The sequence below is a fragment of the Notechis scutatus genome, chromosome 6 (assembly GCF_049901735.1).
Source record: "Notechis scutatus isolate UNSWTSFEM ecotype Mainland chromosome 6, rNotScu1.2, whole genome shotgun sequence".
NCBI classification, from domain to species: Eukaryota; Metazoa; Chordata; class Lepidosauria; order Squamata; family Elapidae; genus Notechis; species Notechis scutatus.
Genome location: NC_142014.1, coordinates 37,568,265 through 37,640,353, shown reverse-complemented (window position 1 = coordinate 37,640,353; position 72,089 = coordinate 37,568,265). Strand labels below are relative to the sequence as shown.

The following is a 72,089-nucleotide window of genomic DNA, read 5'->3' as shown; positions in this document are numbered from 1 at the left end:
TGTAATCGGACAGTAATCGTTAAGAATTGTAATTGGAGATTTTTTTTGCACTGGCAAAATAATATCACTCTTAAAACACAATGCAACCATTGCCTACTGCAGTGAAAAATTGAAAATATCTGTAAGAACACAAGCCAACTTGTCTGCACATTCCCAAAGAACACATCCAGAGATATTATCTGGGCCTGCTGCTTTCCGAATGTTAACTTTCTGCAATGTCCTCTGGAGGTAACATCAAAGATAAGTGCTTGCTTGTCAGGATGGGGCATTGCTTTCCTCGTGGGAGTGATATTTGATGCCTCGAATCTTCCAAACAAATGTGTTCAGCTCATTTAAAAAGTCCATGTCGTCCTTACAATACGATAGAGCCACCTTATAGTCTGTAATGGCCTGGATGCTTTGCCTGGATCCCTTTCACTAGTGTTTGTTGGGTCCTTCAAAAAGTTCTGAATTAAAAAATGGGCTTGCTTTGCTCTTTTTATGGCACTTTTCAAATTGGCTCTGGCTGTCCTAAGTGGCAGCATATTATCAGATTTATAAGCCACATTCCATGCTTTCAACATCTTGCAAACTTCATATATCATCCATGTTTTTTCACTAGTCTTCACAACAATGTTTTTAAGGACACAGACATTCTCAATGCACTTTTGAATATATGCAGACACGGTGATGGCATACTCCTCTACATTTATAGTTTTGTTATCTGTTTCCGCTTCTTTAAACATGCCCCAATCTGTGCACTCAAAGCAAAGCAATGCCTCTATAGCTCCCTCTGCCCAAACCCTCATCTGCTTCACCTTTATAATACAGTGGGGCATAGGGAAGTGTTGAAAACATTGCACAGAATGTTAAGATATTTTTGATGGACTAAAGTGACAGCTGGCATCAAGGACTATATAGCATCTTGCTACACCTGCGGAAGGGCTAAATCTCACCATAAAAGCCAGCAAGACTGTTGCAACCACTCCATGGTTTCCCTGCATTTTATTCCTGATCTACTCCCAGTCTGGGACTATACATTCATGCTAGTTGTAGTGGATCTTTTTATCAAGTTGGCTTACTTCATCCCTTGCAAGGGATTGCCCTCTGTCAAAGAAGCAGCTCAACCTTTTTGGACAACATCTTTTAATATAGAGGCATGGTGTCCAGACAAAACTCCAACAGGGGCAGTCAATTTGCTTCAGGTTTTGGGGGGCTCTGTTCTAACTTTTGAATGTCCAGGTTAGCTTATCTTTAGATCACCACCCCACCATGAATGGTAAGGCTGAAAATATTAACAAGACGCTCCAGAAATACTTAAGATATTGCTACACTTACAGCCAAGACAACTGAACTTCGTTTGTTACCCTTGGCAGAATTTTCCTATAACACATTAATTGCTATGACCCCCCCCCTCTTTCAAGCTTTGTGTGGAACACATCTGAGAGTCTTAGCAGAGAATCCGAGGGAGGAAGGTTCCATCTCAGGAGCTGTGGAGTTTTTGCAAGAGCAGTTTGTCGCCCAAACCCTGTTGAAACAGCAGCTGGAACAGGCAAAGCACTTGTGCAAGAAGGCTGTGGATGCCCACCAACAGGCAGGACCACCAATAACTGAAGGAGACAAAGTCTGACTATCTTATCAAGTTTTTGGTCTCTACAAGGTCACCTAAGAGCAAAATTTGCTCTTAAAAGCAAAATTTGTAGGACTCTTCAAGTTCCTCCAGGAGATTAGAACCATAACATTTCATTTGCAATTATTTCCTTCCATGAAAGTGCACCCAGTTTTTTACTGTTCAAAGAAAAACCCTAGCACTTTATGCTCCCAACACTTCTCACTGCTGCCAGTGATTGTGGAAGGGAAAAAGGAATATGAAGTGGAAGAAAGTTTGGACTCTAGGCAAAGGGGCAAAGGCACACAGTATTTGATGTATTGGAAAGGGTACCTGAAATTTGAATACTCATGGCTATGCCAGTTATGCCTATGCCCCTAATTTGGGGTAGCAAATCCATCATTTTCATGAAAAACCACATTCTTCCAAACTTGAAGTTCCCCATCAAGCACCATCAAACGAGGAATCCTTAGGTGAAGGGGTTAACCAACCTCAGTGGGCAACTTCAGGGGAGGCAGAACAATGAATGATGCACAACCATCCAGTTCTGACATTTATACCTCGAGAGAGAGGAATCTATTAATATTCTAGAAGTTTTTCATTCAGCAGCATCTGCCTTAACAGTCAATTCAGATACAGTGAAGGAGGACTCCTTTGAGATGGCATCATTGCTACCCTTACCAAGTTCTGTGAGAATTCAGATATTGAAATGGCCACGGAAGAAGGGAAGACATGTTTTAAAGATCTTAATGGAAGGAGAGGAGATTCTTTTGAAGGGAAGATGGTGTAGGAGAGAGACTGGCAGTGTCCAAGGCATTAGTTTAGAGTCCTTACATAATTCAATACATAATGAAATTCAACACCCACCCACCCCTTCCGGATGCCATTGAGTCTTATCCAACCAGAGTTCATTGTTAGTTGAGAAGTTAGTTGTGCAGAGAATTTCAGCAATAAATCAGTTAATTTGAACTTTCACGTGTGAACCTGGTTTCTCACAGTTGAGAAAGTCCAGAAATATTTCATAAGAAGAGTTCTCCACTCCTCTACTCATTGCAGAATACCTTATGCTACCAGACTTGAAATTCTAGACCTAGAAAACCTTGAATTACGCTGTCTTCAGTCTGATCTAAGTATGGTATATAAAATCATACATTGCAATGACTTACCTGTCAATAAATACTTCAGCTTCAACCATAACAACACAAGAGCACACAATAGATACAAACTCAAGATTAACCGCACCAAACTTGATTGCAGGAAATACTTCAGCAGCAGAGTGGTCAATGTTTGGAATACTCTACCTAACTCTGATTTCTTCCCAAACCCCAAAACTTTAACCTTAGACTGGACCTCCTTTCAAGGGTCTGTTTGGGTGCAATACACTCTACCTGACTCTGTGGTTTCTTCCCCAAACCCCAAAACTTTAACCTTAGACTGTCTACTATTGACCTTACCGCTTCCTAAGAAGTCTGTAAGGGGCATGCATAAGCGCATCAACGTGCCTACCGTCCCTGTCCTATTGTTTCTTTTATTTTTCTTATATGTACCCATTTCATGTATTCATAATTATGTATATACTTATACCTATTATCTTGTAAGCAATTGACAAATCAAAAATAAACAAACAAACAAACAAACAAACAAACAAATAAATAAATAAATAAATAAATAAAATGTTCCACTATTTCAATATCTCCATTAAGAATTCTGGTTGTTCTTGTCAATTTTGCCTTTTTTACATTTAATTTTAGTTCCATTTTTTCACTGTGTTCTTTGACGTTTATTACTAGAACTTACTGGGTCTTTTGCATTTTTTACTATCAGAGTAGGTCACCAGCATAATGCCAGTTTGATGTTTGTTTTTCTGGTTTTAGCGTTACACTACTGTATAACATCCCAATTTTTGGTTAAATTTATATTAAATGTTATATAATTACTATGAAATATATTGAGAATTTTATAATTCTGGAAGCAACAGCCTGATAGATAATTTCCAGATGTTCTGTATAAAACTATGATGAGTCAAATCCATGTGAACTGTTCTGTTTTATCTTGCAAACATTCATTTCAAATCAAAATATGGCTATAGCTCATACATTTTCTTGTATTATGAGCAAATACATTATTTTTCTTTAAAACCCATATTCTTTTTTAAAAAACTGTTCTAGCTTTAGGGAATTAAATGTTAACCAATTGTCACAATAAAATATTTTAGCCAAAGTGTTTTAAATGTACAACTTTACAACATCTATAAAAATAAAATCATAAAAGTGAAACATTTGTTTTGAATTCATCTGCCAATGATAAGGGTATTCAATTAAATGTATCATACAGCAAGGAAGCAAAAATTATTACTGGGATGTAGCCAGGAAAATCCTTTGACATTTTGATAACTTCATATGGTCTTGATCAAGCAGAACTTTAGAAAATCCCAAACCAGAAAGGGTAAAAGTAGTATACTCAATACATCAAAGAGCCATTAGTTGGATTTTGTATGTGAAAAATCAGTCCTAAATTATGGGTAGTCCTTGTTGAACAACCACTCAATTCATTCAGCAACTGTTCAAAGTTACAATGGCACCTGACTAAAGGGTCTTCAAAATTACAGCTGTCGCAGTGTTCCTGTAGCCATACAATTGTAATTGGGAACATTGAAACCAGGTTGCAATTACAACATACCAGCAGTCAGCATAATCATATGATATCCCACTTTGCAATCACATTGCTCATCAATAGGATTGTCAGTCCCAATAAGCAAAGACTATATGTATGGCGTTAAAAGCAGCTTAAAATAGCTTCCAAACTGGGCTCTCATATTCTCTTGAGAACCTTCAGCGCCATTGATTATGGTATTCTTCTGAACTGTTGAGCCCAAGGAATCAAAAATGACACAAGAAGTTACTTCAGAGTACCATGTTTTCCCCAAAATAAGACCTAACCAGAAAATAAGCCCTAGCCTGGTTTTTTGCAGGCATTCCTAATATAAGCCCTCACCCCAAAGTAAGCCCCAGTTAAGGTTGTCATCAGCCAGGGGTGTGTGTGGGTGTGAAGCTGGTGAGTTGATTACCTGTCCAAGCAGCAGGTGGAAGCAGAGGCAGGGGGAGGCATGAGATCTGGACCTGTTGTGCAGGCCGCAGGCAAACTGAGAGACAGTGGGATGGAGTGGGCAGGCACTGCGCGAGGCTCATCTTTGCACCTCTTGGCTTGCCTGAAGGCTGCGCAACATGTTAGTATTGCCTGCTTTCCCCCCTTGCGTCTGTTGCGTCTGTGCCTCTGTCTGCTGCCAGTGCTGCTGTGCGAAGACAAGCCTCCCACAGCCGGTCACCCACTCCAGTCTACTGACTCTGGTGCCGCCATGTGAAGATAATCCTCCTGTGGCTGGCCATCCACTCTGTCCCATTGACTCTCGGCTTTCCCACAGCCACAAGGCACATTTGGATCACGTGCCTCCCCCTCGCACCTCTGCCTCCATCTGCTTCTTGGACAGGTAATCAACTCACTTGCATTGTGTGGGCAGCACAACCCCAAAGTGCACCAACCAAAGTGGCGGCGGGCTGCAGCTGTTCCCAGACATTGTTGGTTCCCGCATACTTGCTACCTCTACCGGGGTGGAGCGCCCAGCCGGACTGATATCGTGGTTTCCAAAAAATAAGCCTTAATGTTTATTTTGGAGCCTCCCAAAATATGACTGGGTCTTATTTTTGGGGAAACACAGTAGTTTCATTATTGTTGCTCATCTATAGACTGAAATCTTGCCAAACTACAATTGTCATTTGCATAAATATTAGATATACCCTGCAAACTGCTACCTTCTCCCTTTTCTAAGCATACCAAAGATTCTAAGCCTCATTTGTCTCTTTCCTTCCTTGAAAAAAAAACCTCCATCCTGCAACTCTGGTCTACATTCCACCAATAAACAAAGTTAGAAGCTGGAAGTTGGGGGTTGATTTTATGTTGGTTTTCCCTCTTGGAATGATTCCAGTTAATTCCAGTTGGTAGGAAAAATATCTAGCCCTAGGTCTGTGTTCTACAAGGTGCCTTAAGGTCCTCTTCACTATGATTTATCATCTTGACTTCATTTGCCAGCACAGGGTTGATAATTATCATTATACCAATGATTTTCCATTATATACCTCTGCTCTGGGCTACCCATGTGATGCTATCAAGATTGCTTCCTAGTACCTGGAAATTCTAAATATCTGGATAGGAAAAACACATTTCATTTCAACCCTAGCAAAGCTGAGTAGCTGTGAGAATTTTAGGTTTGCTCAGCTCTGTAGACCTCCATTGGTAACAAACAGAGTTGGTGCACAATTTGGAGGGGTGGTTCATCTGTTTAAATTGCTGTTGCACAGCTTGGCCAATGGAACTTTTGCAAAATTCCATTTAGTGCATAAATTATTCCTGTTTCTGGATTAGGAGACTTTGCTCATGGTCACTATGTCTTAGTCACTGCCTGAAGGACTATTAAAATGAATGTTAACGTTCTTGAAAAGCACTGCATTGTGTTCCAGTAACCTTCTGAGTGCAATCAAAGGGGCTGGTTTCTAGCTTTAAAATCTCACAGAGAGTCAAGTTACCTTCAGAACCTCCTCTCTCCTATGGTTTTATTATGTCTTGGCAAAGCAGACACAATCTAGGTCCCTTCTGTAAAACAATGTCATCTCTTAGGACCAAGAAGTGTACCTTTGTCACAACACCCAACCCTATGGAACAGCTCTCACCCAAGATTTAAATAATGTCAAGTCTTCCAGTCTTCTAGGCCTGACTTTTTTTCTCAGACTGCGCCAGGATATTATTGGAACCCACTAAATAAAATATGCTCTGTTCTGTGTTGTGTGACAGTTTTGTGAGGAGATTTTTTTTATGGGAAGTTTTATTTTTTTAAAGAGTTGCTTTACAGCTTTTATGTTGTTTTATGTTGTCTATGTGTTTTCTTAACCACCCAAAGTTATGTTGCTAAGATAGGCAGCCAAATAGATTAAGTAAATTAATAATAATTTTCATCAGCAAAAATGGAGCAATATGGAACAGAAATGCCTAATTCTTGCAACTGGATTTAGATAATTTTCTACTCCTCCAATGATAATCTACTGACATATTCTTTATCGTTGTAATCTACAATAATAATAAGTATGTACATTTAATACAATTTAATACAATTTATAAATAAAATATTTCAAAATATTTTCTTAAAGTCACTATGCAAAGGCTAGATTATGTATTAATATTTATTAAATTATTATAACATTTGAAAATAGATAAGACTGACAGAGAAAGGGAAAACCATTCCTGGTTAACTAATATTATTGGCTGATTGAGCAATCCAATTTTTGAATTTTTCTCCTAATGCTCCCATCATTAACTAGTTTATAAATAAGAAACAGAAAAGTCCATTTATTACCCAGGAACAATTAAAAAATTTCCACACAGCCAAATAATCAGGTAGTCCTTGATTTACAACAGTTCCGTTCAAAGTTCCACACAGCCAAATAATCAGGTAGTCCTTGATTTACAACAGTTCCGTTCGAAGTTACAACAACACTGATGTGATTTATGATTGTTTTTCACACTTATGACCAGTGCAGCAGTCCCAAGATCATGTGATCAAAATTCAGATACTTGGCAATTGATTCATATTTATGATGATTGCAGCATCCTGGGGTCATGTAATCCCATTTTGTGAACTTCTGACAAGTAAAGTTAATGGGGAAGCCAGATTCATTTAATAACTGTTTTCCTAACTTAACAACTGTGGCAAGAAAAGTCATAAAATGGGGCAAAATTCACAACAAATGTTTCACCTAGCAACATAAATTTTGGGCTCAATTGGGCTCAATTCACTACTTGTGAAGCTGAATATCCTTGCTTTTAATGTATTGGTCATAGCGGTTATGTAAACATGAAGAAAAATGTTAAGTGAATATTTAGTGATTACTGCAGTTTCAATATAAAAGTAAATTGTTGTGGTAGGTAAGTATAAGTTGTGGATACTGGCTTTACTTTATCCAGTTAGAAGCAGAGATATTTCAAAGCCAAACTCCTTTCACACACATCTAAAATTGAGGAAAATAATGTCTGGGTGATGAAAAGTTGCTGCAAAAACCAAAGAGTATGAGATTTCAGAGACATAAGAATTTTCTTGGTAATCACCATTTCACATAAATCATACTAGGCTCTTGAGTTCAGTACTTTTACCTCACTCCAACTAGGCTGAATGATGGAACCCTTTGCAAACAGTCTCATGAGAACTCTGGAGAGAAGCAAAAACACAGTTAATGAACTCATAGTTCTTTGAAACCATTAGAAAACAACTCCGTGGGGTCAGGATTTCTTCCAAAACATTCACTGGCAGTAATGCAATTGCAACAATCCCGTTCTGCGAGGGAGATGTCAAACATCCTTTTGCCAAAGAATGCTGGACTGGCTTTCAAAGCCTGCAATATATCGTACAATAGATACATTACATATTCTGAAGAAATAGTCATAATAATCAAAGCCCCCACTTTTTTTCAAGTGGTGACAACCTCTAAAAATTAGGCCCAGAGATACAAATTGCTAGACCTTTGATTTACACACTTTGCACTATGACAGTATTTGTCCTTTAGCCTCTGAACCACATTTTCTATAAATTAGGATTATACATACCAAATTGTAAATCTAATGATTCATAATAATATGCTGGTTAGGAAAAATGCCCACATTTACACTGGGTATATAAAGTTGATTATCTGACTGCAATATTTTTATTTGAATAAAATGCAAATTAAAGAGGATAACAAAATTTCCAAAATATTGTATAATGTTAATTTTTGAATATGCATGTCTTAATCCAATCTTTACAATATGTAAACAAAGGTTTAAACAAATGTGTCTATGGTTATATGAACACTCCATTTATATGGAGTCTGTTATTTTGTGAATGTTTATTCTCCTTTACTCTTACCCAAACATCTCTGTTCCTATATATGTCTATTTAGTAATATGTCTTACTGAATTTTTAGGGATTTATTCTAAATAAGCATGGGTAACTGCAATCCAGCTCAGTCTGTAAGGGGCATGCATAAGCGCACCAACGTGCCTACTGTCCCTGTCCCTGTCCTATTGTTTCTTTTATTTTTCTTATATGTACCCATTTCATGTATTCATAACTATGTATATACCTATTATCTTGTAAGCGATTGACAAATCAAATAAATAAAAAATAAAAATAAAAAATAAGATAAAAAATAAACATTTGGGTGTGTTAGTGCCTCCATCTTATGGGACTAGTATTTTCAGGTAGTGTTTTTCCTTGATTTTTGCCCATACTTTGGATGTGCAAAATATTCTATGTTGTGAACTATTTCCTGCATAGAAGATTTAGTTTCAGATGGTGTTTGCAAAACACATAGTGTAGTATTTTGTTCTGGCCGTAATCTAGAAAGCAAATATTTCATTTTCGTTGCTTCAACTGAATGATGTCTTTCCCTTGGAGTTGAAGAGTTTATTTTTATTCTTGCATTGGAGACAAAGCAGCAAAAGAGGACATCCATATCCCTTTTGCTATTGGCTTGGATTCTGAGGTGGGATGGTTTCAGTTGAATTTGAAACAAAACAGCAGACATTTAGAAAGCAGACATTTTAGAAGTGGAATAGAAGCACATTGATTTCTGGGAATTCATTTTGACAATTGTGATAGCAAAGAAACTCTGTTACTTTACATTATCATTGTTTTTCAATAAGCAACATTGTATTGACACAATGTGTAAACCATATGGATTATGTTTTTCTAACCTGGTCCTTCAACTAACAGTGCATCCAGCTTTCCTGCTTGAGCAGGAGGTTGGATTAGAAAACCTCCAAGGTCCCTTCTAATTCTGTTATTGTGTTGTGTTAAATCCATCACCACTGAATTCATTCACTTATCTTTTCACGTTCCTTCTATCTTTCCCAACATTAGAACCTTCTCCGGAAATCTAAGTATGGGTATGTTAACTATTTAATAAACATAAGACTTGGATCAATCTAGTAATCTGATCTAATACTTATAAATTATTCAAGTATTATTTTAAAAACCTCAAAAGTAAAGAAATAACATCTTTGTTTTACACTTTTACTTCATATTCAGCATTGTCCAGTGATATTTCAGAATATTAGCTGTGAATGATTTGATCCTGATTTCACTGTAAGGTCAACATTTTTTAAAGATGTGATATCAGAAATTAACTTTGGGCTTTGTAACATATGAATGTGATCTATTTGAAAAGAATTTAGTGCCATTTCCAAAGTCCAAAGTCCCTACTCAGTAGAAAATATTTGGAGATATAAAATATAATTAATTTACAATTATATATATATTTGTAACACCATTCCATCTAGTTATGAGTGGTAATTTTCTTAGGTAGAAAAATAACAATTTGAAAAATAATGCACTCAAAATTTTAATTAATTTTAATTAATATCATATTGCAAATTGATTTGAAGGATTTTATACTTATACTGGCTTTCTAAAGCCTATTATGAGTAAAAACGTGATACATGGATGCTGCTCCTGGAAAAAAGAAAAAAAAGTCCTTTGAAATTGAATACACTACTTGTGATTCATCCAGATGCAGTGCAGATTTTCTCTTAAACTTTTAAGTGGAAAGTACTTTTCAAATGATCTTTTGTACTTACATGTAGGGAGGAAAAAAAGGAACCACAATTTGGAATGTTAATCCCATGAAGCAGATGTTAACCTGCAATGATCCAAATCAACATAGACTTTATTTTCTAATCTGAGCTTTAAATTTGCCAATCATCTATACTTTGAATAAATACTGTGTAAAAATCTCATTAAATTACATAACCAATAGTATATATTAGTGACCTATTAAATGTATTGTTGAAGTTATCTTTCAAACTAAACAGCTTATAAGATCTTAAGTAAGCAATTATGCTATATGCTGTTCTGTTAACATTTTAGGCCACTTTGCTCTGTATCTATAAACATTTTATAAGCAATTATGCTATATGCTGTTCTGTTAACATTTTAGGCCACTTTGCTCTGTATCTATAAAGATACGGATACAAGTTTATGATTTTCAGGTGAGTGAAAAAGTAGATATTTAGCAGTAACATGAATATGCATACTAATGTACCATAGTGGGTAAAAATCATGTACAAGGTGCTACATGGGCAATTCCTTTCTACAAAGATTAGTAGGAAAGCTTTGTAAGAAAGTGTCAGTAGGTAAGCAAAGTAAGTAAGTATGTGTAAGTAAGCAAAGAAACACTCAATAGAATTGTAAAGTATTTCAAAGATTAAGCAAAGTATTTTGGAAGACTAAGTAAAGTATTTGGAAGTAAATAAAGAAATTTACAATAGAATTGCATGGTCTATCATCCAGTGATGACTGCTAAGAAAAATGGAATCAACCATCTGGAGACTAGATGTGAAATCAAGGGAAGTGTTGTTGTGTTTCTGGTGTGAAAATTCAGGCTATGACAGAAAAGCTGATTTTACTAATCAAACAAACTGATCACTATCACTTTCTTCTGTTTCAAATTAGAATAAATGACACCACTAGAGCAGGTCTGGAAAGAACAGAAAGAGATTTTGAAGATCTAGGCAGAGTTTGAAGCAATAGTGAATACTGAAGTTCATGGACCGGAGAAGGAACAGAGTGTTCTAGAGGTCAACTACTGACTCAAGGGGTGGTGATATCAAGAAAAGTTTGAAATCCTAAAATGACTAAAAATGGAGGGTTGGATATGAACAGAACAATATCAAGGAGATCCTCAGTCTATGGGTTGGGCATATGTCAAGATAGCAACAGACAACAGGAACTTGACCTTCTTTATTCCTATCAAGCCTCTATCTTGTTGTAAAACTAATAAAGGGGTCCAGCTATTAGATGTGCACCGTGGAGGTCAGGAAAAAAATACAGATGAAAATAGGGTTAGAATTAGATACACATAAAGGGAGAATTTTATAAATGATGGTAATAGATGGGATGCTCAACATATTTTCAGATGATCCCAAGTTATGGGGGATTGCTGATACTTCAAAAGAAAGGCTAAAAGTTCAAGGCTCTTGATGGAATACAATATTGGGCTCAATGTCATGCTTCTACATGTCCGTAGGAAACTCTGGATACATAGTTACAAATTAAGCAGTACTTATGAGAAGGATCTAAGTGTCCTGCTATACCACAGAATTACGTACGAGTCATCAGTGTGCTGCAACTTCCAAAAGAACCAGTATAATCTTGGGATGCATCACTGAGTTATAATGACACATTTCTAGGAAGTTCTGCTCTAAAATTGGACTGGTCAGTCTGCACCCAGAATATTCTACCTTGTTTTGATTACCACAATCCAAAGAGAATAGTTTAGTTTAGTTTACTTTATTGTCATTGCACCTCATACAATGAAATCAAACACCATCTTCAGTGCACATTGAAAATAAAACACAAACACACATCCTTCACCCTCCACACATTGAACCGAAAACCCCCAACACCGCACCAATGCTGCACTATACAACAGAATTCAAAAGAGCTACTGTCCTGGGATAGAAACTGTTTTTCAGCCTATTTGTCCTTGTTTTTATTATTCTGTACCATCTGCCAGATGGTAATAGTTCAAAAAAAAAAAGGGTGCCCAGGATGAGATGGATCTTAGTCAAGATCTAGAAAAAGTTCAGAGAAGAGCAACACGGATGGTGAGGGCCTTGTAGCTAAATTATATAAAGAATGATTAAAGAAACTGGATGTGTTTAGTCTAAAGAAGAGAAGTCTAAGAAGAGACATGGTAGCAGTCCTGCAAATCTTGAAAGAGCAATAACAAGGAAGTGGGCATGGATTTGTTTTCATTAAGTAATTTGCTCTTCAATTGTGCTTTTATATGCTAGTTTTGGTCATCCAGAGCCATATGGAAATCATTCAGTCTATAAATTTAATAATAATGCCAGAAGGATGGATGAAAGCTTCATAGAGAGATCCACAAGCTGTATAAGAAGTGATCAATCTGCCTGCGCTGAATAAGATTACACTGTTTCAGAAATAGCAATCACAAAATTCAGGAATGCTTCTATATTCAAATCTGACTTTTCAAGCCACGACCAAGGACACCTTTTATTAGCTTTAATACACCAGATGAATTCCTTTTTGAATGAAAATCACTATAAAACTATGGAAAACAGAACAGTAGCCTCTAGACTTTGACTGTGATAATGGACTTGAATGGTAGTATTGCCTTTGCCTTTAATCTAGAAACTTCATTTGGTACAAAACACAGAAGCCAAATTGATCCTGGGAAGAACACAAAAAGCCACATTACACATATGCTTTAAAAAGTGTTTATCAACCCCAGCAACTATTAATATTGTGGATTTCAATGCTAGCTGGGGAATTATGAGAATTGAAGTCCACATCTTAAAGCTGCTAAGATTCAGAAATAAAGCTCTGCACTGACTATGAATATTTTCCAGGCAAAATTAAAAGCTCAAATTATTACCTCAAAATCCTTACATGATTTAGGTACAGGTTATTTAAAAGACTATTTCTTTCTGAGTGAATCTCCACCCTCATGGAGAGCCTGTGAGGATTGCCTACAGCTGCTGTGGGTTCATCTGGTGATAAGGTCTCCCAGCTCCTTGGAATTACTGGAGGAATGTAAGTACTTCATAGTATTTTAGAAAGTTCTAAAAAGACATGTTTTTGAACAAATTATTTAACTAATATTTTTTGTTTTCTAGGTTGTACTTATTCTAACAGTGTTTAATATCTTATTTTTAACTTTTTATTGTAAATTGTTGAGACACTTTAGATGATTAACAATTTCCTGAGCTACATAAATATTTCAAGACAAAACACAAATATATAATCACAAAAACTAGCAAGAAGTAACATGGCCAGTAGTAACCTATCTTGAAATGCCAATTTTAAAACCAAGAAGTGTATTCTATATGAATATTTTAAAAGATTTCATTGAACAAAAGTATGCATGTGTGTATACAATAAATATATTGAATTCAGTCTGAATGGATACATATGCACACCAGAGGTGGTATTCAGCAGATTCTGACCAGTTCTGGAGAACCAGTAGTGGAAATTTTAAGTTGTTTGGCAAACCGACAAATACCACCTCTGACTGGAGATTTTACAATATCCTTCCCCTGTCATGCCCACCAAGCCACGCCCACAGAACTGATAGTAAAAATTTTTGAATCCTGCCACTGATACACACACATAGAGAAACTGTGTTGCACAATTAGGCTCATTTTATGAAGAAATAATGCACTTGAAGAAGATTGTGTTACATATTTTAAGAAAAATATTGCAAGCCACTTCAAGAACTGTAAATCAATGTGAGATAAGTCAGTTTTTCATATTTATATATTACTGTATGCAGGCACATAAGGGGGAAGTAGAGCAACTGTCTCTGTATAATCCACCAAGCCATAAAGTGATTTCCTTGAATCTGACTAGCTTGCTATGTAGCCATTATGGTTGAAAATTATTTTGGGACCTTAGAGTAATATGTATAACGCTGTTGAATAACTAATGTGTTCAACAAACCATAAACAAAACTCGGCCTACTTTAGTATAATGTATAAATCAGAATAATCAGTCTTTGGAAGGGTGATGATAATGCTTTTCATCCCATTGCAAATCAATATAACCACCTTGTGTAAATTGTGTAAATTCTCTCTGTTGCTTTCAGTTGCAAAGTATAAAACTTATGATGTGCTTATGTAATAGTTTTCTAGCAGTTGTGGGATTAGATGGTTTGTGCTAGTACAGTGATCCACAGAAAGGAAGGGCTAACCTACTTTTTAAAAATTAAATGGATTGTTTTAAAATGCCTGTCAAAACAATAGTGTGGCATGCTACAACTCAAAACACCATCCTTTATATTTTTTTGCAAAAATATACTGGGATACAAAAAGGTCTCTATTGGACGATAAAAGACATACTGGGACTGATTTTCATTATGATAAATGGATGGTTTATATTTTATGGCTGTTTTATGATAGCCTGGCAAGGGCAACCATTTTGCTAATAGGTACTGCCTATCCAGCAATTTTATGCATTCACTACATTTTATCTGTACCCTCCATCCAGTTAGATTGATTATTCCTTGGTTAGACCTTAATATTCTGTTGCTATATCTCTGATCCAAAACATCTCCCCAGCTCCCTACCATGCCCAATATTTGTTTTCATAAGAAAAAGATATTAAGAGATTGAAAGACAGATATTCTAACTTGTGAAAGTGTTAGTAAAATGATAGGACAACATTCTCTTTTTGTTTGGCCAAGTGAAACTGATCTCTCTGTGCTGTATTGCTGAAGCTTTATTGAAACTTAACCAAATTCTAGAACTCAAAGCATAAATGGAAAAATAACTCTGATTGTAACTTTAGCATATTCTGAAGCTGAGTTGGGCACCCAATGGGCAATGAGAAAAGGAGAACTGCAAACTTAAGTGAGGAAACCATTCAAAGGAAAGATTACTATAACATTTATATGCTGTGCTCAGTTTAGAGAGGGAAAAAGAGGAGGAATCTCTTTTTCATATTGGCCATGGGGTGAAAACACAGTATGAGAATGAAAAGAGGATTGTCCAGTTTGAAAAGGTCAGGATGATCTTGGTAAGGATTTTTCTCTGTAAAAGTTAACAAGCTCTTTGCAAAGTACAGAATGGTAGAAGTGGGAGGCACATGTGACCTGCCTGGAATATGTACCTCTGATACCTTTCACAAGCCTAGCCAGTAAATGTAATGTTTTTATGAACTTTCTGAGTTGTAATTAAAGCAGGGCTTATTTAGATACTATAATAAATGTCAGAAACAATGAATCTTATTTAAACCAGAGAAAGATATATTAAAAACATTTCCTCATCTCTTGGAAATTTTAAAGGCAAATGAACCCTTTTGGCATAACTAATGTCCACACCAATTCCATGTTGTTTTTCCTTTACAAGCAGATAGCATCTTTCTAGGACACTAAGCCACCACTGGGTTGTCTTCTTTTGCTTTTGCATGATATGAGCCCACGCTTGTGCTTTGCAAATGTTCTAGGCAAGATGGGCAGCAAACAAATGTAATAAATGTTTTTAACCTTAATGAGAATGTGAACCCTGTCAATTGCAGATTAACAAACTAGGATAAGAAAAAACATAATTAAACCTAAAATATCAATATACCCCAAAACGGAATTGAACAGGGTTCAAGGCATCAATTACCTGAAGGTATTTTGCTGCCCAAGATGGAGCAACAAATGATACTACTCTTCCTCATTTACTCAAAATGCATAATGCTTCAAACTAGCCAAATTATTTTGGCACATGAGACAGAAAATATGACAAGTACAGTTCTCTTACTCCAACAATATAATACAATGCCAGGAAAAAAAGTTAAACCAACCTTCTGAAAAAAAAATGCTGTTTTTTTCCAGCTACTTCAGAACTGATATTTGAGACCACATTCTACTTAATTGTAGAACTGGCTCTATTTGTAAGGCCAGTCAAATTAGCTGTTGGCAGTGCTACTTCAATCCAGGTCAGATAACAGCAGAACAAGAGAAATAATTTGCTTGAAATGAATGTAATAAGAAGGATATATGATAGAAATTAAGCACGTTAAGGAAATGTTTAACACTGAACACAGAATAAGAATATTGGCCTTGGTTGTTTAACCTCTGTATGGAAAAATGTACAAGGAATGTTTGTGCTGGCATTAGAGTTGGTTGAACAGTGCTATGCATATATGTGTGGATGCAAATGCTATGCAGATATATGATGCAGTGAGGATTATGGATATATCAAAGACTATAAAAGCTCCTCATCCTTTGAAATGCTTATCCTATTGCTAGGATAATTACCAAGAAAATAATATTTCTCATATTCATGTTGGAGAGGAAGGGATAACAAGACAGTAAGCAGATACATAATGGGTAATACATATAGAAAGGAAGAAGCTAATACTGTCTGTTTGCCTAGCCAGCCACTTGGGAGGCAAACTAAAGTCTTTAATGCTAAACTAATTACTGTCTTGTCAATTTCAGGCAGCAGCTGTGAGAAGAATGTAATAAACTAATGAAGGTTACAGAGCTGAGCTTGTTAACTTGCATTTAGCACTTTTCAGGAACACCTGCACTGTGGAGAAAATCAGTTCAGGAAGAGATTAGGCACTCTACCTAATCTGCAAAGTGGGATGAGATGGGAGAAGAAAAATGCACTGGATATGTAGTAACTAGTAATGGGCATCAGGCACTGGATGTGTAGTAATTGTAGTAATTGTAAACATGTGACACAGATACTGGGAGATACTACAAATGTCATAAATATGGGCATTGGTCTCAAAATTACTTTTTCATCACAATCACAGGTCCTAGTGACACATATGTTTGCCTTCATTTGTTAATGGTTGCTATCCAAGGCAGTTGCTGAGGACTACTGTAACTGAAAAGGAAAAGAGATTGCTATTTATATATGACTTGAAATCATTCAAACTGAAAGTAGATAAATGTATATATATTAATAGTAAATTTACTAAAGGGAACATAATTTTTTTTAAGATGTGTAAATGTTAAAAACATAGGTTATATGTGATTGAATGAACCCTGAAAACTACAGTACAGATCTAGACATGTTTAATATATGGAAGCTCTATGGCAATTTTTTAAATAACAAATTGATGCAAGTTCTGGAAAAAATGACAATCATATTAAGCAGCCTTCAGGAAAACCCACTTCGCTCTGAACCACTATTTCGTCCTATTGCATATTGCAGAAAAATATTCCAGTTCCCTAAGGAAAGAAACCATTTGCTGTGTTTATGGTGCTGAGAACTATACTGACTCTGTTCCAGATACAAACTCTGGCAAAACCCCAACAAAATGGTACCTGACCAATGATTAATCTTTCATATAAGAGTTCATATAAGATGTGGCAATGGTCATTTTTTTAAAACAAACATCATCTCTATGAATAATGATGTATTTCAGAGCTGTATTTTTTGCCCCAGTACTTTATATATTAGGCAAATACTCTGGTACATAAGCTCACAACATTGCTATGCTGTTCTCCAGTTCATTTAAGCATCTCTTATCAAACACCTGGCACATGGCCTCACATTTAACCAAATTAAGTCACAGTACTTACAAGATGACTTTTGTAATGGCATTATGAAACACTTTTCCATCACTGGTCCGGCTATGGAGATTTCACGGAAAATCTCTTCTAGGTCATGGTTTCTATAAAATTATAGTTCTCTCTCAGTAAAGTGATGCATTTGGGGACCGTTCTAGGTTCCAGAGTTTCCAAATGCTCCCTCCTTCCTCTTAGTAACCCTCAGTTAATTCTTGCTTTCCTCAGTCCTGCAACTAGCTCCACAGCTTTCTACGTTCTTGACTTCAGTTTTGGCCTCCAGAAGTTGTACTTCACCATGTAAAGTAGTAAAATGCTTATTCACTCATCACTTTCCTACCTTCACTGATTGGAAAAAACAAAGTGAAACACAGTCAAGTGTATTTTTGTTCCTTTGGAGAGATTATCCTCAAACTATTGCTCTTTATGCTGTTAGTGAAAGATGCTAGTGGACTCCTTTAGGGAGAGTCTATTTAACACAGCTGTGAGGAAGATAACTAGACAAATAAGTTACCTTAGGTAGGAGAAATGGAATGTTTAGTGCTACCATATCTAATTTGCAAAACCAAACGAACAACCAGATGACAGTAAACACTTAGGGTTTTCTATAACTATTTCCTGCTATCTAACAATGGCCTTTTTTGTTTTTGGGTTTGGGGTTTTTCCCCCCAGTCAAATATGATAGCTTTGGTGCAGCTGAAAACTGAGCTGATCACAGCACCAGGTTCAATGAATTAAGTGAGAGTATCCACATTTCATAAAGGTGGCGGAAGCATGACTTTTAGATTGAAGTTTTCTTGGTAATGACAAGAAAGCCTGCATTCATGCATGACACTAGATAATAACTTACTTTACCATGGCTAGCCCACACAAGAAAAGAAATTATATTTTAATATGATTTGTGGACCTAAACCTTGTATTTTCTAAATTGTGGTTTGCAGCTTAACACATTGTATGAATTAACCCAAAGTTATTCTGACATTCAGAGTGATAAGTAAACTACATAACAAGTTTCCAGGACATCAAGTTAATTCAGAGTCCTGTGGTCCAAGAGTCCAAGAATTCAATTTATATAACTGAATAACAATCTGCATCACACCTCATGAACATACCTGAGTTATGGATAAACAATGTTTAAGCAAAATTGGCCAATATACTTACATGCAAAACTCCTCATCTCTTGTCATGTGCAAATGAGGTAAAATCTTATTTACAGTTAATTGATTGAAGATGACCCAGGGCATATTACATTGTGCTCTGTCAGGTCACTGCAAATGAGGTGTGTTGCAATTACTTACCAATAGGTGACAGCACAAAGGGTCCTACACAGTAGAACCCCTTATGCTTCTGGCCACCTTCAGCCAATAGAAATGGTAAAGACATAAATACTCAATTTCATGCATTTAGTAAAGAATAGCAGTAACCTATTGCACAGGAGGAAAAAAGAATAGTTTTTTTCACAATAACAGTAGTGGCTTCTAGTACACAGTATCTTATTTTCTTCTCCTTACTGTTTCAGGTTCAGATATATTATTATTTTTCTGAAATATGAGTGGTGCTTCTGAAAGGTCAGTGGGCTTCCAAGATGCCAGTCTCATCTTGGGTAGATCATAGGCTGGAATTGCACATCATAAAATCATGACTTGTAGGACTTTAGTTTTTAGTCTATATTTTACAAAATAGATAAATGAAACTGCTCTCAGAATAGACTTGTGCAAGTTAACTCTGATGACTTGGAGATTTGAGATATGAAAACAGTATGATTTCATTCAGATTTCTGATTTCCTGTGTGATATCATTATATTACATAGTTGGGTAATGAAATGTCTGTAAGAAAATAACCAAACTCAGAAAGCACCAAGGACACCATAGATTTGTGATTTTAGATTCAAAAACATGGATTTAATGTGAACTGCACTGATGAAGTTACATAAAAATCCATAGGTAGTAATATGGAAACATTCAAAACCTTGCAATAGCTTAATTTTGGGCAGACCTGGACAAAAATAACATGTACATTACCAGACATTAATCCTGACAATTTTTATGTTCATGGAATTTTTATGTTTATGTTTATGTCTAAGGAATAAGCAGCAGGGATGAAAAAAGGAGTACATACTCTTCCAATTGATTCACCAAAATGTCTTTTCTGAATAAATACAGAGATTATCTCTATCATCTTAAATGATTGTTTGGTTTTTAAAAAACTCTATTTTTGAAAATTAGTTCTTCTGTCTCATCTTGTTTTTCTGGGTTGCATAAGATTGAAAAGGGATCGTTGATTTGTTCTTGTAGAGAAAATAGTTTGAGGGTGAGGACAGCTGAAAGGAAAGCTTGATCTTTCCTGCCCCCATCATTAGCTTCAGTGAGATGCCAGGACGGACAGAGCAAATTGATAAAGCTTGCCCTGGACAGGGCTCAGTTTTATCCAGGTTGTCTCTGGCTGGCATTGTTGTATGTGTTTTACTTAGCATCAGTAATGTGGTGTAGTGAGATAAGCAGGCAACAGAGAAAGTCTGGCACAAACAAGAGGACATTTATAGCCACATCAGCCCCTGAACACAATTGATGTTTGGTCCAGCAGCTGTTGTGTTAGCCTAATGTCTATTTATTAATGAGTGACTGTAATGCCTTAGCTATGCAGAATATAAAAGTAAGGTTTGATTTAGAGCAAGCCCTGGATTTGTCAATCCTGAGTTCACACTCACATCACTGATAGTTGAGTTGAACAGAAATATAACATTTTATTAGCATAATAGCAATAGCACTTAGACTTATATACCACTTTATAGCGCTTTCCAGCCCTCTCAAAGTGATTTACAGAGTTAGCATATTGCCCCCAACAATCTTGATCCTCATTTTACCCACCTCAGAAGGATGGAAGGCTGAGTCAACTTTGAGCCTGGTGGATTTTGATCTGTCAAATTGCAGTAGGAGTAGCTTGCAGTATGGCACTCTAACCACTGCGCCACCGAGGCTCCCTATGATAATACTGTATGATAATAGAGGGTAAAGTTTAAGGGTGGCTACACCCAATGAGCTAAGAAAGTGAAGGAAGCTTAAAATAGAACACTGATAGGTAGTAACTTTAGTCTTTAAGTGAAAAATCCATTGCTCAATAATTCATCATGTCAGAGTCCATTTGATATTCAACCTCACCTCCCCCGAATTCTCCATATATGGGGAAATGAAATTACAACATTATAGAGTGTCTATGTCTATGAAATCTGTAATAAAGTCAGAAGCAGCTGGAACAAACAAAAAAATCAATTATGTGGCGTGTGTGCATGGCCTGGAGCACTTTGTTGCCAGTTAATTTGATTTGTTGCACTGAAGTGGGTCTCTGATTCATCATTCTGCATTGATAAATAACTTAGCTGAATTGATGTGCCCCTTCAAAGTTTTGCATAGCACATATAATATGAATACAGAATACTTTTTTTTCTTCTCACAATGACAAAACTCTGGATGCTCCACTGAAAATAACTGCAAGATGATTCTGGAATAATAAGAACATTTTGTTTTTGTTATTTGATTTTTCCTAATGCTTAATTAGACTATAAAATACACTGGCAACAGTTATAGAGGTAACCTTTGATTCAGAAACAATTTAGATGGTTCAGAAAGCGGACTGGAGATGAAGACTTCAGGCTATCAATGGCTGCTAATCTTGGTGACAGTTTACTACCTCCAAAATCTTAGGTCACAGATTCAATGCTTAAATACATTTAAATGCCAGTTGCTTGGGCGCATCAGAATGTTATTATCTATGATTGTGCATTTTCCTAAATCCATCTGGTTGCTCACTGGATATACAGTAAAATTTTGGATTTAGTGGGCCATTAGGATTCAGCACTATGGACTCCAGCTCCCATGACAGAACCACACCATCCCTTCTGATCTCCATCTGTAGAATGACTGAGCTTGGAAAGTTTGCTGCTATTTTAAATTTCCCCAAAAGCTTAGAGAGTACTTAATTATTACACGAAAGTGGCAGCTCTAGGGCAGCAATTAGTGATTCAGAAAGAAGCTATTGCTGGTAAAATCCACAATAACAGGAAAGAGTGTTCACAATCACAGGAAGTTGTGATCAGTATTTGTTGTAGTGATTTCTTGTTGCTGAATTGATTTTCTCCATAATACTTTGTCTTTAAAATATGCTTCTTTCTTGTAGTCTGAGATGGCTGAGAAGGAGAGATTTAATGTAAGAAATAGGCATATTCTGCACTAGTAAGCAATTTTTTTCTTCTCTTGATCAGCATTTTGATTTGGTTTGGATTTCTTTTGAAAGCTTTGAAAATGAATATACAAGAGAATGTACTCTTGTAGAAATAGTGTCACTATGAAAGATTTGTTATAGTGGTACAAGTTTTCCATTAATGCTTCAGCTTTCTACACTTACCACAATGGTTTAGTTAAATGGAAAACACACATTTTTTCCAGCTGACTCAGATTTATTTTTATTTGTTGTAGCTTGTACCTAATCAACAGTTTCATTTGGCAAAAAGTGGCTTGTCATAAATATGGAGACTATACAATCTAAACAATCAGAAACTGACTAAACAAAGTATGTGATGAGAAAATGTCACTGAACACAAGTTTATTTTCAGTGGCAATTATTTCTCCCATTACTTGAATATTTTGTGCATGCTTGTTTCTTTGGACACACAGACTCTTGCTATGAATTGTTTATTACTTTTTGTGTTGGGCATGCAATCTTTGGGCACATGTTTTGGTGCTTAATTTGTTTGCATGTGGAAAAGACTCTAGTTTAGCAATGAATTAGACTAGAATAATTTTGCTAAGCCATGCCTGATGGGTGGTCAGTTCAATCATTTATGTAATAGGATGCCCTATATGCAAAGTCAGGCTTTGTTTACTGCTACATGATTTGTTGAGACACAGAGATGTACAATCCTACATCCAACTGTTATTTCCATCATGCACATACATGCAGATTGTGTATTTGTAGATGTATTTTGTAAATTTTAATAAGTTGTTTTGAGTGCTTAATTAAGCAGAAAGATAGGGGATACATTTAAAAAAATAAACACATCAAGTGCTTTCTATTTTTTTTTCCAGTAACATGGTTCTCCATGCAATAAAGCAGGAGGATCTGGCCAGTGCTTAGATTTTTTCTTATATGAAACTTGTATCTGAGAAGCAATGTTACCATAGTCCAGTAGTGTCAAACTCGTGTTGTCACAGCGGCATCATGTGACATATCATGACTTCCCTCCCCTTTGCTAAATCGGACATGGATGTGGCCAGCACATGACTCATCCAGCCCATGGGCCGCACGTTTGACAGCCCTGATGTAGTCTTTCATGAAGACAAAATGCCACAGGATCATAACTGGTTGGCTCATTTAAGCAGAATGTTCTAGCCTGTTCAGATCAAGAACTGAATGTAATATTTCACAGACCACACAGTTGTATAACACGATGAGGGTCAGGACCAATGGTGGGATTCAAATTTTTGTACTACCGGTTCTGTGGGAGTGGCTTGGTGGTGTGATGGGGAAGGATATTGTAAAATCTCCAGTCAGAGGTGATATTTGCCGGTTCTTTGAATTACTCAAAATTTCTGCTACGGGTTCTCCAGAACTGGTCAGAACCTGCTGAATACCACCTCTGCTCAGGACAAAAGTTTAAATGCAATTTAAAAAATATTTTTTTAAAGTAAACATTAGTTATGCTTCCTCCCCATGCACCAAGTAAGCTTTCATTTCAAACACTTTGGAGTTTAGAATTTACAAAAACGTTTGAAAGAGCTTAAGGGAACTGCAGATTGTGTGCCCAATTTTTTGGTGTTGAAAACTGCACGTGACTCTCATGAAATCTACTAGAAGTTGGCTATGCATATGGCAGTTGTATAAACTGTATCCACTTCCTTTCATAACCAGAGTCCTGTCAGTCCAATTCTCTTAACTTACGTAGAATATCCACTTCATTTTATGCTTCTGAAAATGGCTGTATGGGGGTTGCAGAGGTAGCTGTAAAAATAAATCCTTCAGCATTGGTTAAAGATGCTTAGCTTGTCAGCTGTTGCTGAGAGCCAGGATTCAAGACCCAAGTGCTATGGAATGGGATGAGTTACTTCCCTAGCTCCTGCCCACCTAGCAGCTCAAAAGCATGAAAATGCAAGTAGATTAATAGGTACCATTTCTGTGGGAAGGTAACAGCATATGTGCATTTGGCATATAGCCATGCTGGCCACATGATCATGGACATTGTCTTCAGACAATACTGATTCCCTCAGCCAAGAAATGGAGATGAGCACTGCACCCCAGTGTTAGATATGACTGCACAGGGAAATCTTTACCTTTAACAGAGAGGAAAGCAATCTGAGGTTATAATTCATGGTCTAATCTGCACACATTCAAAGATGCTGTGTATCCTGGATATTTATAGATATTCCTCCTATGTAGTGGTTTTTAAAATGGTTAGATTCAAAGAAAAAATATAGTAAATATGAAAAAGAAAAAGATAGAAAAAAGAAAGAAAATAAAAGATCAGAAAATATGAAAAAAGAAAAACAAATGACTTCCATTTTTTTCTTCTTGGCAGTTACACATACAATTCTAATCTGAATATCTGCTGTTTAAAACTAAAAATCACCCAACATAATTCCATCAGCATATTCTGAAGCTGAGTTGATTCAATCATATTTTGGATATAATTGCAAATAGCAAACTTTCTGTTTAATTAACCAACAATCTAGTTTTCTATATAGTTAGGTTGCACTTAAAATTAACTGAATATTTAATGAAAGCATCATTGGAAATCATACAGGCAATAGCTTATCAGGCCAAATGAAATTTTACAAAATTCCTACAAGCTTTCAAGTTTCAGGATGTCTTCCTTAGGTGTTGTAATGACGAGGCAGTCGAGTTGTTTGATCATGAACAACTGAATCATGATGATCTTTATTGGAGTATATTCTTACATTTATATACATTTTTAGTTATCCTCCATCATTGGTTAACTTTGGTTACTGCTTAACTTTCGTTACTGTTCAGCACAGTAATCCATACAATTAATTATCTCTAGTTAAAGTCTAACATATGTTTACTTCCCCTCTCTAATCCTCCTTTATCCATAGATTAGTGACTTTGTTTGCCTGAGTTGTATTTGCTTGGAAACATTCTTTATCTGAGGTTTGCCATCCGAGATTGGAATATTCCTGCAATTACAACTCTACACTTAGGCTTCCTTGGTTAGAAAATAATTTATGCAAGATTTATAAACTTTTATTGACAGTGTTTCTTCCCATTAATTTTTTCAGGTACTTTGTTACAACCCAGTATTGTAACCAGTTTGATATCTGAAGCTCTGTAACTAATGTATTGATAAAGACAGGACTCTCAGATCAGCCATATTTTTCCTCCCCTTTTTTTCTACTCAAATTCTCAAAACTTGAAAACTCCCAGTGATCTTCTGTTCCTATTTCTACCTTTGGGAGGAAGCAACTCTCTAAAATTGAATGATGACAGTGTAAATCAAGGCTGCAATAGAATACTAGGGTTAGGCATGGCATTTCTGAACTATAACATTCTGGTTGGCCACTAAGTGACAGGAGAAAATGCAGAAAATTCTGAATTCTTTGCAGTCATCTTCTGTAGGTGGCTGGTGTTGGAATTTCCATTGTTGCATTAATACTACTAATCACCATCAATCTCTATTATCTTCCAATTTGTTTGTTAGTTAAATTGAACTTTTAAAAAAATTCTGTACACTCTGTTTCCTTAAGATCAAATACTAGTTGGTTGTTTTTTTTTCTATGTTCCAGAATCTGCAGGAAAAATGGTACCTGGAGAGGTTTTGCTACTGAAAATTGCATGTAAACATTTCATCTTAAAATTAAAAAGTGATTGCATAGGAGAATTTACATTTTAAAAAGCTTCATTGGGAAGTGATTCTCCAATAAGGAAATGGGTGATTCTTGGGAAATTGACTGTATATAAACTATTATAAAAGAAAAACTGCCTAAAGGGTTCTGTATATTATGAAACATTTTAATGATGATTTTAAATCCATAGCATAAACAACTAAAGGAGACTATTGCCCACCATTTTGAACAGTAAAGGAAACAGGATTTCACAAAGCTGCACATTCCTCATAGCAAAGAGACAATATGGAAAAGCAGTGTTGCTTTCCTTTCCTTCCCATAGAACTAACTAGTCAGAGGGCAGCGAGTTGAGTGTTTCCATCACAAAGACTTCACTTCAAGGCACACCTGGCAATGTGTTATCTTTCATTCCTTTATTAGGCATTTATCATGAGCTAAGGTGTGGCTGTAGGCAACAGGTTATGCCTATCTATTGTATGATTATGCCAAAAATCCAGTTGCTTAGAAAATTATTAAATAAAGTGGCTGAGATTCCAAATTCCAAAAGGCAGTTTCAGAAGGACTACTATACCATATCTGGGCTGCAAACATCCCGAGGAACATGACATGCCAACAAAGAGTATAGAAAGCACACATTCTTTGCTTCAAACAGTACTTATACACATGCTTGTAGATTAAATGGCAGCTGTAATTTAAATTCAATCATTTTATAGCCTTCCTAAGCATTGTCTTTCATATAATCCAGAAGATCTCAAAATGTCATTCCATATGCTTAAAAGGAATATACAAATATCCAGTTGTGTACTCTTTCATTTTATTAACTTAACATCTGACCTAATTAAAAGATTGAGAATATTTGTTCCAAGCACTTGCTATTAACACCTCCTTTCCTTGAATTAACATTAGCTTTTCTGAAATCAGGATTTGGTTTATTTTTTTGATCAACAGTTTTATAGCAGAAAAGCAGAATAGCAAGGAATCATTTTTAGCAAGGATGTCAATAGAGGAAAGCATAATTGTTCTTTGCTTGCTTTGTCCTTATGACCCAGAAACATCTGACTCCATCAAGCATGACATAACCACTAAGAGAAACTTCTTCCTGTTTGACAGTTGACCTTGACCTTGACCAACATGAAAGGAAGTGAGACATTTGTTTGCTGGAAATATCATCCAATTCAAACATTCTGAGCTCTAATGTCAATATGGATATGAATAGTTTCTAGTACAGAAAGATTACCCTGAAATACAAGAGAACAAAGGTGGGGCTTGAATGTATGAAGGCATGTACTTCATTTATATGGCATCATGTTTGAGATATTTTTTTTAAAGGAATAGTATTTTTAACTACAGCCCTTGAACAGCATAAAATGAAAACATTACAAGATGAAAATGTAACAAAAGAACAATCAGCTTATGCCAAATAAAATTCTGGGCCCAACAGCTCATCATATGCCAAATCCAGAAAGATCATTTGTTTGCTATATAAGCATAGAACAGAAATTGCCCACAAATACAGCTGAACCTGTATCTGCCAAAAGAAGAGATATGTAATGCAGTTCTTTATCTGATCTATTAATAAAAACACAGCTCTCCAGATGAATATTACAGTATTTACTTTCTAAGATTGCTCAGAAACATTAAAAAGAGCTAATGTAAATGTCCTGTACTGTGGGAGAATGGTTAACTAAGTAAACCTGTGTCTTATGATTAAGTATGATCTATGATATAGGCAGGGGTGGGCTGCTGGGGGTTTGTAGGGGTTCAGGAGAGACCCTAACTAAGATTCTGTGCAGTTCAGAGAATCCCACCAATTCCAGGAGTCCCCACATGGATGCAGGTAAGTGCAGGGCACACATAGATGCTCAGGGAGGATGAAAAATGGGCCTCCCGGAAGTTTGGGAAGCCCAGATATGGGCCCGTTTCAGGCTTCCAGACAGCCTGGGGAGGCCGTTTTTGCCATCCCAGAGGCTCAAGAAAAGCCTCTGGAGCCTAGGTAAGGCAAAACACTCCCCCCCTCCACCATGGTGCAGGAGGTCGACTAGGTCATGTCCACCATGGCCACGCCCACCCAGCAACTGGGCAGAGAACCCCTTGCTAAAATTTTTGAAGCCCACTCCTGTTCTGACCCAAGCCTTGTTCAAATTAAACACAAACTGTATATAAAAGCAAATCTTTTTTAATGCGGCACTGGGAATTCAGTGCATTCCAGTGGTGGGATTCAATTTTTTTTACTACCAGTTCTGTGGGCGTGACAGGGGAAGGATACTGTAAAATCTGCAGTCAGAGGTGGTATTTGCCGGTTCTCCGAACTACTCATAATTTCCGCTACCAGTTCTCCAGAACCTGATGAATACCATCTCTGGTGCATTCCCAGCCAGGAAACATTTAAACCTAATTGTCCGATATCAAAAGCAAGCCCTTTCAAGGTTGCAAAAGGCTGCCAAGAACAGAAGACTAATTACTGATTAAATATCTACCAACAGAAGTTTCAAAAACAAACCAGAGTAAGCAGGGCTTCAACGAGGACTATGAGTCTAAGGAACTTCTTTGCTTCCTGCAAAGAACTCATCCTGAGGGTTGTTTTTTATCCCTTGTGGGAGGGACCATCACCTTCCAGCCTTACTCCCAAGTCACCCTTGCTGCTTCAGCTACTCTTTCCTTTGAGCAGCCCTGCGCGCATGCACACTGGGCACAGGCTCCCCGGGGTCCTCTGTGTCACTGCTGCCAGACTCCACAAGTTCCATGCCCCATCCTTGAATCACATGCAGGCCCCTTGTCCAAGTCCTTGCTATCAGAGACCTCTGCTGTCCACACCTGCTGCTGGTGAACCACAACAACTCCTGGATATAGGATCTATCACTTTGTATGTACACTGAGAGCTTATGCACCAGAGACAAATTCTTTGGGTGTTCAATCACACTTGGCCAATAAAGCTACTCTACTCTACTCTACTTTCTATTCTATTCTTGTGCAATTGAAAAAGACTAAAAAATCCATCAAGATAAATGTTAACTGATAGCTTATCCAAGTCCAGTTGGTGGGCACAGTTAAAAAAAAAAGTCCCATATTTTGTTTAACTTTTTAAAATTTGGGGGAAGATGTATTAGGTGAAAATTCACACGAAACTTATTGGACATGTAATTATATACTAAGGTAAAAGGCACCAGGTCCCTGGAAAGAAATTTAAAAATTTAAGTCAATAGTTGATCAATAAGAATAAAACATAAGTTTCAACTTTGATCAAACCTACTTCTAGCCTCACTGCTCTCTACTGAATTTATACACTCTGTTATGCATGTTTATTTAGTGACTGTGCTACAATAAAGGAATATAATTTATACGAGCGGGAAAGTATAGAACAAAAAGCTGTTCATAGACTTTGAACATGCCAATTACCTTTGTATAGATATATTTTCCTGCAATTCAAGCTGAAGCCTTTGTTTATGGTAACCCATGATGAATACTCAGGTTTATCATATTTCATGTCTAGTTTTATTTAAATTGGACCAAAATTGACATTTAAGAATCAATCTTGTATTTTTCTATGAGGATATTTTTTTAAATGCTGGTAGGTGATTTTTTTATCTGGTTCTGCCTTCCATGAGGACTTATATCATTATATCTGCATGCTTAGAGCATGGTTTGACTTCCTAGAACAGAGGTCTCCAAACTTGGCAACTAAAACTTGTGGACTTCAACTCCCAGGACTGCCCGTCTTCCCACATCCCTATGTCAATGCCATCTTCAAACCAAATTAAAATGGCTATTCTTTTTCCTGATAATTAAAAACAAAAATTAATAGTCAGAAGTGTTCTATAATCTAGATACTGCATGTATTGCACCTGCTAATCTCTTAACATCAAGGAGCAATCTACAGCAGTGTTTCTCAGCCTTGACAACTTTAAGACTTGTGGACTTCAACTCCCATTCTGGAAGTTGAAGTCCACAAGTCTTAAAGTTGCCAAGTTTGGGGACCCCTGTCCTAGAACATACATTGCAACATAACATTACTTATCACATAGAAATGCCATGGTGCTACAGCATCCTCTTATTTCTGAAACGTCAGTCAAAAGTTAATGACTGTACTGCAGAGTGGTGGTCATTATCCAACCATTAAATAGTCCACATTCAGCTTCAGTCTAATTTTATGCCATCTTCTGTCTCATTTCAAAAGGTATTTTGTAAGTAATCATCTCTGGAAAAAAACATCTCTTCACCCTGGTTGGCTTGCATGGAGAGACAGAGAGAGAGAGAGAAAAGGAATGTCAGAAAAGGCTGTCTTACTTTTTAAAGTTATATATACCAATCTGTTTTATGTTGGTGGTTTTATAGACACATGTTTTTTTTTTTTTTTTTTTTTAAAACAAGTTTTATTAATTTTTAAAACACACAAATTATCATTATTCATTACATGTTTAAACCTTTTTCCCTTGTAAATTTAACAAGTCAGATAAATTATGATTCTGTTTTAAACCATTTCCATATAATATACCAAAACCTCTTATTCAATTTCTCTTTACTTCTCTTTACTCTTATTCAATATCATTATTATTATTTCATCTGTTTCTTTCTGACTTAGTTACCATTATTCTCATTCTATATTTCTACAAGTTTTTACCAATTCTCCCCCAAAAAAGACATATACACACAACACACAAAACATAAAAAAATATCTTTTGGAAAGTAACTTGGACCCAGGTGTCTCTCTTCATGGACTTCAATTATATTCATGCTCATCTTACATATCATTACTTATTTTATTTACCATTCTAAGCCTTCTATATTAACTTCTCCACATATTTCACACTTCTTAATTCTATCTTAATTAATCATCTTAGTTTAAATCATTATATTTGTATCTTTTGTCCATTTTTATCATCCCTTTGTCTCATCCCTTATGAAAAAAAAAAAAAATCAGTTTCTCCTGAAATCATTAATCAGAGTATGATGCCTTTCTATCTCCCCCTAAGTTAATCAAATTAATCTTTAAAATAATATCTAATACCCAATCAGATTTTGCTTGGTACATTCTATCTAACTAATACATCCAACACAATTAAGTGCATAATTAAAGCATAAATCCAAATATTAAAAAGAAATACTATAATAAAAATTTCATAATAACATCAATACCATAATTTTATTAAACTCTTTAATTAAAACAATATTCTAAACCCTCCTATTATTAAGTTTTAAAACCAATCATTTTTAAACATTTTAACATTTTAATCTCTTATCAACTCTTAAACCATTGCAATACTACCATCTCATCTTATGTACCTTGCAAAATCTTTTTACTTTATCCATTATCCATAAAAAATTCCTTTTCCATTTAATTTCAAAACGTTGTAGCTTTTCTCCACCTTTTCCCTTTCTTTCTTTTCCCAACAAACCTTTCTACCCCCCTTCTTCTAGCCTCTGCCTTACCGGCTTCCCTTCTCTGTCGTATTTCTTTTCCCCTTTGTTTACAATCATCATATTGGTTTTGCACTTTATTTTTCCCTTTCTTAAATGTTTTTTAGATCTTAAGTCCTTAAATCCTTTAGTTTTCTTCTTTTCTCTTCTTTTCTTTTCTTTCTCTCTTCTTTTTTCTGGATCAAATTCTGAGATTCATTAAAGATGGCTCCTTCCTTTCTTTCTTGTTCCTCTGCTGTCTTCATCTGTTGTAATTTTTGTTGATAATTAGTAAGCGCCATTTCTAAGAAAAGGAAAGCTTCTTCCACACCATTTCTTAATTCCTCAACAGAAAGAGCCATTATAAATCTTTTCTTTTCTTTTCTCCTTCTTTCTTCTTACAACAACCAGAATATTCAAAAGAAAATAAAAAAGATAAAACAGTCCCAAAGTTATCAATCAGTCCAAACCAAGGCAGAGTTCTCACTTTCTCCTTCTGGGGTGATATCAATCAAAGAGAAAGAAAGTCCAAATCTGTTTAAAGTCTTGTTACAATATATTCTAGTCTTCAAATCCTTAAGGCATCTGCTCCAACAAATCTTAGCATACAAATATTTTCTTTTTAATCCTCTCTCTTCCCACTCATCGCTTAAAACCAATTTCCACCTAAAAAAATAGGTTTCTTAATATCCAGTTATTTATTCCGTAGGAAAAGAGGAAAGCTATCCTTTCAGCACCTTCAAGCAGCCGCTTTTTTTCCTCTTCTGGCAGGTATTATTCAGAAAGTCATACTTTTCAGGAATTTTATTAAATATGTCTTAGAGTCCTAGGAGCCAAGAAAAACTTTCTCCTCTCAATCACTTTCTCCACTTCCTCCTGCGCATTCTTACCCGGCTGCCAGCTTCTTTGTGGCGGCCATTACGGACCGCCGCTGCAGTCCTGGGAAAAGGGGTTCTGCCGGCCAGGGGGGGTCTGCAGCACCCCAAACCCTTCTCCGGATCCCCCTACCTTCAGCTGCCCCTGCAGTGTCAGCCTAGCTCCGTACCCGGCTGGGTCGGGAGCCCCAAAAACGGCTAGCGGCAGGGATCGCGCAGCTTCGCCAAATCCCTGCCGCTCGCGAAGCCGACAAACCGGAAGAGCCTATAGACACATGTTTATGTGTGTCATAAGTTTACAGATGACAAAAATGCTCTCAAGAAAGCTTCTAGTGTAAATGCAAATTAAAACAGCTTTTAAAACAACATAGCATCTCTCATGAGAAAGTAACATAGAACAATTTTGAAAAGCTTGTAACCCCAATTTTCAATAGATTCCATATTTATGGCTATTAAGCCATTCCCTTCTTCTCTGTGTCTTAATTCATCCACAGACATGCAGTGTAGTTATATGCAATTACAATGTAGTACTTTCAAACTTGCAAGTTAATGTAGCCTTACAAAAAAAGTAGATTTAGCTCTCATCTATTTGTGTTTCATGTGTGGTTTATCCAGGGAGAATGACATGAATCCTGCAGTAGGGATTCCATTTTTAACTGCTTGCTTCATTAGGGTGGGTCCTTCCTTTGTTTCTTTCTCTGACCACTGAGAAACTACAAGCTCCTGCCATTTGTCTCTGCTTATTTTCTAGGCAGTATTTCATCTCCTCTTTCCCCAAAGTCACACATGCATTCCATTATAGGAGTTGATTGAAGTTGTGTGGAGATTGGTGGAGAAAGGATGGGATGGGTTACCCAAAGACTAGTTTACAAAAAAAATTGAAACCCCTGGTATCCAGCTATTGTTGAATGCTAAGTCTCATTAAATGCTAAGTCTCATTAAAGTAAAGGTTGCCTTATCTTATCACAATTCGATTCTTACTATGTTACAGAGCACTTGATTATGACATCGAACATGTAAACAAGCTAAATACATTACTAACATGGGCTGCATCCTGCCCATACCCTTTTATCTTTCTTGGTGATTTCAATCTACCTCATATTGACTGGACCCTAAATGATTGTACAACTGAAATCATACACACAACCTTCTACAACACTATTACAAATCTGGGACTGGAACAACTAGTAACCAACAACACTAGACTAAACAACTGCCTCGATCTCATCTTCTGCAATATTTTGAATTTAATTTACGGAATACAAACTAAAGAACCCTTTTCCAGTAGTGACCACAATATGATTGACTTTTGTCTCAACATACGCCCACACAAAAATCACCACAATGATGTAATCCCCAATTGTAACTTCAAAAAAGGCAACTATGATCTTATAGACAACGATCTCTCATCCCTGGATTGGCAATCTCTATTCACTGGATGCAATACTGTTGAAGACCATTACAACATATTTTTACTTGAAGTCAAAAGAGTCATCAAACTATATGTACCAACAACAACTCCCAAAACAAAACAAAAAAGCAGATTACCCATATCAATAAGGAAACTTCAATCCAAAAAGAGATCACTCTGGAGGAAAAACAAATCTGGTCACGTTACCAATTTCAAAAACCGATACAAAAATTTATGCCACCAGATAAAGACCGAATGCACCAATTATCACATTAAACAAGAGGAAAACCTTCTAAGCACCAATTCCACCGTGCTTTTTACAATTTTGTAAACAACAAACTAAAAGACTCAAGGTCCATCCCTCCCTTGATAGGACCTGATGGTAAAGACTGCAACTGTGACGACACCATTAAAGCCAACATATTTAACACATTCTTCGGCTCAGTATTTGTAAACAGCAATGGATCATGCCCAGTATTTCCTAGCCGTACCACAGATAACAATAATGATCTAATACATATCGATTTCTGAAGACAATGTTGAAAAATCACTACGCAATCTAAAACCATCTCTATCTATTGGACCGGATGGAATATGTGCCTACTTCTTAAGAAAGCTATCCACTGCCATAGCCAAACCTCTAAGCATAATCTTTGAAAAATCTTTCAGAACCAGCTCCTTGCCTAACCTATGGTCACAAGCCACAGTCATCCCCATCTTCAAAAAGGGAGACCCAAGCCTAGTTGAAAATTACAGGCCAATCTCCTTATGCTGCATCACCTGTAAAGTCATGGAATCTATTATTAACCAATCCATCATCCTCCACTTAGAGACAAATAACCTACTCTCCAATAAACAATTTGGTTTCAGAAAAAAACTATCCTGTAATCTACAACTCTTATACTGCAAAAACATATGGACGACACAACTTCGACCAGGGCAAAGCAATAGACGCAATCTACATAGACTTCTGTAAAGCCTTTGATTCAGTGGTACACGACAAACTACTCCTAAAAATAAAATCCTATGGTATCTCTGGACAACTGAATAACTGGATAGAAGCATTCCTGGCAAACAGACAACAAATGGTCAAAATCGGGAGCGTCCTATCAAATCCAGTACCTGTCAATAGTGGTGTCCCCCAAGGCAGTGTTCTAGGACCAACTCTCTTCATACTCTACATAAACGACCTCTGTGATCATATCAAGAGCAATTGCGTTCTCTTCGCTGATGATGTAAAGCTGTTCAATACCACAGACAATACTGCTACCCTACAAAAAGATCTTGACTATGTATCAGAATGGTCAAACAAATGGCAACTTCAAATCTCAACAAATAAATGCTCTGTCTTACATATTGGCAAAAAAATCAGAAAATAAAATACAAGCTGAATAGTCAAGAACTTGTTGATGACCCAAGCTCTGTAAAGGACCTTGGAATACTCACCTCTAATGATCTAAGTGCTAGAGCCCACTGCAACTACATAGCCAAAAAGGCATTAAGAGTTGTTAACCTAATCCTACGTAGCTTTTCTCTGGTAATATCACACTACTAACCAGAGCATACAAAACATTTGCTAGACCAATACTCGAATACATTTCATCAGTCTGGAACCCACATTACGTATCTGATATTAGCACAATTGAGAAAGTCCAGAAATATTTCACAAGAAGAGTTCTCCACTCCTCTACTCGTTGTAGAATACCTTATGCCACCAGACTTGAAATTCTAGAACTAGAAAACCTTGAATTACGCCGTCTTCGGTCTGACTTAAGCATGGTATATAAAATCATACATTGCAATGTCCTACCTGTCAGTGAATACTTCAGCTTCAACCATAACAACACAAGAGCACACAATAGATACAAACTCAAAGTAAACCGCACCAAACTTGATTGCAGGAAATACGACTTCAGCAATAGAGTGGTCAATGTCTGGAATACTCTACCCGACTCTGTAGTTTCTTCCCCAAACCCCAAAAACTTTAATCTTAGACTGTCTACTATTGACCTCACCCCTTTCCTAAGAGGTCTGTAGGGGCGTGCATAAAGCGCACCAACGTGCCTACCGTCCCTGTCCTATTGTTTCTCTTATTCTTTTATTTTTCTTATATGTACCCATTTCATGTATTCACAACTATGTATACACTTATACTTATTATCTTGTAAACAATTGGCAAATCAAATAAATAAAATAAAAATAAATCTTACACTATCAGAATATGGTTGGAGGTTGGGGCATTTCCCCTCTTGGGATGTGCTCAGTTAAGTCTTCCATAACCACAAACTAAGGGGAAGGAAAGTGGAGTGACATTGCCATTTGGGAGATTAAAAATCATGGACAGTTGAATGTAAGGCCTTACTAGTAAAGCTGCTCTCTAAAGTGGGAATGCTGCTATTGTATTGTCTTTTAATGCAGCAGAATACCTGCTGAGTCTCACTGGGAGATTGGTGGTACAATTAGTGAAGCTATTTGCCTTTGAGGACTTCAACACCTGAGGTGTTCTCTGGGAGAGGAATCAGATGTGGTTCAGGAGTTTGACACTTTGCAGAGACTACCCACTAGATCTATTATTTGTTTTGGAGCAATTGCAATGTAATATAATGCTTGGGGACATTAATATCTGCCCGTTATCTTTGCTGGATTAGTCCCTGATTGCTGCAAAACACTCTAGTGTCACAAACGTCCATGGGAAGAGCTTTTCAAATGTCCATAACCTGACATCTAAGGAACTTCATGGCTTCCAGAAGATGCTTAAAGAGTTTCTTAAGTAGAGAATGCTCTTCATATCTCAGTTCTTATTGGGTTCACAGATTGCCATCCTCTGGCTCTACACACTCTGGAGGACAGGAGGATTATTTAAGGGATTTTTGTGAGAAACTTTCTATTAATAGTTCCAAGTCCTTCAAGTAAGGAATGCCATAATACTCTTCCCACTCCTATTCAAAGTGCACATGAAATCCCTGGGTGGGATAATCTGTCAACATGGAATTAGGTTTTTATAACTGTACATCTTGACCATGGCCAAATAAGTGATGGTGTTAAAGTGCTGCCAGGTGACTGGTGTCTGCCAGGTTCTGGAATGGGAGGAACAGGTAGAGACTCAATCCCAGCAAGATGGAGTGATTTGGGGTTCAAAGGCCCCGGGTTTCATTGTTTACTCAGAATGAGCAAGCACTACACAAGATGCAATTGTTTTGCAATTTGGAAGATGGAAAAAGAATACAAAACTATAAAAGAAGAAAAAAGATTAAAAAATAAATGTAGTGCATTGCAGTCATTCCTGTGAGCTATATTACTATAATCAATACTTGGAGCTATATGTTTATCTTTCTGATGCTGAACAGTAAGACGTTCGCCCAAAGGCAAAAGGAAACTGGACTTCGTTTTTTTCTTTGAAAATGTTTGCTTCTCATTCAAGGAATAGATGTAGAAAGCTGCTACAGGTAAGGAAGTCTATAACCATTATATCCATTCTAGAAACTATGTTTGTATAGCTGTTACCAACAAGCATATTATTGTTAAAAAGCATCTTCTGTTGAGGATAATAGAGTTGTGTTTCATATTGTGCTAATTAGCTATAGTATAATTTGTATAGATTGTCTCTACTTTATAAAACCTCTCAGACAGACACTCAAGAATCTGAAAGACTGTGAGTGTGTCACTATATCCCGTAATTTTATTCAATTTGTTATTTTTACTTTTATTGTTTCATGTGTCCACCAGAATGAATCATTGCTACTACAGTTTCTATATCTGAATTTAGATCTTTCTACAGGTAGTCTTTGTTCAATGACTACTTATTTAGTGGCCATTCTTAGTTACAACAGTGATGGCAAATTAATTGTATGGCCAATGCTCACATTTATGAACTTTGCAGGTGTGCAAAAGGAAAAGCTAAAGTTGCATTTTGTTCTGTGCTCTGGTTAATATTTACCTACCAGATATGAATAACAAACATATTTTTCCTTCATAGCTTCCTTTTTTATTGTCAGCCCAAAGAAAGCAGCTAAGAACTTCTTCCTGATTCTACAATAGAACGATCTAAAGGGGATTTCTTCTGACAGATTTTCCTTCCATTTGGAAATACTTCTTGCTGCAGTAAGAAAAGATGGCAGGTGTAAGCTCATGTATGAAATACTCTATGTTTATCTTCAACTTTTTATTTTGGGTAAGTCTAACTTTTTGAAATGAAAAATATATAAACCAGAATGAACAATGAAATATTGGTTGCCTTAAAATGTGATATTTTATGAGGAGTTAGAGCCACCTGTTCCAGTAATAGTACTGGAAAAGAATGAAGATAAATACTTTATTATTTGTAGGACTGGACAAAAAGTGGTGAGACTTAAGTTTGAAAACAGAGACTTGTCTGGGACATATGGAGAAAAGCATTAAATATAAATACTTTTCTGGACAAGTGTATAAATGTTGGAAATTGACTGCTTTTTGAAATAACTTCTGTAGCAAAATAAAAATGTATAGATTATCTGCCAAAATATTTATCCAATTTTAAAGCTTTATTTCCTAGTGTAGTCATGATTATTTTCAAATTGGGTGTGATCATATACTGAATTTCAAGATATTACTGGAATAGTTGCACATTGCTTACTTTCCTACTATTCCTGAACCATTCCTCTTTCTGTCAAATATTACTCAGTGTCCACTCCAAAAACAGGCTGACAACCCACCTAGTCCACCTTGTAACCTTTAAACAATGAATTACAAGGTGAGAAAAAGTGCAGATTTTCTAATGAAAAGTTATTTGGTATGAATAATTAAATCTGATCAAACTTTTGGCAGAGAATTTGTGCTTAAGATAGACACTGTTGCAGAACACTGTCTGCAAGAACCTTTTTCAGTTTAAACATATGTGGGTTTTTTTTTTGTTTTTACACATTGTAAGAATAAAATTTTCTAATTTTTCAGGTTGTCCTGTGAAATGATTTTGAAAGGATAGTAAAATACCCAAATGTGTGTTTGCTATAAATCCAGATCAATATGAATATTTTAGCTAAGTTTTAAGCAGTAGCTAATTTGATTTTGCCAGTAAGAATAAATTGACAACTGTTCTCTATCCAGTCTGGTTCAGTGATGTACTTCCATAATTTATCACTTTCCAAATATATTTTGATTTTATTTCTATGTTATTGTTTCAGCCATGTATTTCCAGATAAATCTGTGTGGCATAAAATCACCCTTACTATTTGATTTTTGAGTCAACCATTTTTTTAATAGACAAGTTATATCATGCTGTCTCTTAAAGGGACAAAGTCAAATAACGTATCTGGGATTGGGTGGAGAAGTAAATGGTGAAATGACTATTTTCAGCCTTGGCTGAAAACATGTCATTGTTTAACACTCCATAATTCTCTCTCTTTGTCTCTCTTATTTTGTCTCCTTCATACACAAATACACAGTTAGCCCTATCAAGTCTGGGAATATTTTGAGGGTCCTAAAGTTAGTTTAATGCTAGGAAATGGCTTATTGATATGGCCTGCCTCCCATGCTGTAAGACAATTCCAGGATGTGAGATGAGGTAAAAGAAAGAAAGAATGGATGAAAAAAAATTGTGGGTAACTTGAAGGAAGAATGAGAGACGATGATTAGCAGATTTTGAATATTTTATCAATGTGGTTATCTGAGGATGGTGGGGAGAGAAAATGAGATGTGAATCTAAGAAAAATGTAATTTTAAAGGAATGGGGTTTTTTTGAGGTCTCATATTTACTTTGCATTCAATTTCTTTAATACATTGTTGGTTTGATAAACTGATGTTTTAGGAATGTTCACTTGGACTGTAACAAACATTTTCTGATTAGTTATCTCTGTATGGCAGTGATGACACTTCCTCAAAATCTGAAATATACCACTGATACTCAGAGATCATATCCCATTCTTACATTATTAGTAAAATTATGTGTACATGTATGTATAAGCGTGTGTCTGTCTTTGGGAGGATGGGAAAATTTATTGTCATCTGTCCAAATTTACTTGATCAGGTTCCAAGAAAACCTGGAGTCCATTGTGATTGATTATCTATCCGTAAGCTACCTGTGCATTGTGCTATGAAAAAATACAGGTGATCCTCAACTTACAATCATAACTGAGCCCCAAATTTTTGTTGCTAAGTGAAACATTTGTTAAGTGAATTTTACCCTGTTTTACAACCTTTCTTACCACAGTTATTAAGTGAATCACTGCAGCTGTTAAACTAATGACATGGTTGTTAAGTGAATCTGGTTTTCCCATTGACTTTGCTTATTAGGAGGTTGCAAAAAGTGATCACATGACCCTGGGACACTGCAATGGTCATAAACGTGAGTCAGTTCCAAAGCGTCTGAATTTTGATCACGTGATTATGGTAATGCTACAACGGTCGTAAGTCTGAAAAACAGTCATAAGTCACTTTTTTTCAGTGCCATTGTAACTTCAAACTCAGTGAACCATTGTAAGTTGAGGACTACCTGTAATGTCTTTTGACATTCAAAGGGAAAGGGGGAAAACTATGGCCCTTTCTCTGGTATTTAAAAATATATTTGTGAAAAAATCAAACACAATATTGAGATAAAAAACAAGCAAAAAAATAATTCACAGGGTTTCTCACAGGGTGTGTTATATAGAAGTCAAGATAGCAACGTTATCTTTTTATGTGTGTCACATGTCATAGCAATTTTTTCACGAACAAAATTATATTTTAAGTGAGAAATGGGCATTTTGTCCAAGATAGTACTTGGGAAATTAGATTTCTTTTTTTAATAGAATCAATTTGTATATGGGATTGTTAATACATATTAAGATGGGATTAAATAATATAAAAATATTTCAAGAATCTGCATCAAGTAGTGGCTTTATTATTTTCAGGATATTGGTTTTTTTTTCTCTCCCTTTGACTAGATAATTGGATGTTTGATTCTGGGAATCTCTATATGGATACGTGTCAGCAAAGATGTTCAAGAGGTAAATATGTTTTTTTCTTATCAGTTGGAAATGTCAACACATATTGCAGCTGCATCTTCCTGGCAAGTCACAGAAAAATAAAATATATAAAAATGAAATAAATTCTATAGCAGTCACCCCCCTACTCCTCTTTGGAAGTTCTGATCAATTTCAAGTTATAAATAAAGAATTACTTTATTTAAAAAAGAAACTTTAATGTAAAAATTATTTTTCCTACTTTAAGTAAACATACTTAAACTATACAATGGTGAGGAGAAAGTGGTTCCAAAAAGCCTCTAAAGAAAAAATTATAAAAAAGTAAATATAAAAATTTAATACTCTAACCAGGGCCCCCGGGCCGGCCCCGTCCCCCCCTCCCCTTTTTATAACCCCTCTTTCCCCCCGGTCCCCCCCACCCCCCATCCCAAAAAAAAAAACCTCCCCCCTCTTCCCAAAACTCTTCTTCCCGAAAACCCCCCCCCCCCCCCCCAACCCTCCCAACAAAACCCCCCCAAACAATAACAAAAAAATAATCAACTTTACTTCCCCCAAAACACACCCCCATAAAACTCTCTTCTTATCTCTCTTTTAAAAACCCATAAAACAGACTGAAGTATGTTACTGGTCTATTACAGAAGTCACATAGTCACTAAGTTTGCAGAGGGAAAAATAAATATCAGAAACAATAAAGATTTCAATATCACACATATAAAAGTAAATCAAGCATCTAATTGCTCATTCCTGGCTAGATATTCACCTCTGACTTAGGGACAATGAATTATTTCAGCAAGTGATTACTCTATGTTCCTCCTGGATTTTTCCAGATACTTGTTATTACAGCCTTAAAATCAAAGGCACAGGATAAGTGTAATTCTTTTTGTTTCTGTGATGGCCAGATTTCTGGCTGAAGTTTTAAGAAGCTAAAAGCTTGTAGCTTTTCTCTATAAAAAGTCTTAGGTAAGGATTTTCCCTTAGAAAGAGAATTTTCTCTTAGTAACTTAGATAGACCTTATACCTTTGTTTCAGTGGTGGGATTCAAATTCAATTTTTTTTACTACTGGTTCTATGGGCGTGGCTTGGTGGGCGTGGCTGGGGAAGTATATTGTAAAATCTCCAGTCAGAGGTGGTATTTGCCGGTTCTCTGAGCTACTCAAAATTTCTGCTACCAGTTCTCCAGAACTGGTCAGAACCAGCTGAATACCATCCCTGCTTTGTTTGTAGCTATTCTGTAAAAACAGATTGGCCTCACAATAACTTCATTGAGAAATGAAAAAGATTTCCTTGTTTTAATTTTCAAAATGTAGAATTTTTTTTACATTTTGAATAAAGAATCTAAGAATAAGCAAAATTTGATCCTGAGAAATCCCAAATGGTGATGAATTCTCCTAGAATTTATGGCGTGAATCTTATCTCCCCCACCCCCAGTTTACTCCTAGATTTTCCAGTTAAGAAAGTATATAAATTACCAGTTTAAAGTTTTAAATGTAAAAATAGGAACTTACACTGTGTTGAATGTAGGCATGAAAAATGTCCTTGAAACATTTTATTCATGTGATCAGGAACCAGATACAAATAATTACCTCTTAAAATCTTTTAGTGAAACAGTTTACAATATTGGTGTCAGCTATACAAATTAATTTTAATCCAAATTCAGTGGTCTATACCAGCAATGTAGTAATACCACATTCTTCTCTTGTATTAGTTTTCTAATATTAAAAACATCATCCTCTTCTAGTCTAGTTTAACTTCTGCTGCCTTCATGGACACATCCATGTAGTTTGTAAAAGAGATTTCTGTGGGTTTTGTCAATTTGTTAATCTACTCTACAGTCCTAGAATTTCCTGGTTTGTTTTACTAGCCAGATATTGCTATGCCTGACCCTATTTTAAGTTTTCCAGGATCAAATGAATTAATAATCTGCCATCTATTTTTGTCCTGTCACATAAGCAGAACTGGTATTCAGCAGATTCTGACCGGTTCTGGAGTAACAGGTAGCGGAAATTTTGAGTAGTTCAGAGAACCAGCAAATACAACCTCTGACTGGAGATTTTACAGTAACCTTCCCCTACCACGCCCACCAAGCCATGACCACAGAACCGGTAGTAAAAAAAATTGAATCCCACCACTGCACATAAGGGCATTAATTAGCAAAAGCCTGTTAGATTGCTGACCTTAATATGGTGAGTTTATACGTTTATGACATGTGACATAATTCAATAGCAACCAGGAGACTGTGCTGGACCAACAAATGACTTATTCCTTGGAAATAACTGGAAAAATGACTTTTTTATTTGAGTTCGTCACATTGAAATGCCTTTCCCAGGAATTTTCATCTCCTAATGACCACATAGATTGATTTTCTTCATCATGATGTATTTCCAATGCTCTTTTAGGTGATTAGGAGTCAAAGCTCCTAATACCGGTACATAATGGAACATAATCAATTAAACAAACCTAGCAATACTTTAATCTGATCAAGCAAAATGTGTTATGGTTCATTCAAGCTGGTTTGAGTGTCGTTGTTTTTTTACTTTTACTATTGATTTGATTTGATTTCCTTAGTTATTTGTATATATAAATTTATTTTTTATTAGCTTTTCACTATAATATATCAGTTTGTTTGCCATCCAGGAAACAAACTGACACTGAAAATGCAGGATATGAGTAACACATAAATATTCATCATTCTGTTCTAATCTGGGAATTTATAATCTGCTGTATTGCCTAAAAGCCAGGCACTCCCACTTTTGCATAACACATTTCAGTACACCTCACCCATACCGAAGCAATCTGCTGCCTTCTCTGGAGTTCCAAGCACTAGAGCAATGTCCTTGGGTACTGAACAATCAGAATGAAATGCCATGACCGAGGGTATTGCCTTAGGGCAAAGAAGTTTGCTGATAATATGGTTTATGTCTATGAATAATAGAGAGATGTTCATTTGCTCCTAGCTTCCTTTTTAGGTTACCTTTAGGTTCCTTAACTATTTCACTGAGTGTATCCGAAACCTTGTATTTTTCTTTTTACAGGAATTCAAATCAGAGTCAGGCATGCTTCCTCCTGTTGACCTCCTCATTGCTGTGGGCTCAATCATTATGGTGCTTGGGTTTCTAGGTTGCTGTGGTGCCATGAAAGAGAGCCAGTGCATGCTCCTCCTGGTAGAGTTTCAATTTCTGTAACATTTTCTTTGCAAATATTTTCAAAGCAATACCCTGCATGTATTTATCTTGTTGGACAATAGATGATCTTTACTGCAAGTTTTAGGTAGCATTTTTTTCTCAAGCAGGAGTAAGGAGAATGTGCCTTGTACTGCCAATGACAAAAGTGTAACTACACCGTGGTGTACTCCTAACCATTTTTTAATGTGGAAAGATATGAATTTAAGGAGATTTTGGGAAAATGTGAATTACAAATGAAAGATAAAAACGATACCTGGTTTCTTTCCTAAATCAAAGTCCATAAATATAGGTAGCCCTCAACTTACAACAGTTTCAAGGTTATAATGGCACTGAAAAATCTTATTTATTATCATTTTTCACACTTACAACCATTGCAGCATCCCTATGGTCATGTGATCAAAATTTGAATGCTTGGCAACTGGTTCATATTTATGACGGTTGCAGTATCCTGAGGTCATGTGAACATTTTGCGACCTTTTGACATGCAAAGTCAATGGGGAAGCCAGATTCACTTAACAACCATGTTACTAACTTAACAAACTGCAATGATTCATTTAACAACTGTGGCTAGAAAGGTTGCAAAATGGGGCAAAACTCAATTAACAACATAAACTTTGGACTCAATTGTGGTCATAAGTTGAGGACTGCCTGTATTGTTATGTATCTGCACACTAGGTAGGAACTCTAATAGTAGCTAATGTGAAGTTTAATTACAGATTACATATATTATGTAATACATTACAAGCACCTATTTTGAAGAAGGCAAGAAAAGAACCTGAACAGAGTAGATTTCAGAATGAAAATAAAGGCTGCTGCTATCTGAATGTCGGTCATAACTGCTTTTCTCCAATGCAGCCATTTTTGGGATATTCTGATTCTTAATTCAGTATTTACGTAGGGTTGTCCTTCACAACAAAGAAGCTGGTTTTGCATAGACTTCAGAATGTGGATTCTGCTACATCATAATACTGTTTCAGCAATTCATCAAAAATGGCATGTTCCTCAGAGGTAAAGTAAAGGACCTGTGTGGGGTGCCATATTGTTTCCCTGGTTCTCCTTAAGTTGCTTTTGAGCTGAACTGTGGCAATCAGTCTTGGCCCTCAGTGTTTTTCTCACTTGGGGAAAATGGGGAAACTGAAAGACATGGGCTGTGGTTAGAGTGCAGTACTACAGGCCACTTCTGCTGACTCTCAGCTGCCTGCAATCTGGCAGTTCAAATCCCACCAGGCTCAAGGTTGACTCAACCTTCCATCCTTCCAAGATGGGTAAAATGAGGAGCCAGATTGTTGGGGGCCACAGAAGAGGCTTTCTCCCCAAGAACCCACCAGTCAGACTTTGGTATGGTAGGCAGCTTCTGAAGTAACTGGCCGCTTTGTAGACAGTCTCAGGGGTTAATCAGATGCTGTACCTTGCACCAGATAGAAGCTTGCCCTGCTTCACAATTCCATAACATTTCATCACCTGGACAGATCTAATCAGTACAAGAAAGCAAGTTCAGTATCAATGGATGTATTTATTTTGGTCGGTGTGTTGTGATAAAAGCAGGTTTGTAGATACCAAAAGAGAAGAACTTCACAAAACTCTTTAAGAAGTTTTAAGTAGCTATGTCAGCTATAAAATTAAGATCCTTTCTTCCCCTCTCCTCTCCTGATATTCCTTTCTACTTCAACATTGGTTTTAATGAATCATTTTAATACTAACTTGTAAAAAACAAATTTGGCTTTTATGAGGCTCCATTATTTTAATCCAACATTGTCCATCATTCTTGTTAAATTGTGATTTCTCTATAATTACTTTATCAGAATTATGAATGACATTTTTGGAACTTACTTAAGAGATGCTTAGGTTGTAACCTAAGTATGATAAACTGTAGGGTTAATCATTAAGTGTTGTAACATGTATTAAAATATACATGGTCTACTTTGACTATTTATTCAAAAATGCTATAATTACCATACAAGCAAGCACATATCACTGAAAGGAAGCAATTCATTATTTTAATGGATGAAAAACAATATGGCATCCCATGAGTCCTGCATTGTAAGCATTATTGTCTAGAGAAAATGCAGCTTTGTTTCAGCATTATGTACAATTATAGTATATACAGAAAGTTAATTTCAGTTTTCCTGAATACATAAAAAATGGTGTCTTCTTAAAATATATCTTATGTACAACTTTTGAACATTGCCTATACTCACATTCTGATTTCAAAAATCTGTCTTTCCTAACAAGTGCCTTTTCAAGGGATTTTGTTTCATTTTGTAAACATCTTATAATATTGTAAACCATTTCAGAACATTTACAAAAAGAAACAGTATGAAAATACACCTTCCTGGAGCTGAGATAATTTTTTTTCTCCCATCAGTTTTTCATTGGACTATTGATGATTCTGCTTCTTCAAATTGTAGCAGGCATTTTGGGAGCAGTATATACATCTCAGGTATTTCATTCTTCAATCTTATTAAGTTATGTAGTCATTAAATTACATAGGCTGATTGTATCGTCTGTTTATTTGCAGATTGAAGGCGTCCAAAACCAGACTCAACAAAAAGAAACTGACATATTGAAATTTTTTTCAAGTAATGATAAGGATGTTCTGGAGGATTTCCACAAACTTGAGATAAAGGCAAATTCAGTTCATTAATATTTACTACTATTTTTACTCCACTTCTTCCAACATCTTAAAATCAAACTATGTTTGAAAACCATTGTCCTCTCCAATTCCCTAATTTCACAATAGCAAATACAGATCAAGCTTTATTGAATACAAATAATCTGTACCAAAATAATGGACTCCTAGAAACATTAATAAGCTGAGAAAATTATGCATGTATTTGGTATTCCAGGCAATTTTAGATAACTATAATCTACTAGAGTCTGTTTATGGCACTGCTAATTTCTCAATAATTCTGTTTCCAAGCTGTACATCTGTGTTTCTCAACATTGGCAACTTTAAGACGTGAACTTCAACTTCCAGAATACTTCTGACTGTTAATTTTTGTTTTTAATTATCAGGAAAAAGAATAGCCATTTTAATTTGGTTTGAAGGTGGCATTGGCATAGGGATGTGGGAAGATGAGCAAATGAAAATGCATGCATCATGATATCACACTGACATTCATCTAGCATCTTATATTGGGATGCATGTACAGAAGAACTGGGTTTAAAACATGACTGTGATTGTATATGTAGTTAGTAGATGCAAAGGGATATCAACAATCCTATAGAGTTAGGTTTTTGTATTTAATCTCTTCTGACAAACGAAGTATTGCTCACATATTTTCATGCTGGTTTTTTTAATCTTACAGGATGTGAAATATAACATAAAATTTCTGTCTGTCTAACACTTTATTTTTAAACATCCAATTTCAGTTTTCTGCAGAAATGGCTATAAATTTATCAAATTTCCCTTCTTTGTGTCAGTAAATGGTATATACCTCTTATATGGCCCTCCTGGGAAGAATATTCAGCAAAGTTGATGGAAAACTAAAAAGACAGCAGTATAAGCTTTACTACTTATGCATCAGAATAATTAGTTTACCAAACTAAACTTTTTGTTATTGTTTTTCTTGTAGTACAAATGTTGTGGCCTGTTTAATGGGAATTCAGATTGGGGGAAAAACATCCATTCTAACCATGGATGTGAATGTGATCAGACAGACATTGGTACAAGTGATTGTGTTGGAAATCAGTATGTAAAGGTAAGAAAAAAAATAGCATAAGTACATCAATGACTATTAGGTTTAGTGGCCATTTGTGGCCTCCAGATTTATATATCATGGAATCTTCTAGGGAACAGTAATGCAGGCATTGATTGGATGTTTTCTTCATCTAGGAAGCATTCGGGTTAGGAGAAAGCTAATACAAACCATAATTATTATAACTTGCATTTCTGTTACTGTTTGTTTGTTTGTTTTCTAATGCCTTCAAGTCAGTCTTAATTTCTATCAATTATCTGGACAGGTCCATTCAGTTCTCTTGTCAAGATTTCAGAAGTGTTTTGCTATTGCTTCTTTCCTTGTGCTGAGAGAAAGTGATTGGCCTAAGTTCATCCAGATGTTTTATCCCTAAGGCAGAACTAGAACTCATAATCTCCTGGTTTCTAGCTCACGGGTTTTAAATAGTGATGTATTATACCAAAATGGGCAAATATTTATTTTTTAGTATCCTTCCTTCAAGCACTGGACCAAGATGTGCAAATCATTTGTAGAGCTTGTTATGTGTTGTGTGAGTTACTGATTCCAGAACTAATATAAGCTTGTAGCTTTTTAAACAGCAGATGCTATTAAACATTTTTCTAATATTAGTTATCAGAGTCAGTTGATGAATAAGCAGTCGTATAAAATTAACAAATGAACACATGAATGAATACTTTGCAAGTCGATTCTTTAACACTGGCATGTCTTCAGGTTTACACCAAACATGGTGAAAGTTGAGCTATTTTAATAAATAGCAGAGAGAGGTTGTGTTCTCTCCTGTGTAATATCCATATTCATATGACTTAATGGTTATCACAATTGGCAGTTTCCATCAATTTCTATAGGCCAACTTGTTTTTATGTATTTTTCACATTTCTTCCACATAAAATATGGAATTCATAGAAAATTCCCAAGTGACTCAGGCATTCACTAGCCTTAGCGCTCAGTTTTTTAAAGAGCTGTTCATCTGATTACTTTCTAAGCCTGGATAAAACCAATTATCAAAACTGTTTTGTTTCTTAAATGTTGCTGTTGTAATACTTACCAAAAACAATTCAGATATTATTTATTTATTCAATTGATTATCTACTTTTTCATTAGAACTATAAAAATCTCACAGCAGATCTTGGAAGTTTAAAAAAATGAAGTTACTTTGCCTTTTGATACCAGCAAAATTAATCTAAATTTGTAACATGGCTATTAGGTTAAAATAGCTGCTGCATGTGTGATTTATACCATTTTTGTCTTTCTTTCAGCCTTGTGCAACTGTAATTAAAGAAATATTCAAGAAAAATATGGTTATAGTTATGGGGATAGCATTTGGACTGGCATTTATCGAGGTATACTAATAATATCTTATTTCAATCTGTTATGATATTGCAAGCTATAATTTCATTGGTAGTACATCAAGTTGAATGGTTGTGGTTGATCAAGTCTTGTTAAAGCATAAGCATTCCTCAACAGTGTTGATAGTGACTTGATGAAGAATATTTCTGCATGTTCAGAAATAGACTGCTGCTAGTTTGCCAGCTTCCATGTTCTGGATTCAAAAGTCCTGCCTTTTTTCATGTGTGTGTATAGTCATTAGAAATTAGGACATAAAAGATAGGGCCCATTGAATAAATGGTGTCCCTTCTGTTGCATTTTCCTACTTCTTATCCAGGTAAGTAGGAAAATCCTGATTGTAAATTATATGAAAAATAGTTGAGAACTGAACAAAGTCCTGATCAATAGAGGCCATGAATGGGATCTCAATAAGTCAGCCTCCTGAATTGTGTAGTTCAATAAATAGAAGAAACAAGAAAAGAAGCTGTATATTCTGATAGACTTCTTATTGAGTAAACAGAGCTGATACAGAGATTGCAATTAACATACAGTATAAGGTAGACAGTGGAGTGAACCACTAAGTAAAATAACTAAAAAATGGTCAAAGAGTTAAAGGGAGATATCCCTAAACATTTTCCCTCTATTCAAAAACAAGCAGAGTGGATCAGTGAGCAGTCAAATAAATGAGAGGCATCTGGGTGTCCTGGTGGATCACTGCCTAAGTATGAGTCAGTACTGTGCTGCAGCTGTCAAAAAACCCAAAGCAATCCTAGGCTGGATCAACAGAGGTATAGCATCAAAATCACAGGAAGTTTTTGTTTGTTTGTTTAGATCCCTTTTTAATATTCTTAAAACAATTGATACATTTTTTGTAAGACCCCAAAACAGTGATTCAGGCAAAATAAAATTAACAGCCTCCTCTAAAGACAGGTAGGAGACAATCATCCATGACTTGAGAGAAAACCTGTCTTGGACTGGGTCAAGCTGTGTCATTTGTAGAACTAATAATAGTGCTGTCACCACTACCACCATATCATTGGATTATTGTTTCTGTCTTGAATCTTTGTCTCAGCTTAATACACAGGAATTTTTAATCAGTCCTTGAGTTTGCTATCCAAATTAAAAGTTTTTTTAATAAACTTAGACAGGTTTTTTTGGGGGGAGGAGCAATTGAGTCAATTTTGACTCTAGGAGATTGCCTGGAAAAATCCCTGAAGTTTTCTTGATAATATTTCAGAAGTGATTTACCATGTTCTTTCTGTATTTATTTATTTATTTTTTTTAAAACAAGTTTTATTAAAAGTTTCAACAACAAACAAATCATTACATATTAAATCTTTCCCTGTCTTTCTACAATAATTTCCCCAATATTCTCATAAAACACAAACAAACACAAACAAACATAAAAAAAATCTTTTAGTAAAGTACCTTGGCCCCAGTTACCTCTCTTTGCATGGGCTAAAATAATAGCACATATCACTCTTCACATTTCTATCTTATTTAATCCATCTTAATTAAATCATTAAATTTGTATCTTTTGCCCATTCATTTATCCCTCTATCTCTTCTTATAGTAAAAAGAATTTCTCCTGAAATCACTAATCAGAGTATGATGCCTTTCTATCCTCCCCTAAGTTAGTAAAATTAACATTCAGCATAACAAATACCCAATTTGGTTCTGCTTGGTACATTCTATCCACCAAAAATGTTTAAATACATTGTATCCTCCTTTCCTTCGATATTTTATTACATTTTAAAAATCAATCATTATTAAAAACTTCAACATTTTAATTTCTTATTAAATCTTAAACCATTCTAATTTACTATTTCAAATATAAATGTTACAATACCATCTTCTGTACCTTAGCAGAATCTTTCTTACAGAAATTTATATTTCATCCTTTGTCTCTAAAAAAATCCCTCTTCTCCCATCCAATTTTAAAGCTTTGAGGCTTTTCTCCGCCTTTCCCCTTTCTTTCTTCCCCACCAAATCTTCCTACCCCCTTCTTCTTCTAACCTCTGCCTTGCTGGGATCCCTTCTCTGTTGTGTTCCCTTTTTCTCTTGTTTGTTATCATTATATTTACTTTGCATCATATTTTCTCTTTCTTAAATGTTTTTTTAGATCTTAAGTCCTTCATTTTCCTTGCTCTCTTCCTTCCTTCTTCCTTAAATAAGTTTTGGGATTCAATGAAGATGGCGTCTTCGTCTCTTCCTTGTTGTTCTTCTTCCGTTTCCATCTGTTCCATTGTCTGTTGGTAATTAACCAGCGCCATTTCTAGAAATAGAAAAGCTTTTTCCATGCCATCTTTGCAGGCTGCTTTTGTTTGCTCATATTCATCCCTCAGGTCTTCAAAAAGGAAAGCCATTATAAATAAATCTTTTCTTTTCTTTATTCCTCTTTCTTCTTACACCAACCAAATATTCCGAGAGAAAGGCAAAACAATCCCAAAATCCACAATCCTCAATAAATCCAAGCAAGCCAGAATTCCCCCTTCCTCTTCCAGGGTGGTATCAAACAAATAAAAAAAAAGAATCCAAATCTATATTTTAAAGCCTTATTAAGATTGTATTTCTGTCCTCAAGTCTTCAAGGCATCTCCTCCAACAAGATCCAAATTTATATATTTTCTTTATCCTCTCCCTTCCGGCTTAATTCCGTCGGGAGGGAGAGTAAACTTTCCCTTCAGCACCTCAAAATAGCCGCTTTTTTTTTCTCTTGTGGAAAAAATCATCAAAAAACCATCTTTTCCAGGAATTAAATTAGATAAATCTCAAAGCCCTGGGTCGACCAAGAATAACTTTCACTTTCAATAACTTTCTCTTCTTCCTCCTGCGCATACTTGCCCGGCTGTCAACTTCTTTGTGGCGGCCATTGCGGACCGCCGCTGCACCGTCCTGGTAACAGGGGTTCTGCTGGCCAGGAGGGGGTCTGCAACACCCCAAACCCTTCCTCCGGATCCCCTTACCTTCAGCTACCCCTGCAGGGCAGCCTTGCTCCGCACCCGTCCGGGTCGGAGCCCCAAAACGGCTAGCGCGGCAGGATCGCGCAGCTTCGCGAATCCCTACCGCTCGCGAAGCCGACAAACCGGAAACCCCCCTTCTTTCTGTATTTATTGATTAGCCCTTGGGCCATATCAAAGTGCCATATCAAAGTGCAAACTTCCAGAAACAAATTATTACTAAAATTTGATAAAAACAATTTAAAATGGAATTGGTTAAAATACAATTTAAAATGAAATTGGAATAAAATGCAGCCCAAAATGAAATTGGAACAGAATAGTTTAAGATATAGATAAAATATGATAAAATTGTATTTTGCAATCTACCCCAATCAATCCCACATATGCAGATCTCAACTGAAAGTGATTTACCATTATTTCTTTTGTAGACTCAAAGAGAAAGTGACTGACCCAGGTAGCTTGGTACCTAAGGTGGGAACAAAAGTCACTGTCTCACAGTTTGTAGCCTGATGCATTAACCCCTACACCCAAACTTTGTTTTACAAAAAACAAGAAAGAGTCATAATAATACTAACACAATTAAAGTGCAGTAAAAAAAAGACTTTAAATTTTAATGTGACCTCTAGAATCATGGAATTCTTGTGAGAAAATATTTTAATTCAAATATGATAACTGCTTTTTTATGATGTGATTAATGCTATGGCCTTAATATAAGGCCCAGGAGTTGGATGTTAATCCAGTTTTTTCAGTAAGAATTTGAACTTGGAACTACAAAAATGAGGTGGGTTCGATAAGAGCAAGGAGTGAAATCCAAATAAAGCATAAATAATTTTTTTTTAAATGGAAAAGGAAATTTAGCTTCATTTACCTCTCCAGATAGATTCTTAGTCTCTGATATCTTAATTTACAGAAAAAGATGTAAAACATACAGTTTGTTTAACAGTTAATAGTTAGCCCTGCAGATAACAGTTGCTTGGATCTCTGAGCTTCCCATTGTAAATGTTTGGCAACTTATTACTCTTTAGTAAGGATAATGTCTTCATTGGGTGAGGCAAGAATTTATATTGAGGAAGGCTCCCCCCTCACCCGGTTTGTTTCAAGAGATTGTTTCAATCTCTGCTATCCAATAGAGATGTCATGTTTTCTGTCTTGAAATGAGAGTTGTTTTCAAATGTAGTAGTTAGAGAAAGCGTCAAAGGCTGAAGATTATTTACTTCTCCTACAGCTGATGTACACCAGCCATACGGTCTATAACTAGTTCTTTTAGAGTGAATTCCAATTACCTTTATTTGTGGAACAGTGAAACAGACTTGCCTTAATGACTGCTTCTTTTTATGTAGTCTTGTTGTTTAGTGTTTGTTTCAACTATTGATTACAAAAATGTAGTCAGAGTTCTGATTTTTTTAGCTCTTCATAAACACGTGGTAGCTTTAAAATAAATGATTTTAAAGCTGTCAAGTGTTCATGAAGAGGTAAAAAATAATAATCAATTTTAAAACTCCAGTGAAAAAATTCCATTTGATAGTTAGCTTCAATTTTACTTAAAGCAACACGTATATGAATGTGCTCCAATTTCTACTTTAATTTGTTATAAGTATTTTGTTAAATTGACCAGTTATCTAGAACAGCAAATCCCTACATTTATAATAACAGTTGCACAAGAATTCAAATTACAAATATTGTGGCATCTTCAACATAAACCATTTAAAAATATATATTTTTATAATATTGCTTCCGTGGTAATATACTCCATGGATTTGATGTAGTGAACATAATTTCATGCAAGAATATGTTAGTTATTCAATTGTGCAAGATTGTTGTTTTGCTGTAACTAATTATAGAAGTGCAAGTAATTCATATATTTATGAAAAAGGTTTCTAAGAATTCTAATGTTGACAGGAAGCAGTATGAAAAATCTTTTTAGCTCTTAAGAAATCTGATCTCTTTCCCACAGATGTTGCAATATAAAGACCAAGTAAGAATCTCACAACTTGTCTTCACCCGTTAAAGCAATCCATCTTTCAGAATAAGTTGAGGTTTCCTATGCTGCTATATACATGGTTTTCGTTAAAACCCCACTATCTGAAAGTCATATCTCTAACTGGTGTTGGAAGCAATCTTTAACATAGCAGACCCATTAGTACATGCAAAATCCAATAATTTTGCAAACAAAATGTTCTTGCTGTGTACTGAACGGTTACTGAAGTTGCCAAACAATGCATTTTAAACATCTTTCTTTCTTTTTCAGATTGTTGGCATGGTGTTTTCAATGAGCCTTTACTGCCAGATCCAGAAAAAATGAAATCAAGGAAATCATCAGCCAAATGAGAAAGCTTTGTAGATCAAGGAATTGGATCTGTAGTTGGATTTTTTTTAAAAAAGCACCACATGCTATTTATGTTTGGGGTATTGGTAATTTGTAACCTATTTGACTATTCAAAAAAAAAAAAAAAAGCACTGCTCTATATTGTGCTGATCCAATACATTGTTTTCTACTCATCTGTTTTCTGAATTAAAGTTGAGGCTTACTTAACCCATTTCAACTAACAAAGTTACTTCTTTTATATATGTCCACACCCACACATAAACATATTCCCCCCCCCTCAAACAAAACTCTTGCTTCCCAACTGTGCATGCAGAGACTCATAGAATGTTTTCCCCTTAACATTGCTAAAATGCTGTGAAATGAAACTTTTGAACAAATTGATCTAATAGTTTGGTCAATCAGTCCAATGGACTTAGATTATCTACATGAGTAGAGGTTGGCTTGAGAGAGGCAAGAAAACTTTTAACAATAAGTTCTGAAAAGCTGGAGTGACACAGTCTCTATAGCTGTTAGAGTTAAATGTTACTTTTTCTGGAGAATGGAAGTGTAGAATTATAGCCTTAATTATTTGAAGAGAAACTAAGACTTTATTTGTGGCATTATTTCATAACTTAGGAGTAGCCATTCAACAAGCATAGCTTACTGAACTGTCTATATTTATTTTATTTATTTATACATTTTATTGGCCATCCATCTTACCACAGGATACCTCTGGGTGGCTTACAATCATAAAAATCTGTATCTATCTACCTTATCTATCTACCTTATCTATCTACCTTATCTATCTATCTTAAAACATAAATAACCATTAAATGTTATGCTTTGCTCAGCCATTTGGATAACCCGCCTTTTCAATAATGAACATATAACACGTAACTTCCAGATGGAAAAAAGAGGCACTCATAAGCAGATGTACAGTTATAGGAACATTTACGCATCCATGTTTACATCTATAACTAGGTAGACAATAAAGAGGATTCCTATATTGCCAATGCTAAAATCACTCTTTCTTCTCTGCTTTGATCCCAATTACACTGACATCCTTCCAATGCATGGATATAAGTTAGACCTGATATTAAAAACATATGTCCAAGATCTTCAGTGTAATTTGAGCATTGAGAGAAAATTGCTAAAACATGCATAATTTTGTGCACCAGTATGAGTTCTTCAGAATCCTCATTAATATTTATGAGGATTAATATTTATTGCCAGCTACCCTTACATGCTTACAAAAGCTGGTTGTGCTAACTTCAAAGCAGCACTTGAAAGAAGACTGTAAACATTTCTGGAGCATAATTAAGGGTTTCACATCATCAATTTGACAGTTTTATATAAAACTAGCTGATAACCCGGCGTTGCCTGGGTATTTATTTATCCCAATCCTGTATTAGACAGGAAAATTCTGTAGTCAAGACTCACACTGATGTACTGTCTCTCATGCAGTGTTGCAATTCTTCTATTCTTCCACAAGAGGGAGCCCTCTTTTGGAGTACTGTGAAGCCGTTACCATGGCAAATCCACTGTGCTGTACAGTAGAAGCCATTTTAAGGCACACATACCCCTCGAGGTGTCTTAAACCCACAGTATTTGTTTCCAGAGGGTAAGTAATTTGTGTACCAAGTTTGGTTGAAATTGCTTGAGGCGTTCCAGAGTTATGCTGGAACATTCATACACACATCTGTTTTTATATAGAGAGATTTGTAAATCTGATCTTTGTAATTGCTATAAAATATATATTAGTCAGTTTTATTCTATTTCTTAACAATCTATCTTTAAAATGCCAAGACATTGTACTCTGTTTACTTGGATAGCAACCAAAATTTGTTTTGATCCATCAATCCAGGTCAAGAATACAAAAAGGCAGTAATTTATAGCAGGATCAGTAGAATGGCCAAGATTCTCATTTTTAAAATATTTTTAAACAGAAACAGAATTTCAGATTTTGATTTATTACTATTGGTAACAATCCTCTCCATGTTTAATAAAGTTATCCTGTTATATTAAAAGTCAGCCTGTGAAAAGAGATTTTATTGGTATTATAGGGTTTACATCTATTTTTTTTCAGGGGCACAGGGGCATACCTGAAGCATAAATTTCAAATAAATTGATAAGTTTGCTTAACTATTAGAGGTTGAGCATCAGTCAAGGAGAAAAAAGTATGGGTACTTGTAATAAGGGAGGATATGTTTTCCAAAAGAGAAACAATTTACCTACATGCCTTTATGATTAACCTACTTTAGAACTTTTAAAGTATCTTGAACTAACATTCGTAGGCTCCTTTCATATATATTTAAATTTTGGATGCATTTTTTGCCACATTTATTTTATGCATTTTATAGGACTTTCTACTAGGTGTGCTTTTTAGTGTTCAACTTTCTCTACTATTTTTAAATGCAACTTTCTCAAATACATGTTAGGTTAAGTGAACTGTCCTTGCTCATATGATGAATATAAGCTGATGCATTTGTTACTGCTGTCCATGCTACAGTGGAGTTTGTGTTTGCTTTGAAATAAAATAAATCCCAACAGATTTATTTTATAGCCATATCTGAGAATTATGAAAAGATAATTCAGACAAAAATCTCAGAATTTTACTGGAAAATAGAATTAATAAAATCTTCTTACAAAATGGTAAATAAAATTAACTAAGAATTAATGAAGAACAAAAATGCAGCTTTTTAAAATCAAACATTCCCTTCCTTCATTTCCCTATAATTTTATAAAAGCCTGTATTTCAGAAATTGTTTAACACTTGGATTTAAAACATACAAGTGCAGTTAAAACCTTCTATTAGGCAATTTTCAATGCTCGCCGCCCTTCTGAATATTGGGTCAAAGTATTTTCAGTTAATATCTGATCATTTAATAAATCTACCATGCTAACCATTTTATGGTAGTAGAAAAGAACAAAGAAATTGTGCAAGTATTATTGCATCCCCATATTTGCTTATGATAAGAGCTGTCTGCAGGAAGTGCAGACAGACCCTAGGCTGTTGCTTACAATGACTAAAAGTGAGATGGGGAAACAAGTTCGATTCCTGTTACCTGCAGACTTTGGGCATTAAAATAACTGGGCTGAAATACTTTTATATTTGCATTTATTTGAACATAGGCAGATGCCTCTACAAACTATGACTCTTCTGAGAACAGCATTTGTATATTATGGCAGAATAAACATCAAACAATTTAAACCCTACTACAATCGTTCATAACTACAGATCAGGTCTAGCTTACGCATGTCTAAGTGGGTCTTGGGAGAAAGAGATAGACAGTTTCTAATAATTTGTCAAAACCAATTTCTCTTTCAACTAAATTATAAGCTAGAGCTTTATAATCCTTATGATAGTCTGTCAATAAATGATATAGTATTTCCGTGAATAAGGAATTTGCTTGAAAACGATCCAGCCCAATAGACCCAAATCCTTATGATTTTCTTCCTAAGCAAGTGTTAGTGCTCAGACAAAACCCAATTGAAGTGAGTTTTTAATGTGGGAATTTTGTACATTTTTATGAGCAAGATATGGCAATTTACCTCATTCATGAAAAAAAAAGATCTGATGTATGACTTTCCAGAATAACCAGTGACTTATCTTGGCTTGTTTGATTTACAAAGAACCATGCACAATTTTAGTGTTTCATTTCGTAAGCTTCTAGGATAAGTGTTTCTAGGGTATAAAAGTATCATACAAAAGAACAAGTATACTTTTAAAAAGTATACATGAGTATATTGACTGATATGACGGGGAAAATGTGTGTAGTAGAGAAAGCTACTGTTGAAAATAACTAGAAAGTGTTTGTCTTTTCTGGCCTTTTCCATTTCCTGGAAATGTGTCCCTGGATTTCTCCTTCATAATCAGAAAAAGGCATCTGAGGACACTTACTGATAGCTGCTTTTTTTATGTGCTTTCTTCCATCTTTGTCGTGATAGAAATATATGCTCACTTAATTTTCACGGCCTCCACCATCAGCCTCAACAATGAAATCAGAGAGCATTTGTCAATGCACATTTAATGTAGGGCAGTGATTGGTCAATTCCCTGGCCTCCTTTCCCCTCCCACTCAGTATCACTGACTAGCCGGAAAAAGAGTTGCTGTCAATATGATAGCTTGGTTGAGAGACTCTGGACACTCCCTCTAGCTTCATATCCGGCCCCTTCATGCCCTGCCAATTTTCCTAGACTGAATGTAAAATCTGTCACCTCCCTACAAGTTTCCAGGACAAATGATTACTGGAGCCAAAGTTTCTGAGTTTTCTTCAATGCCTCCCAAATAGCAGTAGAAACCATGAGACTATGAGTTCTAGTCTCACCCTTGGAATGAAGTGAGGTGACTTTGGGTGAGTCACTTTCTTTCAGCCTGAAGAAGGAGGTAATGGCAAACCACTTCTGGAAAACCTTGCCAAGAAAACTGCAGGGACTTGTCCAGGAAGTTGCCAGGAGACAAAAACTACTGGAAGGGAAAATAAAAAGAAAAGAAAAGAAATTAAGACCAGCAGACAAGTTGATTTTGCTGTCTCCCAGATGATAGCCACACAGGATGGCCACTTTGGCTATCAGGGCACCCACTGGGCGAACAGGAGAAAGCAAATCAGAAAAGCAGCACCATAACCACTACACATTCTTGTTCTTATGGTAAAAATTGTAAACTGATTTTAATAACTTCTTTTCTAGATACAATAACTCCAACAATGTTTTTGAATGCTGGGAGGTAGCCAGTAATGCAATGGATTTTGTACTGATAGAGAGAATTTGGTGGTCAGAAAGAATGTTTTTTACATCTTCCAGGAGAGGATTGGCATGTTTTTAGTTATGTGCAAACATTCATGTGGTTTCCAATCCAAAGATGGTATTCATTTCTATAGCTACAAATCTTTCTGTGCCTGCTTACTTAAGTAGCCAGGAATTCATATTGTTGAGAGTTCAATATGCTCAATATAAAATCAATGGATATATAAGCTACAAGCAGCTAATAATAGACAAAGTACCACTTTAAAATGCTTCATAGCTTTCTTCAATTAGTTTGTTTACCAGCAGTTGCACCTATACACATTTTAGAGGAAATGGCTTCATATATTATACAGTATATATAATTGCAAGCATATAGACATAACATGAAGATATCTGAAAGACACTCTCCAGGACATGGACAGCTCATGGAAACAGAACTCTGTTAGAGTTAGCTGAAAAACATATGGTCAAACTACTTAATTAAGTAAATGTGGAAGAATAGGATTTATAATATATCTGTGACATGACTAGAAAGTTTTGCAACTCACATGCTTGGATTTGCATTTATACATAGGTGTGGGGCAAAAGAAATGCAAGCAAACAAGAAGAAATGGAGAAGGGTGGGTGACAAATAAGAAATCCAAGAATATGTTTTACAAGAAAGGAATCTGGTTAAAACCATCCATTAAGATAGGCAATGATTTCACACAATATGCACAACATCTCTGTATTTGTATAACTATGTTTCATTTTGTTTAAGACCTTATTTCATACGATGTGCTAAAATAATATGGGTTATTTTGCTAAGGGTTCATGCAACTGACTGAACCACAAAGAACTTGGTTTCATTTGGATGTGGTCTAAATTCCAGCTAGAAAGTGTCAATAAATCACTTTAAGAGAAGAAGTAAAGGCTTATATAAAAGGGTGAGAATCAAGGTCATTAAAGGCAATTACTAATCTGAATGCATTGGTAAAAAGTATTACAAAGGTAAAATATAGCATAAATTTGAATGAAGAAAAATAATTTTAAAGTTAGATCCTCTTCCTCCTCTGCTTGAAGACCTTTAGACAAATTTCATACCTCAGTCAAGCAATTAATTCCATTCTCAATATACTCTGCACTATTTGACCATTCAGCTACTGTCCTGGAATTTAAGGTTTTAGGGATACCCATCTCTTTTTCACAATAGCTGGAAAATGGGAGAAGAGGAAGCTGGCATTAAAAATAGTTTTGAAATTATTACGCAGAGCCAAAACACTGTGGCCCAAATGACATGGGTGCTAGGGGTATAGCAATTGATTATCTTTTGCAAGTGATTCCTTAGACTATAAAGATAATGATACCATCAGATTAAAATTAAAATTTAAAGTTCAGAATTGGAATTTGAGGATTTTTTCATATCATCCCTATGATGCTCTTCTTCCAAATCTGAAATTAATTAAATTGTTATTTAAGACAAGGAGTGACACATACACACTTATTAAATGCATAGCAGAAGAACAGGTTTATTTAGGTTTATTTTATATTTTTGGATCAAAGGGATATAGAATAATGCTGTAAATGGTTCTCCAGACTGATCTAGTTAGTCTTCAGACAATAAAGTTGCTGGTTGGAAAAGACTGCTATAGATAAAGGAGCCCCATATTCTCTTATTTCTAACTTCTTTGCTTTTAGTTTGTTTTCTTACCTTACTTTCTTTTCCTTTTTCTCAAGTTTCGATTTTTTTCTCACCTCTTTTCTCTTCTCTTCTGTGCCATGTCTCCCATTTTTATTTCTGACCAAACATGTTCTGAGTACATTTGCTTTGTTTTGCTCATCTCCCTTTCCCTCAGCTATTACTCTACCTGCTCAGTTTTGGATTTTGATTTTCTATTTTTTAATTTCTATTCTTTTATCCTTTAAAATACCCATTTTCATTATTTTCCATGTATGTTCTCTTCCCATTCTCTTGCCACAAATCTAATTGTAATTAGGAGCTTGGAAAAATCTTATGGCATAATTTTGTTGGATCCTAATTTAGATTTCATAATTCCTAAATAAGAGTTTGAATTAAAACAAATGATTTTTCAAGTACTGCACCACCAAAGGTCATTCCTTTGTTACCTGAAGTTGACTTCTTAGCTGATAGAATTGAAGTTAGGAAAAAATATCTCAATATTTCAGAATTAGGCCTATGTTGCAGGTTGCTGTTTTCTTCTTCAAATCACCGAGGCCTGATGGATTACATCCCAGAGTTTTAAAGGAGATGGCAGAGGTCATCTCAGAACCACTGCACCCTATCTTTCAAAAATCCTGGAGCACCGGGGAACTACCAGAGGACTGGAAAAGAGCCGACGTGGTTCCCATCTTCAAAAAAGGGGAAAAAAACAGACCCAGGAAACTATAGACCAATCAGCCTAACATCAATACCTGGGAAGATACTGGAAAAGATAATAAAAAAACAGATCTGCCAACATCTAGAAACAAGTAAAGTAATAACTAAGAGTCAGCACGGGTTTGTTAAAAACAGATCATGCCAAACCAATCTTATTTCATTCTTCAACACAGTGACTAAATTAGTAGACCAGCAAAATACTGCGGACATAATATATTTAGATTTTAGCAAGGCATTTGACAAAGTAGACCACAACCTACTTCTTAGTAAGCTAGAAAAAAAGTGGAATAGATAGCACCACCACTAGATGGATTAGCAACTGGCTGGCAAACCGTACTCAACGAGTAGTCCTTAATGGGTCTAAATCTACATGGAGGGAAGTAAGCAATGGGGTGCCACAAGGTTCCGTCTTAGGCCCAGTACTCTTCAATATCTTCATTAATGACTTAGATGAGAGAATAGAAGGAGAACTTACCAAATTTGCAGATGATACTAAGCTGGCAGGAATCGCTAACATGAAAGAAAATAGGCTCAAGATCCAGATGGATCTTGACAGACTAGAACACTGGGCCATATCTAATAAAATGAAATTCAATATAGAAAAAAGTAAAGTCTTACACTTAGGCAAGAAAAACCAAAAGTACACATATAGACTGGGTGAAACCAGGCTCAATAGCAGGAATTGGGAGAGGAATCTTGGAGTCTTAGTGGACAACCAGCTAAATATGAGCAAAGCAGTGTGCAGCCGCTGCCAAAAAAGCTAATGCAATCCTAAGTTGTATTAACAGAGGGATACAGTCAAGATCAAGGGAAGTACTAATACCACTCTATAAAGCCTTAGTAAGACCACACCTAGAGTACTGCATCCAGTTTTGTTCACCACGTTATAAAAAAGATGTTGAGGCTCTAGAATAAGTACAGAGAAGAGCAACCAGGATGATTAGGGGACGGGAGGCTAAAACATACAATGAACGGTTGCAGGAACTGGGCTTGGCTAGTCTAGTAAAGAGAAGGACCAGGGGAGACAGGATAGCAGTCTTCCAATATTTGAAGGGCTTCCACAGGGAGGAAGGGGTCAAGCTATTTTCTAAAGTGCCTGTAGGCCAGACAAGGAATAATGGGTGGAAACTGAACAAGGAGAGATTTAACCTGGAACTAAGGAGAAACTTTCTGACAGTGAGAACAATCAACCAATGGAACAGCTTTCCCTCGGAAGTTGTGGGAGCGCCATCAGTTGAGATTTTCAAGAAGGGATTGGACTGCCATTTGTCAGAAATGGTGTAGGGTCTCCTGCTTGGGCAGGGGGTTGGACTAGATGACCTACAAGGTCCCTTCCAACTCTGATTATCTGTATCTGTATTCTTCAGCTTAACAGGAAGGAAGGAAAGGAAGGAAGGAAGGAAAGGAAGGAAGGAAGGAAGGAAGGAAGGAAGGAAGGAAGGAAGGAAGGAAGGAAGGAAGGAAGGAAGGAAGGAAGGAAGGAAGGAAGGAAAATTCTTATAAATTGTAAACTGGTTTTTATCATAACCAACCAACACATTTATAATCCCTAAATAGAAATTGTTTTCTATAAAAATGTTACAGGATCTGTTTAGGTCTCACTGTTATGACTGCAGAACTATGTATACTGCTAGGAATAAGTAAATTCCTTAGAATGCCATACCTGGTTTGTACAGTTTTTCTGTTGTTAAAAAAATGTAAATCATTTGAGTACAATGCATATGTAAGGCAAAAAACCCTAAATTAGAGATCTAGTGTCTTTTTCATTTTGGACCTTTGATTCCCAAAGCATCTGGTTAACAGGTACTGTATTGTAATTGTAGTGTGACACAACAAATGAAAAAAAAAATCAGGTCTTTTAAAAGCTGAAATAAATTTCCCAAATGGCTTTTATGAAATGTTGAAAAGCAAAATAGAAAGGTTTCACTGCTTTTAATTTTAAGTATATTTATATAAGTGAGTCCAGGTGGGCTACATGCTTTTTATTTGACTATACCAACTTTCTGAATGTGGTCATTGTGCCTAGAGACAGATAGAAATTGGAAGTCGTCAATCATTCTTATATAGGCTCCATCAGTTCAAAATGCTCATGAGATGAAAGTCTTTGAAAGTAAAGTACTAAGAATAGGCAGATGTTCTAAAATTAGAGGGTGATGCTGCATCATATGGATGGGATGCATTCTTTATAAGTATCAGAATAATTTGATAGGTAAGCTGAGTGATAGGTGAGTCAAGTACTAAATTTAATTATGAAATTAATCCTATCTGTAAAGTATATTCCATGTGAAATAATTTATGCCGAATGTTCAAATTCTAGATGAACATTGACATCCTGTGAATGTTAATATCAACTCATGCTTTCTACAAAAAAAGCCCCCAAACCAAAAAGCCATTTGTACTTTTTCACATTCCAGATGGACTTTGGCAAAGGCGAAAAAAAAAACAATATTCAGTGTCAACATTCAAGTTGTCCGAATGTTTGATTTATGTGTGAAGTGTATCTGCTAATATATATATTCCATTTCTTTCTCATCCATTAGTCGAGATATATGGGAAATGATATTTTAAACCTAAATTTAAATGAGTTTGATCAGATATGAGTTCATAGACATTTGGTGATGGGTAAGATAAGCAGGATTTACACTAAATATGCTGCTATGGTGCCCTTACTATTATAAATGTGCTTTTGTCATGTTCTATCTTTCTTAGGCTGCCTGGATGGGTCCCACTGGAATTATAAGGCATCTCATATGACATCCTTTCAAAGAATAAGCCTATCATTAAAGGGAGATATGTAGGCTTGAATCCCCCCAACACTCATTGCTTACAGAAAGGGGGAAGAAAATGCAGCATTCCAAGCTGGAATAAATTGTGGAGAAGTAGCCACAAATTGGCAGGATATTTTTATTTATTTATTTAAGAAATGTATACAGCCATTCAAACAGCTGTGGCTCTTGGCAGCTTACAGTGAAGGATTCAAATTATATATATATATATATATATATATATATATATATATATATATATATATATATATATATATATATATATATATATATATATATATATATATATATCAATCCTGATTGAAAAAAGACCTGAAAGCATGAATAGAAGAGATGATTCCACCAGACTGTCAATCATTTGGAAGCCTGCACTCACAAACAAAAAAATCTCCACACCACTAGCCAGGCAAACACCTGGGCACAAACAGATCCCCCCTGATACCTCCAGCTCAAACACACCCCAACCAGGCACCCAGATGAAACCTAGCTTCCTAACAAATGATAGCCGTCCATTTACTCGGAGCCAAGCTGCACTAAAGGCCTCCAATACAGGAACACAATGTTGCCAGCCAATCAAGACACAAAAAAGCCACAAAACAGACAGAAGATATTAGAAACACCAATCAAGCAGAACACAGCAAATTCCAAGACCATTAAACACAGACCAAGACTCCCAACCAATCAGGATGAAGAAAAAACCATTCTGGCACAGCAGTAGGCTAGCCCCAAATTTAAAACTGAAACAACTGTAAAAGTCTGACTCACAGACGAACACAATACAGAAGCCTGATGATGGCAGATGAGATTCTGCCGAAATGTTGCTACAACTTTAAGAGCACAACTATAATGACGTAAATACCCGAACAAAATACCCGAACAAAGCTGAATACCTTATGTATGTATGTATGTATGTATGTATGTATGTATGTATGTATGTATGTTGTGGCTCCGATTCCCGAGCCTGTGCTGTTAGAGGAAGAGGACTTGGAAGAAGAGGAGGAGGAACAGGGAATGCCTTCCTCCCCAGGACTTCCTCTCTGACAATGCCTTCCTCCCTGATAATGCCTCAGGCTTCATCAGACAACTGAGAGGAACAGCCTGAGATTAATCAGGAGGAAGGCATATCGGAGCAGCCTCAGACAGGGAGTCAAGAGGAAGAATGTTGGCTTGATCCTAGGCAGCGTTGTAGGGAGAAACGTAGGAGGCGTGGGAGGGTCAGAGAGTGAGCTGAGTCATTGAGCCACACCCAACAGGGGATAAAAGTGGGTGTGTTGTCAGCTGGAACTTTGTACAGGACAAAGTTTACTCTTCCTTCAGGTTTTCATTGTGAAAGTTTTTCGTGGTCTGCCTTGTAATTTTCAGTGAGTAGCTTTTTAATTGTTATCATTTCGGACTTGGCAGGCAGAGCGTGTTGGAATGCCAAGGACATTATCAGTTATAAAGAATTAACTCTGTGAAGTCCGAGTCAGCTTGCCTGCCTGTGTTTGTGTGAGTTTGTACTCTTTCATCTTTTTGGAAAGAAGAAAGGTGAGACAGAACATGAGCAAAGCAGTGTGCAGCCGCCGCCAAAAAAGCTAATGCAATCCTAAATTGTATTAACAGAGGGATACAGTCAAGATCAAGGGAAGTACTAATACCACTCTATAAAGCCTTAGTAAGACCACACCTAGAGTACTGCATCCAGTTTTGTTCACCACATTATAAAAAAGATGTTGAGGCTCTAGAATAAGTACAGAGAAGAGCAACCAGGATGATTAGGAGACTGGAGGCTAAAACATACAATGAACGGTTGCAGGAACTGGGCTTGGCTAGTCTAGTAAAGAGAAGGACCAGGGGAGACATGATAGCGGTCTTCCAATATTTGAGGGGCTGCCACAGGGAGGAAGGGGTCAAGCTATTTTCTAAAGTGCCTGTAGGCCAATAATGGATGGAAACTGAACAAGGAGAGATTTAACCTGGAACTAAGGAGAAACTTTCTGACAGTGAGAACAATCAACCAATGGAACAGCTTGCCCTCAGAACTTGTGGGAGCGCCATCAGTTGAGACTTTCAAGAAGGGATTGGACTGCCATTTGTCAGAAATGGTGTAGGGTCTTCCGCTTGGGTGAGGGGTTGGACTAGATGACCTACAAGGTCCCTTCCAACTCTGATTATCTGTTAAATCTGTTAAACTTTTGCTCAAGATAAATCCAATCTTGAATGAATGAATGCAAACACCTGGAACAAAGTTTTTGTCTTCACATACAAAAAGAAATGTGATTGTTATTGATTGCTATTGTTGCTAATTTTATTTAAATGCAAAGCAATTTATAAAATAAAAGAGGAAACATAGAAGGACTGGCCAAAGACATGTAGCAGCTTTAAAAGAATGGCAAACAGATACATGCATTCTGGAGGAAGTAATTGATTGGACCTATAGCTAAATGTTAGTTGAATTCTGACAGTGTAGTAGCATCTTCACAGTACTTCAAGATATTGTATGAGTTAGGTAATGGTATTGATTTAATAAACTGTAGATAAGTAAACTATCTTTTCTGTTATGTGAACAAAAAGTTCACTATCAGACACATTTGAGGATCACATTTGCCCAGGATTGGCGATATCCTGCCCACTGGTAGCTTGGTCCAGATGGCTTCACCAGTGGCATTTATGCATGTCTGCAATTAAATGAAAATTAATTTAATGAAAAGATTATAACATAACCAAAGTAATGTGAAAACCTATTGTCTGAGTGATATTGCAGGTTTTGGCAATCTCTTGAGACTTCGGCTGTTTTATATTTTATTTTGACCATTACACCAAGGACAATAGGCTATTCCCTTGCAGAATGTTGATGTTCTTTAGACAAGACATTGAGAAACATTGATTTAGCGTATGGGTGTCAAACTCGCCACATCACATTGTCATCACGTGATGTTTCATTACGTTTTCCTCATTTGGAGAGCTGGGGTGGGCGTGGCCTACATGTGACACATCCGTCCCATGGGCCACCAGTTTGACACTCCTGATTAGTACAATTAGTAAGCTCAGTTAGTTTGGAGCAAAGACTATATTTGAATTATTGGTGATACAGTAAAGGAAAAGGTCAGATTTAATTCATAATCTTTTTGCATTGAAAATCACAGGGTTTTTAAAGGCAGTGAAAAATGTCCTAGTACAGGGGTGTCAAACTCAATTTCATTGTGGGCTGGATCAGCATTATGATCACTCTCAAAGGGCCAGGTGGGCATGGCTGCGTGGTCACGTGACTGGGTGGGCATGACCAACTCAAGGGCACCTTTCATGGGCCAGAGTGGGAGGCTGGGAGGAATGATCCAGAGTGAGCACCAAAGCCTTGGAGGCCTTGTGCGCAGCTGGGCACGGTGTCAAACAGTGCTGAAGCGCACCAGAGGTGGGGAGCCAAACTGTTCTTTCTGTTTTAGGCTGGAGTCTAAGCACAGAGGCAAGAGAGAGATCAAAATGGTAAACCCCTGACCACTGCTGTCTGCCCATTGCCCACTGCGTCATCCCATTTTCACCTCCCTCCCCATTGCAGTTCATGCAGTATTGTTTGACACCCCCTCCCCCCCAGTCACCCTCCTCAGCCATGTAAGATGACAAGATTTGGGGGCAGTGAAACCCCTTGCTTGAAGTCTCCTATCAGCTTGCAAAAGCCTTTCGCACTGTTCCAGTCTCAGCACGAAGAGTGTTTACAAGCCGATGGGAGGCTTCAAGCAAATGATTTCGCTGCCCCATAATCTCATTTGCTTGCAAATGCTCTTTGCACTGAGATTGGGACAGTAGAAAAGATGTTTGTAAGCTGATTGGGGGCTTCACACAAGGGATTTCATTGCCCCAAAGTCTTATCAGCTTGCAAATGCTTTCCATGACATCCCAATCTTGGTGTGAAAAGCATTTGCAAGCCAACAAGCACCAGTGGGAAGAGAATGAGAAGCTCTGCCCACTGCTGCCTGCCCATTGCTCACAGCGGCTTCCTATTTTCACTCCCCCTCCCCATTTCGGTTCATGAATTTTGGCTTCCCCTCCCACCATGTCCCAGCACCATTCAACACCAGCCCCAGGCACCCTCCCCAGCTGCACACAAGCACCAATGCCATGTCAGCCCCACCTCAGGTCAGAAACAGCCGCACAAAAGCAGCCTTGGCCTGCCACCTCCACAGGCACCCTTCTCAGCCCTGATTCCATGAGGGGGTGCCCGGCTGCACTTACCTCCTCCTTGTGGCTTCAGCTGCTGCTGCTTCCACCACAAGATAAAACCAGGCAAAGCCAGGCATGATGAGGTGAAGCCAGATATGGTGAGGAGAGGCTAGGCAAGAAGAGGAAAGGAGAGGCCGGGCATGACAAGGCATGGCTTGGAGAGGCGGGGTGAGACTTGGCTGGGCAAGGTGAGGTGAGGTGGGGTGAGGCAGGACAAGGCAAATGAGCTGCACCTGCCCAGGAGTCCCCAGCCAGGCCAGGCTGAGGCAACGGAGGTTGGTCCTTCACCATTTCCAAGCCAGCCTCATGGGCCAGATTTAATCTCATCATGTGTCAGATCTGACCAATGGTCCTTGAGTTTGATACCCCTGTCCTAGTAGAACATCCTATCAATTCTGCATTACAGCCTGCTGATTGTTCTACATTACATTTTAACCTGGTCTCATTTTCCAATTTATCATTTCTTATATTTAAAAGAAAGGCATGATAGTTATTTAGTTATTTTGTGTTTAGTAAGGACACACATATTCTGTGTTTGGGGTTTTTCCTCCTCAGTGGATCCATAGTGTAATGAATGCTTGCAGAACTGGGAGTTTGGCAACTATTCATCTTTCATTAGAGAAGGAAAAAGGATTTTTAAGATACTTTCATATATGAAGAAGACTGTGTGGGCTCTTGGCTCTTTCTTTCTTTTTTTTTTAGAAAGAGAGAGAGAGAACAAATTCATTTGCTGACAACAACAGCCAAGCTGTTCCTTTCAGACCAGAAAATGTATGCTCTGATTTTTAACAAGCTTCCCAGATATGGATTTCCTAGAGCAGAATTCTGTCTAGTAAAATGAGAAGTAAAACAGATCAGATTGATGCTGATCCATATACCCCTGCCAAAAGCCCTGTGGAGTAAGGCCAAGTCATGTGGTTGGACCCATTTTGGAATGTTCAACCTGGCTTGAATGTTCTGATGATGCAGATACAGCTTCCTAAAATATTTATTAATAAATCAAACTATTTCTAAGTGATCATTTCTTTTACTGCTAGGTATTCTTATACCTAGGGACCTATGTTTGCTCAAGTTCATAATTTTATTCAGATGCCATCTCCTCAATTTATCAAACTTCAGGGTACTAAACCTTTAAAGACTCTTCTTCCCAATCTTAGGTTTTTTTTTTATCATGAACCTAATTCAGGATCTTTCTTATACTTTCTTACACTATGAAAATCAAATGCAGTTTAAATAAAAGCAGTGTTATCTGTAAGGTGGATTAAAAAAAGTTAGCATGACAATCACACAGTCAAAGCTTTACTCCTTTTTTTACATGCATCACATACTTCATGAGCATAAAAAAGGGCAGGACTTTAATCATGCAGCCATCTTGATTTTTCACATACAGTCAGGCCACGCCTAAACAGAGGAATAATTAAGCTGAATTATAAGAACTATTATCTGAAAAACCTTTTAGATAATCATAAATCCATGAGGGTTGCATGAATGAGCAGTGATTAAAAAGCAATCAGTCCTTCGAAAGTGACACAAGCAATGATGTACACCCTAGAATGCTGAAAATCTGCTAGATTATAACTGGTTGTTTGGAATTGCCATTTGTGTTGATGAATCTGGAGCATTGCTGAAACAAATTGAAATTGATTTGATGCACAAATTCTTCCTGAATGACTTGGTATGCAAACCTTCACTTTAAATATTTTAATTTAAGTCAATATTTGTTTTTAATAGTAATTTATTGAAAATTATAATTATAAAAATAAAAATGAATGCATACTAAAAATGGAAATAAAAAATGGAAAATGCAGTAAAGAAAAAATAGAAATAAAAACAGAAAAGAAAGAAAAAAGAATGTAGTAAAGAAAAAGAAATAAATAAATGAGTTCCCCCTCATCACAAGAACAAACAATTTTGATTAGTTGATTTCTTCTTCCAATATCCCTTCTCTTATAGATAATAATTAAATAATAGATAATTAAATAATTGTTCTTTCAATCCTGATCAGCAAAACTCCATTAAGGGTTATCAGAGATAACATATCTGTTTTAGCCATCAAATAAATTAACTTTATATTCTTTCCTTTTACTTGTAACAATTTTGATCTTTAGTCTCTTCAAATACAACATTGTCCTAAAACCTCTGAGTCCACCATTCAAAAACATCCTTCAATAGATCCAACATTAAATATTTTTGCTTTATTCTATAATAGTAAATCAAATTTAAGTGTCTTTCTCCTTTAATTGTAACCAATTCCTTCAATTCCTCATAAGGAACATTCAAAGTCTCAACCTATCAGTTTTTAAAGAGAATTCAAAACAGAAGTATTTTAATGTTTGTATTAAATTATAATTTTTTTGCTATTTACCCCAAAGTATTTTGTTTAATTCTTAAACTTATATTTAAAACTTATTTCACTAAGGATTGAAGGAAACTCACGTGGTGCTGTAAAAAGTATCACTCAAAGGTTCCTAGTTTCTGAGTAGTAGTTAACAAGCGATTTCTGAAAATGATTAGAAAAGGAAGCATTTGAACCCAGTATCGTTAAAAACACCAACCATGGTTTGATCAAGATGGCTCTTCCTTCATCCCCAGAGCTTTCAATCTACTGGAGATTGCTGTCTTGCAACCACCTCATGAAGAGCAACTATTTGGACCATTTGTGGGTAATCTCAGGTCTTGCCTTTGTCCAGAGATGAATCACAAAGAACTTTTTACTTGTGGCTCTTCATTCCACCGTGGTCAGCTCTGTTTTTAGCAGAGCAGTCTTTTTTTCATCCTTTCTTTGCTGGAAGTATCTTGAAACTCAATCTTTTGTGACATCTAGTACATTAGGAAAAGTGGAAGGGGCAGCACATGGGATCAAAAGTTGGGAGGGGAACACTGACATAGCTGAACCAGCTACAAAGCTATGAGAAGAGATAATGGTATGTTAATTGAGTTGTTACCATCTATTCAACTTCTACTTGAGGGGTCATTAGTTCAGTCTTTATTACAGTCATGGAGCAGCAGACACAAAAATAAACATTAAAATAAAGCAAAACTGAACTGAACCAAACAGAACATGGCATAGTAATATATTACAATTGACGGTGAAATCATTAGTGGGTGACCAAGATCTGCCTAATTTTATGGTCAGAGTAGCAAACTAGGCTATGTTCAGAGAAACTGAATCATACTGATTAGACAATACACAAAAGAGATCCAAATTTCTGGGATATTTGATATAGGAGATGACCAGCTTGAGCCCAAGGAAGAGATCAAATACATCAATCACGCGTCTCTTAGTGGCCACAAAAGATCTAAGTCTAGCCCACCTTGAATTTTGCTGACACTTATCTACTGCCAATTTTGCTTTCACTATTAGTAGTTCAGATTCATGTAGAAAGCTTAAGTTTGCAATAAATCTCTATATCCATTTGAACTGCTTGGATCTTCTTGACATTTAATTAGATAAAGTGTTTTGAGTCTATGCGTCCCTATAGAGAGGGAAATATAACAGGATATATCTATGGAGATTCTCAGTCATCCAGATCATAGTTGTCTGAAAGGTGCTTTTTCAAGAGGCAACTGGACTTGTTTTTCTTTGAAGACCTTTCACTTCTTATCCAAGAAACTTCTTCAGCTCTGAAGACATGGATGACTGAGAATATCTACAGGCATTTAGCTATGCATTTTGGGATGAACACCCTCAAATCATGTGATAGTATGAATGGATTTCCAGAACAAGTACAGACTACAGGAACCATTTGCGCTTCTGTTTGAAATGGAGACAAGACAGATTCATCCTCAACAGCCTTCACCTGTGTTCAACAGTAAAGAGACACAGGGAAGAAAACATCCTGCAGAAAACACAGCTCCACGACACAATCTTTTCAGCTGTACCAAGAAGGTCCGCACTCATTTGCACTACTCAGGTGACCCTGAGATACAGATAAACCTCCAAGTTGCCTCTTGAAAAAGTGCCTTTAGGACATAATAGAGCTGTAGTTTCAATGATCCCTTGTCCACAGGGCACAGTTCCAACTCATATGGAACTATTATATCCATCCCTTGAGGACTTATTATCCATATTCTACATTTCTTTTTCCTCTCAATTATTTACAACCCCCCAATGTGTTTGTCTCTATGCATAAAACTTCTTGGTATTTGTGTCAATTTATTAGTCCTTAAGACTACTTGCTTTAGTTTTTTGGTGGACAGACAGCATTTGATGAGGTTCTTGCAACTAAATGTAACTAAGGACTGGATTGGTGGTTGACTTCTATTTGTTTCTTTAACTCCTCCGTGAATGTGCTAGAATATGAGGCCCTAGTTCAATTAACTGTGTTTATGGTAGTGAATATA

General features: G+C 36.2%; 1 protein-coding gene across 1 annotated transcript; it reads left to right on the top strand.

Moving 5' to 3' along the window:
• The first annotated feature begins 37,228 nt into the window (after positions 1 to 37,228).
• TSPAN8 (tetraspanin 8) lies at positions 37,229 to 53,871 on the top strand. The gene is made up of 8 exons (XM_026667668.2): positions 37,229 to 37,405; positions 40,131 to 40,193; positions 43,202 to 43,330; positions 45,717 to 45,791; positions 45,870 to 45,977; positions 46,927 to 47,052; positions 48,306 to 48,389; positions 53,583 to 53,871. The coding sequence occupies exons 1-8, from the start codon at positions 37,346 to 37,348 to the stop codon at positions 53,634 to 53,636; spliced, it is 699 nt and encodes a 232-aa protein (XP_026523453.2). The 5' UTR covers positions 37,229 to 37,345; the 3' UTR covers positions 53,637 to 53,871.
• The last annotated feature ends 18,218 nt before the right edge of the window (positions 53,872 to 72,089 follow it).

Coding starts and splice junctions, on each gene's coding strand:
- TSPAN8 (XM_026667668.2), top strand. CDS start 37,346: ATGGCAGGTGTAAGCTCATGTATGAAATACTCTATGTTTATCTTCAAC. Junction 43,331..45,716: donor GCCAGTGCATGCTCCTCCTG/GTAGAGTTTCAA, acceptor TTCTCCCATCAG/TTTTTCATTGGACTATTGAT. Junction 48,390..53,582: donor TTGGACTGGCATTTATCGAG/GTATACTAATAA, acceptor TTTCTTTTTCAG/ATTGTTGGCATGGTGTTTTC.